General features: G+C 43.8%; 1 long non-coding RNA gene across 1 annotated transcript; it reads left to right on the top strand.

Annotated features, from left to right (window-relative positions):
* The first annotated feature begins 27,430 nt into the window (after window positions 1–27,430).
* LOC147107755 (uncharacterized) lies at window positions 27,431–55,428 on the top strand. Its single transcript, XR_015080860.1, has 4 exons — window positions 27,431–27,681; window positions 50,276–50,404; window positions 52,288–52,505; window positions 53,429–55,428. It is a non-coding gene; the product is annotated as an uncharacterized LOC147107755 (long non-coding RNA).
* The last annotated feature ends 16,661 nt before the right edge of the window (window positions 55,429–72,089 follow it).

Here is a 72,089-nt window from a genome sequence, read left to right as displayed (position 1 = left end):
TGTAGGGTATGAGGTTTCCCCTGTAGGGTGAGTGCTTGGATCCTGATCATGTCACTGTTGGCAGGAACCTGCAGAAAGGAAGGGAAAAATCACAGGGTGGATTACACCAGAGCAAATTGTACAGCTCCTAAGTGACAGTTGTAAAGTGACAATCAAAACAGAAAATGCAGGAAATACAATATCTTAAAAAGGGAAAAGACAAGTTAATGTTTTGGGTATAGACTCTTTTTTGTTTGAACTGGAAACAGAAAGATAAGATTAATAGGGCTGAACAAAACAAAGGGAGAGAGAACAACAGATAAAAATCACAAACAAAAAAGGGAAAGGGACATCGATGATGGTGAACAGGGTAAAAGATGTAAATGAAAATCACAACGAAGAGAAGAATAAAACTTTTTCCAAGGCTGGCATTCCTAGAAAAGAAATGGCAATGAATCAAACAGTTATAAGAAAACAAATACAAATGCTGGAAATCTGAAATAAAAACAGAAAATGCATTTATAGGCCTTTATGTATTTCCAGCATTTTCTGGTTTGAAGGCAGATCATTTGCACATTTGTTTTTCTTTTAACTTGTTATCATTATCAACAATCTGATCTTCCCGTCCTTTGAAAAAATAAAGGCCTTAATGTCATGATGTACAATCTTCAATTTGAATCCATCGAGTGTGCCACCTTTTAGCATACTACAGGGTTTCTGATTTGATTACATTATTAAAAATGTTGGTACGTTTTGCAGCCCTGAGTATTATGGGGGGAGGAGGGGTGGAGAGGTAGATTGATTTTGAGCACAAACAGAGCATGGTTCCAAACCCAAAATTCAATGTAGGAACAAATGCGGTGTGGCATCATAGCATGGTGCAGAGATACCGCTGGAGTTGAAGAGTTAATAGCTGAAAATGATTCGAGGGTGTGGAGAAAGAGGAAAAGATGGAAGCAAGAAAAAGGAAACAGAAAATAAAAACGGTTCTTTATTTTGACAGACCATAAGCTGTTCAGCTTTTACTCTTAAAACGGACGCCGCGCTCAAACCGTTGTTTTTACTGGAAAAGGAAAAAAAATTGAAAAGCATTAAATTGAAAAGAAAAAATGCTTCTGAATAATTTATGTAAAGTAAAATTTAAGCATTAAAGCTACAGCCTTCGCTGTGGATTGCGAGGGCAGTGCACGCTATTGAATGTAGCAATTCCCCGTGCTCTTTCTCAGGATTTGACAATGATTGACTAGCTGGTGACAAGAGTTCTGGCCAATTTGGTACTTTTGTTGTGAGAATGGCTTGATGCTAATGGCTCTCATTCACCTGACGTGCAGGAGTCAGCTTTGTTGAAAGCTGCCACTGTTAATAAAAGAGTTTTGATTGAAAAAAGCAATCTATAGAAGCCGCTGAATAAAAACTGCTTCTATCACGCAAAACTGAAAGGAGAAAAAAAACTCAGGAAGCTTCGCAGTGTTTAAGATTACAGACTGCTTCAGCTACACTGCTGCAGAGACACAACCCTTGCGTTTGCTATAATTCCTAACAAAATATCGTTACTCTCAGTAGCTCTGCAATTTTAGCTCTGAACTCAAGGGTTATGGATTCAAGAGCCACATGATTGAAGTCCTAGACCAAATTCTGACAGCGTCCTGTCCTTCAGATCAGACACCAACCCTCCTAGGGTCGAGACTTATCAAAACAATAGGATTTATACAAAAATAGTATCATAGCTGTGTCAGACAGTAAAGGACCCATGAATGATACAAATCATAAAGGACAGGAGGTTTCTGTGCCCTGGCCTAATTTCACACAAGAAACCTATTAGCCAATACTCCACCCCTTTTCTCGGTCATCTGACTTTTCTTTCCTGCCCCAAACTGCAGCATTGGTGAGTATGGGATTGACCTTTGACCACAAGGGACTGTTAGCACGGTTGTTTTAAATGCACAGTGGCAAGGCCAATATTACTTTGCTTAAAGTCCCCCAAGGTCAAAGTGCAAAGATAATGCAATTATGGTGGTCTGAGTAAGCTCTGTCAATGGTGAAATGATGAAAAATAGCAGTGAAGAGAGTGAAAAATATCAGTACTTAGGCAGTGATTAAAGTGGAATGTTTAAGATGTGGTGACCTAAACAATTCCTGGTCATTTCAGTGACTCAGAAATTAGATCCGATCTCTGTTGAGAAGGATTTTATTTCCAAGTCCATTTCTCCTTCATACTTCTGTCAGACACATTACACATTCTGTAAGATAAAACATGAGGACCATTCAATTCTTTTCATAGCGGTTTTAATTTTGATTTTGTTGCCTTCTTATTTAGATTCTGTACAGGACTGGCATGATTCTGACAAATGTTTTGCAATTTTCTGAAATTGTTTACTCTTGTCGCTCTTCATTCCTTATTTAGCTTTTCATTTTTCTCAAATGGTTTGTTTTATTATTTCAGCCTTTCTTCATGTTACCTTTTGTTTGTGCGGCATGCTGCTTTCATTGGTTGTAACGTGTTTTGGGACATCCTAAGGTCATTAAAGGCGCTTATATATGTACACAAGTCTTTCTTTCTTTCCTTTCTTTCTTTCCTTTCTTTCTTTTTCAATGCTTTGATGGATTTCCGTTCGGTTCGTTGTTACTTTTTATTGGTTTATTTGAAACAATTCAAATAGTAAATGGAATAACCACGCAAAAAAGTTTCTTCAGTTGGGTAAATAAATTACTTCACAATCTTACAACTGAGTCAGCGGAGTCAAGAATAAAACACCTCATTATATGCAGCAGATTGAACTGCACAGTTTCCGGAACTCATTGATTATATCATATATTATCATACTGGAGACATGCATTGATTAGAGATGTACTGCGAAAGGACTCCACACAGAGTAATCACAATTCTGCAAACTGCGAAGAATAGATGGCAGATAGCACATCAAAGCCTGGATTAAATGCTTCCTCAAAGTATCTTTGTTGGCCGGCACAGACACGATGGGCCGAAATGGCCTCCTTCCGTGCTGTAACTTTCTATGATTCTATGATACTGTATATACATACATATTAAACCACTAGTCCTGACCAAACAGAAATAACAAAAGTGTGACTGACAGGCTTCAATTTACTTACAGTCATATTGATCATATACATTCAACCAACAGAGTCCAGCTTGCTGTGAAAGTGACAGCTAATTCTGTTACCTGGCAGCGGTAATCAATAGCTGTATGTTGGAAGTATCCATTCAAGGGAAAGAGTTTTAAAAAGGTGTACATCAAGTTTTATACCTATTTACATTTATACCTATTTAAATTAAATTGAGGTATAATTTTTAAATTATTCATAATAATTAACATACTGAAGAATAAGAAAGTATTGAACAATCGAAGGCCATTAGGCCTACCAGGTCTGCTGATAAACAAAGAGTATTTCATGATGACTGTGTGTGAAATACTGATTAGACCGCATTTGTAATTTGGAGTGCTTTTGGGATATAACAGCTTCAGAGAAAGGGTATGCAAGATTTACCAGAATGATACCAAGGGTGAGTGAAACAAAAACAGAAAATGCTGGAAACACTCAGCAAGTCAAACAGCATCTGTAAAGAAATGGAAAAATCTTCACGTTTCAGGCATAAAGTAGACCAATTGGGTCGAATGGCCTGTTTCTGTGCAGTAAACTCTGTGTAATAACTGTTCATCAGGACAGAATGAATGGTTTCAGTTAAGAGGAAAGGCTAAAGCAGTTAGAGGGTGTTCTTCTGAAATGAGAACATTGAGGGGCCATTTGATAGAGGTGTTCAAAATGATAAAAAGCAATAGACAAGGTAAATGTAGGTTAGTCTAACTGGTAGATAATCAAAGACATGAGACTGTGATCTCAAGATAAGCATTAGGTACATAAAGGTGGAGATGAGAAGAAACTTTTTCACACAGTTATTCGAATTTGGAATGCTTTGCTACAAATGATGATTGATGCTGAATAGAATACAGTATTTAAAAAGGTATTGGATAATTACTTAGAGGAATATAAAAGTCAAAGCAGAAAGCAGGGAAATAGTTTAGGGAGAGAGCACAGAAATGGGACTTAGTGAAAGCAGCACCCGAGAGGGGATTGAATAAGTAATAAAGATCAAATGGTTTCCTCCTGTGCTAAAATTTCAGTGTCGATGTACAATTTGCCCCATTATAGATTCTGCTCTGCTCAATCTAGGAAGTCTGCTGAGGCAAGTGACAAATTATAGGTAAATTTCCAAGAAAAGAGAGCTCCAGGAAATTTGTTCTCAGCCCTTAAAAGTAATCATGCAAAAAACTCCAGGATATTAATCCATTCTTGTAACTCTGGCCAGTTGCATTCTGCAAATGGAATCCACGATTCCAGCCACGCAAGAACCATCATGATTCATCAAATGTCTGCTCCTTCTATGCCAATCCTTATCTTTATAACTTTCAATCCTTTTCCAAACAAAGAGAATTGAAGGAGCTAATGTTTCTTGTGCAAATAAACACCGGCAAAAAAAAATGAGAGGCATGTGGCCAACTTAATGATGGGCTCCACAATCTCTTCAATCACAGTGGGCAGTGAAAGCCTAATGCACAAAAATACCACAATAGTCGATGCCTGCACAATATAATAGCCACCTCAATTTTTTAATGCGCAGACTCTTGGGGCTGGATATTTACTGGGGCAGGTCGCATGGGCAGGGGGGCAGAGTTTCAAATGGGAATCCCGGAAGTCTGGGTTTCCTCGCATGCTGTGAAGTTTTAACTCTTGACCCTGACAAGTTCCCTGCCCAGAAGTCATCCTGATTGGCGGACTTGGCTTCCAGTTGGGTGGGGAGCACTCCAGAGGAGGCCACAGGACCAGGTAGGTCTGATCCCTGACCCCGGGGCGATCCGATCCCGGGAGGGGGTTCTAATTCCCGACCCTGGGGGAATCTGATCACTGAGGTGGGTGTGAGGGGTGTTGTATGGGGGGTCGTCTGATGGTGGGGGAGCTTGGGGGACCAGGAGGAAGCACTCTGGCTCCTCCCGGCCCACTTACCTTCTCCCGAGGCTGTCCTCGCCTCGCTGTGGCTGTCGGGTTTCCTGAGGCCCGGGACACCCGATCTTCCACGGTAAAACCTGCAAAGCAGGTTAAGTTCGAGGCTTCCATCCTCATTAACATATTTAAAATGCCAACCCCACCCCCCTCCTGGGAGCGGATTGGCTGCCCGCCACTTGTTCCGCCTCCGTAAAACCCGGAAGTCGACAGGTTGGAGCCAGCTCCCCGACACACTCGGAATTTTTGCCCATTTAACCCCCCCACCCGCGCCCACTCCCACCTACTCACCCATGTTAAAATCCCCCCTTGCTCTCAGTGAAACTCCTGCCTCCCTATTTTATTCTCTAAAGAAACCACAAATACTAGCGCACTTGCCTCTTGTCCTATCTGAAGTCCAATTTTTCACCTGTGCAACTCCAATGGCTGCCATCATACTCTCATATTTAATACATAGCCATAATACCGGTTATGGATGGGAGAAAAAATAGCATTGTTGTTGCCCAGCACAAACTCAATACATGTTGCATTCCACTTGAGCCAAATCTAGCCTTAAAGAAAGAAAAGAAAGACTTGCATTTATATAGCGCCTTTCATGACCTCAGGACATCCCAAAGCGCTTTATAGCCAATGAAATACTTTTGAAGTGTAATCACTGTTGTAATGTAGGAACATTAATGAAAATGCAAACCAAAACAGATTGGGATTATATGAACAAAAAGCTTTGTAAAACAATAAAAACACATCTGAATCCTAACAACACATGCAGAAAAATGAATAATGCCTCTGATATATGTTTGAATAGATTACCTGATGGGAAATAAGTCACACTTAACTGTAAGTCAAACCAGCTGCTCTATAGGAGTGGAATGACTAACAATCAATAAGAAACATGTCATCGTGAAGCAACTATCAGCTGTTCTCTGACTCGTTCACTTCTACTGCTATGAAATATAGATGAGATAAAAGCAGCTTTTATTACAGTAACAAATCAGCATCTTCCCTTCCACACATGCAGTCAGCAGGAGCTTTTCCCTGTGTGTAAAATGAATTTACTCTGTCCCATCAAGACACCTCGTTTGGTTGCTAGTGTACACAGAGGGTCAATGCAGCCTCCATATCCCTGTCAACATCATGCAATTACAAACTTGCACTTTGAGTACTAAAGCTTCCGTGATAGAATAAAGGATTGCATAATAATTAAAATACCAGATGGTAGCTTTGACTGTTTTAATTAACTTCATGTCCCCTAATTCCAGAAATAAAGCTGTCTGAATGTTGCTACATTGAGACAATTTCGATATGTAGCTGTAGTTCATCCTGTTGGGGTCCCTTTAAGAATGCTTGGGGAGAATGTTTTAGAAATTCAAATTCTTAGAATGTGGGATTCTATTGAAGATAGATCAGTGCCTGACTAACACCCAAAGGGATCACATTGTTATGAACTATCTACTAATTAAAATAATAAATGTAGCAAGATTACCATTTTCATTTTATTCATACAGCACTGCCAATTACTCAGTATTAATTTCCTTCATAAGTTTCATGAAAGGGTGAAAGGGCTGTTGTCACCAGATTGGGAGAGTCTTGCAAGCCATGTCGGTCCCTCCAAGCACAAAATGGTGGGCATCATGTTCCAAATAACTAAAACACAGACACAGAGACCATAATTTCCAATGCAATTTAAACAAGCTAACTATCTATATATAATCGAAAGTAGTCTAGCCTGCTAAACTATTTGTACAATCTAAACATGCTATTGCACTAGACAACAAAAGCCATCTGGTTGAAGCCAAATCCTGGTGGTCCTGTTTGTTGATAACGCAGGGGGGAAGCCATGCTACCTGGCTTTCTGCTGTCATGTGTCTGCTTCTTTCTTTAGCCTGCCGAGATTCACTGTCGCTGGTGGCTCTGTTGCAGAGGCCAGAGAGCCAGGATTCAACGAGGTAAAGTTTGACAATGCATTTCCAATTAAACTAAGGTTTCTCCCATCAGACCATGCTATTGGTTGTGAATCCGCCCCTAAGCAGGGTGAGCCTGTAAATGATTATTATAGCAGGCATACAGTTGTAGGCATTCTAGAGTCCACCTTTGTTTACCCATGTGCTACGCAGTTGCCTGTATTCCAAAGCCTTTGCTGAAATGGCCAGCTGGATGAACCTCACTATGTGTCCAGATTAAATTCCTAGAAAATGGTTACCTTCACTCTGCTACATGCGCTCTTTGTTGCCATTGGAATTTTTTTTTTTAGAGTTTCCCCCCATCTTTCCCCTTCGGAAGGCATTGATTCATATTAGGGTTTGGTTCTGCTGTCGCCAGAATCCATTTATGCCGTTTCTCCGGGATTTCTGCCAACGTTACAGCAGATGATCAGAAGAATTCACATGGAAATTCTACCCCGAAGTGTTAGTGGGGTGGGGGATGGAATGTTACAATTGAGCCTGACGCTAACCTTCCCTGACATCCACACATGCAATTGATTGGCTAGCAATCAGGAGTGGAACCATGGCTGATGTTTTCCCTCCTAGCCCCGGTTGCTGAGGCACAGCCAGCCCCATCCACCTCTCAACCAAGATTAATTAACAGGGCACAAACCAGCAATTGAAACAGAGGCTTTCCCATGTGTGACTTACCCATTGAACCAGTGGGAGAGCTGCAGTTGGAACTTCCAACAAAACAAGACTGTTCTAAGACAAGTATTAACTTCAGATAGTTACTGCAGAGGTGACTGAACCGTACACTGCAGTAGTTTCATTGGAGATAATAAGGGCCCTTCCTGTGTCTTTATACCACCTGGTTATTACTGGCAATATGGTTACTATGGAAGCCAGGAGGAAAAGAGTAAGGATTCTTAAAATAGTGCTTTAAGACAAGGGATTGGGGGACTGTATTTCTGCTTTGTAACAATAGAAGGTGTGCATCAGTCATTCTAAGACGAGTATTAATTTAAAATTCTCATTATTATGACGTATCTTTAGTTTTGTTATACGATGGGGTAGATCCTGATTTTGTGCAATAATGTAAAACGGGTGATAGCGAGTCGGCAGCCCGTTTGACATCTCTCCCGATTTTTATTTTCACTGCCATCAATCGGAAGAGACGTAAAATGAGCTTCTGACTCACCATCACCTGTGAGGCTCACGGTGATTACATTTGCGATAAGTATTTGCTGCTAGAGGAACTCAAGCTCCATGTTAAAGAGCTTGAGACCGAGCTTCAGACACTGCGACACATCAGGGAGAGGGAGAAGTTCCTGGACTCTATGTTTCAGGAGGTGGTCACACCTATGAAATTAATTACTGCAGATGTAGTCCGTGGTCAGGGACAGGACGGTGTGACTATGAGTGAGGAAGGTACAGGGATCCAGGATGTAGTGTTGAAGGAGCCGCAGCCCTTGCTCTTGTCAAGCAGGATTGAGGTTCTTACTCCCTGTGAGGGCAGGAGTGGGGACTGCAGGGAGGATGAGCAACCTGGCCACAGCACCGTGGTACAGGGGGCCATTCAAGTGGAGGGAGTAAAAAGAAATGTTGTAGTGGTAGGGGATAGTATCATTAGGGGGATAGATAGGGTTCTCTGCAGTCAAGAGCGGGAGTCCCGAAGGCTGTGTTGCCTGCCCGGTGCCAGAGTTAAGGACATCTCTTCTGGGCTGGAAAGAAACTTGGAGTGGGAGGGGGAGGATCCAGTTGTCGTGGTCCATGTTGGTACAAACGACGTAGATAGGACAAGGAAGAAGGTTCTGTTAAAGGAGTATGAGCAGCTAGGGGTCAAATTAAAAAACAGAACCTCACAGGTAATAATCTCTGGGTTATTACCTGAGCCACGAGCGAATTTGGCTAGGATAAGTAAAATTAAAGAGTTAAATGCGTGGCTCAAAGACTGGTGTGGGAGAAATGGGTTTTGCTTCCTGGGCCACTGGCACCAGTACTGGAGCAGGAGGGAGCTGTTCCGTTGGGACGGACTCCACTTGGCCAGTGCTGGGACTAGAGACCTGGCGAATCATATAACTAGGGCTGTAGAGAGGGCTTTAAACTAATTAGTGGGGGGGAGGTTTCTAGAGAGCAAATAACAGAAATGACAACGGAGAAGGTCATAGACTTAGGTAGCAATGGGGAAATTAAGAAACAGAACGTGTCAGGAAGGGACAGAAGGTATGGAGTAAAAGGTAAAGTAGTAAAAGGGGAAAAAACAGGAACTAAGTGTCACAAAACATATTTGAAAGTTCTTTATCTGAATGCACGTAGCATTCGTAACAAAATGAATGAGTTAACGGCACAAATAACTACATATGGATATGACCTTGTGGCCATTACAGAAACATGGCTGCAGGGTGACTGGGAATTAAACATACCAGGTTATTTAACAATCAGGAAGGACAGGCAGGAAGGGAGGGGAGGTGGGGTGGCTATGTTAATAAAGGAAGGAATCACTATAATACAGAGAAATGATATTGGGTCAAAGGAGCAGGATAGTGAAACGGTTTGGGTAGAGATAAGGAATAATAAGGGGGAAAAAACACTACTGGGCGTAGTCTATAGGCCTCCGAACAGTTGCAACTCTGTTGGACAGAGTATTAATCAGGAAATAGTTGAGGCTTGTAATAAGGGAACAGCTATAATTATGGGGGATTTTAACTATCATATTAACTGGACAAATCAAATTGGGCAGAGCAGCCTGGAGGATGAGTTCATTGAGTGTATTAGGGATGGGTTCCTTGAGCAGTATGTAACTGAACCGACCAGGGGGCAAGCAACCTTAGATTTGGTCCTGTGTAATGAGACAGGATTAATTAAAAATGTCCTAGTAAAGGATCCCCTTGGAATGAGTGACCATAACATGGTTGAATTCCATATTCAAGTAGAGGGTGAGAAGGTTGGATCTCAAACAAGCGTGCTGAGCTTGAATAAAGGAGACTATGAAGGAATGAGAGCGGAATTGATTAGAGTGGACTGGGAAAATAGATTAAAGGATAAGATGGTACATGATCAGTGGTGTACATTAAGGAGTTATTTTACAACTTCCAAAAAAAATATATTCCACTGAGGAAAAAAGGGTGTAAAAGAAAAGATAGCCATCCGTGGCTAAGTAAAGTAATTAAGGATAGTATCCGACTAAAAACAAGGGCATATAAGGTAGCCAAATCTAGTGGGAGGATAGAAGATTGGGAAGTCTTTAAAAGACAGCAAAAAATAACTAAAAGATTGATTAAGAAAGGGAAGATAGATTATGAAAGTAAATTAGCAAAAAATATAAAAACGGATAGCAAAAGTTTCTATAGTTATATAAAAAGAAAAAGGGTGGCTAAAGTAAATGTTGGTCCCTTAGAGGATGAGACCGGGAAATTAATGGTGGGAAATATGGAGATGGCAAAAATGCTGAACAAATATTTTGTATCAGTCTTTACAGTAGAGGACACTAAGAATATCCCAACACTGGACAAACAGGGGGCTCTAGGGGGAGAGGAGCTAAATACGAGTAAAATCACTAAGGAAGTGGTACTTGGTAAAATAATGGGACTTAAGCTGGATATATCCCCTGGACCTGATGGTTTACATCCTAGGGTCTTGAGGGAAGTGGCGGTAGGGATTGTGGATGCATTGGTAATAATTTTCCAAAACTCCCTGGACTCAGCAAAGGTCCCGGCAGATTGGAAAACTGCTAATGTAACACCCTTATTTAAAAAGGGTAGTAGGCAGAAGGCTGGAAACTATAGACCTGTTAGCCTAACATCTGTGGTTGGTAAAATGTTAGAGTCCATTATTAAGGAGACAGTAACGGGACATTTGGATAAACATAATTTAATAGGACAAACTCAGCATGGTTTCATGAAGGGGAAGTCGTGTTTGACAAATTTGCTTGAGTTCTTTGAGGAAGTAACATACAGGGTGGATAAAGGAGAACCAGTGGACGTAGTGTATTTAGACTTCCAAAAGGCATTTGGCAAGGTGCCACACAAAAGATTATTGCTCAAGATAAAAAATCACGGGATTGGGGGTAATATTCTGGCGTGGGTGGAGAATTGGCTCTCTAACAGAAAGCAGAGAGTTGGGATAAATGGTTCATTCTCAGACTGGCAATCAGTAACTAGTGGTGTTCCGCAGGGGTCAGTGCTGGGTCCCCAACTCTTTACAATCTATATTAACGATTTGGAGGAGGGGACCGAGTGTAACATATCAAAGTTTGCAGATGATACAAAGATGGGAGGGAAAGTAGTGAATGAGGAGGACATAAAAAAACCTGCAAAGTGACATAGACAGGCTAAGTAAGTGGGCAGAGATTTGGCAGATGGAATACAATACTGGAAAGTGTGAGGTTATGCACTTTGGCAGGAAAAATCATAGAGCAAGTTATTATCTTAATGGCAAGAAACTGGAAAGTACTGTAGTACAAAGGGATCTGGGGGTCCTGGTGCACGAAACTCAAAAAGTTAGTATGCAGGTGCAGCAAGTGATCAAGAAGGCCAATGGAATGTTGGCTTTTATTGCTAGGGGGATAGAATATAAAAACAGGGAGGTATTGCTGCAGTTATACAAGGTATTGGTGAGACCGCACCTGGAATATTGCGTACAGTTTTGGTGTCCATACTTAAGAAAGGACATACTTGCACTCGAGTCAGTACAAAGAAGGTTCACTCGGTTAATCCCAGGGATGAGGGGGTGGTCATATGAGGAGAGGTTGAGTAGATTGGGACTCTACTCATTGGAGTTCAGAAGAATGAGAGGCGATCTTATTGAAACACATAAGATTGTGAAGGGGCTTGATCGGGTGGATGCGGTGAGGATGTTCCCAATGATGGGTGAAACTAGAACTAGGGGGCATAATCTTAAAATAAGGGGCTGCTCTTTCAAAACTGAGATGAGGAGAAACTTCTTCACTCAGAGGGTGGTAGGTTTGTGGAATTTGCTGCCCCAGAAAGCTGTGGAAGCTACATCATTAAATAAATTTAAAACAGAAATAGATAGTTTCCTAGAAGTAAAGGGAATTAAGGGTTACGGGGAGCGGGCAGGAAATTGGACATGAGTCTAGGTTCGGAATGGTCATGGCCCTGTGGGTAGTGGAGCAGGCCCAGGGGCCGTGTAGCCTGGTTCTGCTCCTACTTCTTGTGTTCTAATTCTGTGTTAGATTTCAGGAGATGGTTTTATTCCTGTTCCTGGCTGGGGTGGAGATCGCCTTTACAGAAGGTAAGTACCGTAGAAAATATAGGGACAGAGTGATCTCCTGGAAGAGTTTCGATCGCCTAGATGGGTCGGAGAGGAATTTCCCAGATTTTTTTCTCCCAAATTGGCCATTGGGTTTTTTATCTGGTTTTTCGCCTCTCCCGGGAGATCACATGGGTTCGGGTGGGATGGAGAGTGATAGAAGATTTGAGGTTAGGATCAGATCAGCCATGATCTTATTGAATGGTGGAGCAGGCTCGAGGGGCCGATTGGCCTACTCCTGCTCCTATTTCTTATGTTCTTATGTTCTTATGTACACTAACACACAAAGTCAAAACCTACCCCCATGACTTTTATTGCACTCTGTGCTGCATAGAAATGTGTTCTTAACGTACATCAGGAACAAATTTGTTCCTATTACAGTATCCTGTTCTTCATGGCCACCAAGCACACCGTCTCACATGATTTGAATACTGGAATAACCCTAGTGATTGAGAAATTAAATTTAAAATAACATTCCCAAGACAGCCACTGTCTCCACCACTATAAATAACAGTACAGCAGAATGAAACGGTGCCTGCTCCTCATCAGCAGTTAGCTGCTGACTTTGAGAGTACCTTTTATTAATCCTTTGCTGATGCATCTGGCCTATTTATGTGACCTTGCTAAATGCTAGTGCAAACGTCAACACTTCTTGAAAATGAGATAGTTCAGGATCATCTGTCTCCTTCGCCTTTTTAGTTATGTCAAGGCTTTCATTGAAGGATGACAAAATTTCTGGATTCTCTGCAAATTTTGCGAGGTGAGCTGTTCACACAAGGGGCAACAAAATAAGGCGGCGGCATTAGAAACTTTAAATCCACGCCCAAGAAGTCTCCATAGTGGGTGAAAGAATTCACTGCTAACACTAATAAATCTGGACAACAGCAAACCTCTACCTTATGTTAAAACAAAAGCAAAATACTGCGGATGCTGGAAATCTGAAATAAAAATAGAAAATGCTGGAAAATGCTCAGCAGGTCAGGCAGCCTCCGTGGAGGGAGAAACAGAGTTAACAGCCGGACTTTTCCATTAAAAAATGGGTGGGTTTGGAGCATGGGGGCAATTAAAGCGTTAAAAGTGGGATTACCAACCTGATCCTGCCTCCAACCTGCCTACTTCCGGTTTTGCCAGAGGTGGGGCGGGGGCAGGATGAAGGGGCGGGTGACCAACCCACTCCCAGGGGACGGAACCTCAATTTAAATATTGTAATGAGGCTGGAAGCCTCTATTTTCCCCTCCATTTTGAATTTAACAGGATGTGGACGGGTTTCACACAATTCGTGAAACCCGGCAGTTAAACCGAGGCAGGGAGATAAGGGAGAACCAGTGGATGTGGTGTATTTGGACTTTCAGAAGGCTTTCGATAAGGTCCCCCATAAGAGATTAGCGTACAAAGTTAAAGCGCATGGGATTGGGGATAAGGTACTGTCTTGGATAGTGAACTGGTTGGCAGACAGGAAGCAAAGAGTTGGAATAAACGGGTCTTTTTACGAGTGGCAGGCAGTGACTAGTGGGGTACCGCAGGGATCGGTGCTAGGACCCCAGCTATTCACAATATATATAAATAATCTAGACGAGGGAACTAGCTGTAATATCTCCAAGTTTGCAGATGACACAAAGCTGGGTGGGCGTGTGTGCTGTGAGGAGGATGCAGAGAAGCTCCAGTGTGATTTGGACAGGTTGGGTGATTGGGCAGATGCATGGCAAATGCAGTATAATGTGGATAAATGCAAGGTTATCCACTTCGGTGGCAAAAATAGGAAGGCAGATTATTATCTGAACGGCAATAGATTGGGAACAGGGGAAGTGCAACGAGACCTGGGTGTCCTTGTGCACCAGTCGCTGAAGGGAAGCATGCAGGTGCAGCAGGTGGTCAAGAAGGCAAATGGTATGTTGGCCTTCATAGCGAGAGGGTTTGAGTACAGGAACAAGAATGTCTTACTGCAGTTGTACAGGGCCTTGGTGAGACCACACCTTGAGTATTGTGTGCAGTTTTGGTCGCCTTATCTGAGGAAGGACGTTCTTGCCATGGAAGGAGTTCAGCGAAGATTCACCAGACTGATACCTGGGATGGCAGGAATGATGTATGAGGAGAGATTGGGTCGATTGGGCTTATATTTGCTGGAGTTTAGAAGAATGAGAGGGGATCTCATTGAAACTTATAAAATTCTAACAGGACTAGACAGACTAGATGCAGGAAGGATGTTCCCGATGGCGGGGGAGTCCAGAACCAGGGGTCACAGTCTAAGGATAAGGGGTAAGCCATTTAGGGCAGAGATGAGGAGGAATTTCTTCACCCAGAGAGTGGTGAACCTGTGGAATTCTCTACCACAGAAGGCAGTTGAGGCCAATTCATTAAATATATTCAAGAAAGAGTTAGATATATTTCTTAAGGCTAAAGGGATCAAGGGATATGGGGAGAAAGCAGGGACAGGGTACCGAATTTGGATGATCAGCCATGATCTCATTAATTGGCGGAGCAGGCTCGAGGGGCCGAATGGCCTACTCCTGCTCCTATCTTCGATGTTTCTATGTATATCCAAGAGGTAAGTGGCTTTATACCTACCTCCTAGATCCAGGGTCCCCACCTAACCCACCCTCCACGATCAGAGATCCCCCATGATCACTTTCCCAGGCACCCCCCCAGGCCTCCGATCAACTCCTCCCAGGCCTGCCCCACCAACGATGATGATGAGGCTGGCCACAATCCTCTGGTGGCTAGCGGCCCTGATCCTCCGGCCCCCCTGCCGATCCATTCACCCCCACGCGATCCCTGGCTGACCCACCCACCGCGTTCCCCGACCTCCCCGATCCCGAACACCTCCTATCGCCTGCTGATCCTGCAAACCCCACCCCCACCCCGTCGATCACCTCGCCCCCTCTCCCGATTCCCGAACCCCTCCCCGCGATCCCCAACCGATTGCCGACCCCCTTCCCATGATCCCTCCCCGGACCAAACACTTGCAACTGAGGCCTACCTGCCCACAGCCCGCCAGCCAGCCTCTCAAGCTGGCTGACTGCAGGCAGGAAACCGAGGCCACAAATTCAAATTAGGCCCTGCCGGTAAAGTCGGCAGGAAATAACAAAGGGAAAGGTCTGTGATAGGGTGGAGGGCAGGAGTGATTAAATGACAAAAGGGCTGAGAGTGCAAGGCAAAAGGAGGTGGTGATGGCACAAGTAAAGAAACAAAAGCTGGGTCCAGAGGAGGTGTAAATGGTTACAGCAAAATAGCAGAATGGGAGGGAAGCATGGACAATCTGGCAAAAAGTTGAAAGCCCCCGTGGCTCGGGAATGTGGTGGAAGAAAGGCAGGTGGACCCCAGGGGTATGGACCACCCTGCCAGCCATGAACCGATAGTGGATCCACACCCCAAGCACCAACCCACACCTCCTCCATTCCCAGTGGCTCTGGTGCAGCTATCCTCCATTATCAGCACCTACTGTCCGAGAGAAAATGGGAGCACTGGTTAAGATCTAAACACAAGTTCAGACACTTTAATAGCAATATTTAAAAATCAAGGAGAACGCAATCAACCTGAACACATTGCAGGGCATCTCAGACAGATAAACTATTCTGCTTAAGCAAAGGTATCTTTGATATTACTCCTCACAGTCAACATTCAACACTTTGGGAGACAAATTTGTAATATATGGTGAAATTATAACTACAAATATAAAGACCACAATCAAAATTTGCTACGACTAGCTAACAGAGAAAATATTCCCTCTTTATTGTTTAAAGAAATGATGTTGCTATGGTGATGCATTTCCAACATAATATTCTACGATTAGAGAGGTGTGTGCAAGGAGGTGATTTACAAAAATAAGTTAGGGGTGCAGCACCTCTGCTAAGCTAGCCCTAAGGGAGGCAGTATTCTGATTGAGGCTTGTGTGGCAGCATGAAGAATATTAAAAATAGAACAAATATTAGTAGAACTTTATGTGACATATCTAATGTGATTTGCCTGCCACTGGCCCTTCCATAATAACATTGAAATCCTATCCTAACACTAAGAGAGAGGGAAAGTTACAGTTCAGTGTTGTGATTTTGTGTCACTGAATAGCATTAGCACTGCACCTATTAATGGCATTAATGTTATTCAGTGCTGGGCACAGACTGAATCAAACCTTAGCTGTTAGCCGATGAGAAATATGCAGAATTTGAAATAAACTCATATTTTTGAGTTCTCATAGGAATAATAACCAATGCTAGGAAAAAATCATTAAAATTATTACATAATTGGTCACACACATTAAATAAAATCAAAACCAGCCGGTTAAGAGTGTGTCAGTGTAATGGATAGAGATAATGTAAGAGATAATGAGACCCAATTTTCATGTATTTCCGTTAGCTCCATACGGTGAAGCACTTGTGATAATCTGGCCAGAATGCTATTGTACTAATAGTTTTGTGGATTTGGCTATTTGCATAATTATTCACTGCTCTGGGTCAGATTTGGACATGTGCAGGGAGCACACTAGTGCTGGGAGTGGCAAATTACATGTAGGTGAAATTTAAAGAGATGCGGGCAATTGAAGAGAAGTCAAGTGGTCGAGTTGGGGACATTTCTTATGGCCTTTGAAAGGCTCAAACGGCATCTCAAGCAATTGGCTGCTTTTGCCAAAGCTGTAAGGAGAGGGAGCTAAGAAGTGACGGGCAAAAAGGAAACAAGGGGAAACCCAATGTGCAGACGTGAGCCTGCAGATAAGTGATGCAACAGCTGAGCATCCAGTCCCCTGTTTGACCGCAGTTGAAGTGAAGGTGGTGCTGTGGTACTCCAGGAGATGGTTGTGTGAAGGATGGCCTTGCTTTTCAGTCCAGGGCACTGTCCCCCTAGGTCAGTAATGCAGTATACCTGGAAAGAGGTGGAGGCAGATAGGAGGCTGCAGCTGGCAGTTACTTTCATTGCAAGTGCCAGTCTTGTGCTCCATGTCAGTCGTGGGTGTCCTTGCAATAGATAACATACCTTTGTATCTGCTAATCTAGAGCTCATGAAGATAGTTCCTCATGGTTAATTTTGCATCACTATGCTGGGGACTGCAGAATTGGTTGGTGGTGCCTTCACAGGTGTGGCCAATCACATTGGCATGCTTTCTTTGATGTAATACAACTGAAAGCATGACATACTGTGATTGGGGTGCATCAGAAGAACTAACCGTATGGCAGTTAGGCAGATCGCCACATATTGCATCTGTGCCATCGAGCCTGTTGTCACAATTTACGTTGAGAGCTTTGCATGCACTAATCCTCTGCCAAAGTAAAGTATCATAGAATCATAGAATGGTTACAGCACATAAGGAGGCCATTCGGCCTGTCGAGCCCGTGCCGGCTCTCTGCAAGGGCACTTCAGCTAGTCCCACTCCCCCTCCCTTTCCCCATAGCTCTGCAAATTTATTTCCTTCAGGTACTTATCCAACTCCCTTTTGAAAGTCGTGATTGAGTCTGCCTCCACCACCCTTTCAGGCACTGCATTCCAGATCCTAACCACTCGCTGCTTTAAAAAGTTTTCCCTCATGTCGACTTTGGTTCTTTTGCCAATCACATTAATTCTGTGTCCTCTGGTTCTCGACCCGTCCACAAATAAGAACAGTTTCTCTCTGTCTACTCTGTCTAGACCCCTCATGATTTTGAACACCTCTATCAAATCTCCTCTCAACCTTCTCTGCTCTAAGGAGAACAACCCCAGCTTCTCTAGTCTATCCACGTAACCAAAGTCCCTCATCCGTGGAATAATTCTCGGAATCATTCACCTACCCACCTTCTCCCCATATCCTCAATCCCACCAACCCACCTTCTCCCCATATCCTCAACTCCACCTACTCACCTCCACACACAATAATTAAAAGGGCTAATGGAATGTTGGCCTTTATCTCAAGAGGTCTGGAATACAAAGGGGTGTAAGTTATGTTACTGTTATATAAAGCTCTGGTTAGACCCAATCTGGACACTGCGTTCAGTCCTGGGCACCGCACCTCAGGAAGGGTATATTGGCCTTGGAGGGGTGCAGCGCAGATTCACCAGAATGATACTGGGGCTAAAAGGGTTAAATTATGAGGACAGCCTGCAAAGACTAGGCTTGCACTCCCCCAAGCACAGAAGATCAAGGGGTGATCTAATCGAGGTGTTTAAGATGATTAAAGGAGTTGATAGTGTAGATAGAGAGAAAGTAGCTCCCCCGGTAGGGGGAGTATGTGAACCTCTGCCTGTAGGTGCAGGTGTGAGGGTATCAGCGGGCAGCACAGAACACCTCTAGTACACCGCGACCTGCCTGGCATCCTTCCTCTGGTCTCCCTCTGAAAAGCTCACCTATATGGGCATTCCTATTAGTGGCACTAACGGAGATGTATGGGGAGAAAATAAGCAACAGGACAATTGCCACAAAGAATCCTAAAAGCCTTTGTGGCAAAAGGAAGAAAAAATAAGAAAATTAGCACAGCCATTTCCTTAAAACTGTCCCTTACATTGCTCTTCCAGCTCAAACCTGGTTACCCATTATATATGGGCAAGATTAGGACGTGATGTTGCTCTGGTGTAATGGCAGAAAAAAGATGTAATGATGTCATTTCCACATCATTATAATATTATTATGAAGCTCTGCCTTTTCCAGATGGGAGATTCCTGCATCTTCCCCCAGCCTCACCTGAAGAGTGCATGATGTGCAAAAAGGGTGGAGTCGTTCGTGTCTCTGTCCCTTTCTTCCACCATGTCACGCTGCATAAACTGGTGCACACATCAGACATAATTGAAACTAAAGTCGGCTCCAATGTGTTAAATAAGAAATAAAAGGCTGAGGAACAGTGAAGTGAGTGATGGTTGACATGAGTGAGAATTAGTGGCATCTGAAAAATAGTGAAATGGCTAAGAAAACCGTGCAATGGGTGGAGCGATGATTAGTTGAGAAGTAGAGACTGTTTATGCTGTTACTGAACAAATGCTTCATGTGTTTACATCAACCTCCTCACTCTACTATATTTAGCAGAGGCATTTACCCAAAATGGGTTAACACCCCTGTTACAATAGCAGCGAGGAATACAATATCAAGTAACCAGGGAAAAGGTGTTCCCTCTGGCGAGTGGATCAATAACTAAAGGTCATACATTTAAAATCATTGGCAAAAGATCTAGAGGGACAACAAGGAGAAATCTTTTCACTCGGAGAGTTGTCGGGATCTGGAACGCTCTACCTGAAAAGGTGGTGGAAGCTGATTCCATAAATAATTTTTAAAAGGACAGGTACTTGAGGATGAGGAACTTACAGGGTTATGGACAAAAAGCGAGGATGTGAGACTATGCATGACTGCTCTTACAAAGAGCCGGCCCAGGCACGATGGGTCAAATGGTCTCCTTCTGTGCTGTAAGTTTCTAGTTCTAGTTCTATGATTCAATACAAATTTGTTAATGTTCATTCAAATACTTTTGATAGTTTATCTATAGTAACTATTCTAAAATAATCAGTGGAATTATTTATCCATCACTTTAGTATTTTATATTCTTTCCCTTATTGATTAGTTTAATCAGAACTTTTTTTATTCTTATGTCATTTTAATTCAGTTAAGTTTTCCTGCAGGGGTTTAACAGAAGTATCACTTTCTCGAGCTGAATCTGCCAGTCCTTTGAAGTGCCATGTATAAAGTCAACTGAGATGGAGGAGGTAGTGCAATGGGTTAGCAAACTAGGCTTTCACCTCTGGGAGGTTTGAAACCAGCTCAGACTGATGGGATGTAAGTCTCCTCTCTCTGATGGATGTAAGGGTCATAAGTGAAATGAGTTTGGCAGAATCTCAAGCTGGTTCCTAGGGGACACAAATCCACAACACAAAACTGCCCATTGTTTGGCATTAATTGAATTGGCAATCTCACTCAGAATGGGCCACAGGGATAGTTTGTAAGGGAAGTGGAAAAAACACGCTGGTGTATTAGGGGCACTCTTCTGTGGTTGGGGGTTAAGGTACATTGTTGGGAACAAGCGCAAAGAGCTTTATTGTGCTCTGATTCATTCAATACCTGACCTTGAAGTGTTTGATGGTGCTGTTGCTTGCAAAAAGTAGAACCAGTTTAGTTCCCAGCCTAGGGCATCTCAGTCCTTGGAAAAAGTGCACGTTAACATAAATCAACAGACTCCTGCTTTTTTCTCTTCATAAAAGCCTGAAATATCTGTGGTAGTTCATTATTGAGGCTTGTACCCACCAGTAAAGATGATGACAGCATTATGTGGATGGTCCCAATTTGACTTTGCTCCTGAAGGATTGAATACATATGCTCCCTAGAGCATAGGCCACTTGATAAAACTGAAATGAAACAAGTTTGAATTCTATTTTCTTTAAAAGGTGACTGCATGGTTCTCTCAAAGACTCAGCAAGTTTGCGCTACGATCAGCCAAGCCATACAGACCAGCAAGGTGCCCGACTCGATGCCGGGTTTGTGCTGAATTCGCAATCTCAGCTGGAGCAATGGTAGCAGGGCTACAAATGGGCTCCGTACCCACGGGTAAGGCAGGGGAAAATTGGCCTTAATCACTCGCCAGCAAATCCTGCTGGGAGTGCAGCTGCCTGAATGTCCAGCGAGGACAGGATGGTGCTCCCCTGTGATGCTTCCCACGCAAAAGTACTCTACAAAAACTCACTGTCAGAGCTCATACCTGAAGAATGCCCACTTGGGTGGGGCACTGGAGGGTGAGTGGTGCCCATGGAACCATGTCCCAGCAAGGAGGCAATGCCTTCACGGAGAGGTCAGAAAATTGGCAAGAAAAAAGAAAGCTACCAAAAGAAATAATCTACTGCAGGGAATGATTTGAACATTTTTGTTATGTAAAATAAGATAAAGAGCTCAGTGTTGTGGGCAGACTTCTGGGATTACTTTCTCAGATCCATGTACTTTAACATATATAAGCAAAATAACTGAAAATGTACATAAAAATATTAAATATTATGGGGTGAGAAAAAGCCATTCAGCTCTTTAAGTTTGCTGCCTCCACATATATAGGTAATTCTGCAAACAGGCACTCCTACTGGGGAGTGGTGCTGATGTGGCACACATCGAGGGAGATTGCAGGTGTGCAGCCCATGTTTTTTTTAGCCATTATGGTTAGTGGATGCAAAACCATAAGCGGCACACCCACGAATTCCCGAAATATACTCCCGGTGAGCCTTGCTCCCCACTGGAGCGTGGAATAACCCTATAGTTTTTACCTCAATAATCAATTCCACATATATTTAATCTCATGAAGCTCGACAACATCCAGGACAAAGCAGCCCGCTTGATTGGCACCCCATCCATCACCTTAAACATTCACTCCCTCCACCACTGGCGTACCGTAGCTGCAGTGTGTACCATCTACAAGATGCACTGCAGCAACTCGCCAAGGCTTCTTCGGCAGCACCTCCCAAACCCGCGACCCCTTCCACCTAGAAGGACAAGGGCAGCAGGCGCATGGGGACAGCACCACCAGCAAGATCCCCTCCAAGACACACACCATCCTGACTTGGAAATATATCGCCGATCCTTCATCGTCGCTGGGTCAAAATCCTGGAACTCCCTACCTAACAACACTGTGGGAGCACCTTCACCAGAAGGACTGCAGCGGTTTAAAAAGGCGGCTCACCACCACCTTCTCAAGGGAAACTAGGGATGGGCAATAAATGCTGGCATTGCCAGCGACGCCCTGATCCCATAAAGGAATAAAAAAATGTTAAAAAAAATGAGGGAAGTAAATAACCACAAGATGACAAAGAAAGAGAAACCTTGGTGGAATGTGTCCCTTCACTCAAGGTAATATGGTAACGAATGATGCAGTGGATGCTGAGGTCTTTTTTCTCCTGGTCTTACAAGTGGACAGCTGCCCTTTGCCCTCAGGAGCCTGTCTCCATCACCCTATGGATTAATAATCTAAAGTAACCCCATATAACTGCCTGCATCACTGGGTAGCAGTCTGGCTACATGGAAATGAATGCTCATAATAAAATTGTTCTTTAAGTAAAAAGCTCTTAAATACAATGAATATACTGGCACTCCTCAGAATGTTCATTCCATAAATAATACAACCCAGGGGTACCTTCCTAGTATAATATATAACTCCTGGATCCTGACTCTACACTCTTGCCTTGTATTATTCAGTCAAGTTCACTCATTGCACAGACATCATATTGTAACAGTAAATCTTGAAGTTCCCAATGAGTTGAGGAAAAAAATGGCATAAAATCAGGCAGCGAGGCTTACAGAGAAAAGGAAATGGCAAGCTGGATGATTCCATGCGCTATGTGGAAGGTAGGTTGGGGGAAGGGCGGTCATTCTTCAAAGAAATGGCTGAGATGCTTTGCAAAGGATGAAGGAAATTGTAGACACTCAGAGTCACAGTGAAAGCAATGGCAGGAAGATTACAATCTAATTGGGTAAGGGCCAGTTGTATTATTTTACATTTCAACGGAAACAATATTTAATCGTATATTTAATCCATGACTGATGAGCTGACTACTGTGCACTATGTCTCTCTTAATTATGTCTAAGTCATTTGCTTTCATTTATGATTTAAGTAAATATTTTCTGCACTTTTCGATTTCTGGCTGTTCGTGTTTGCGTTTTACAGCTTAACGTGCTTGTGCCAGGAACCACTTGGCTGCTGATGCTGACATCATGAAATTTTCATTATTTTCTAAAATTTCTTTTAAAAATCTTTGTTACTGGCAGAGTCCACACTTGCGTGCTTTAAATATGTTGTGTGTCATGCACTGCACCGTGACATACTCTTCCAGAAGAAGCAAACTTTAACCCTTTCCCTGGTTCATCCCTCTCCGCGGTTCAGGCTGGGATGAGATTGCCTCTCACACATTACTTTTATTTCTTCTTTACCCATAACAATTATTTACTGACGGCTTCTTACACTGTCCCACCCTTCAATAGAAAATCACACAGATATAAGATTAAAGTGCCTGCATCAGAAATTAAATCTGAACACTGCACATCTCAACTCAAGCTATTAGCTCTCTGATGTTTTGTTTAAACCTATATGGGGACAGATTTCCTCTGCATGCTAGATGCAGCAAAATCATAAACATATTCATTATAAATGGGTTTATGACTTCACTACATTCACCACACTGAAAAAATCTTCCCCCACAATAGCCTGGAAATTACTGTGAATGATGTTAAGACATAAAAGCTTAACACAGTCGTATCAAGTTCCCCTCTTCATTGTTTCAACAGAGGCACTAACTCATTTATTTTATTATAAATGAGTTAAAGTCTCCATTAAAATAATGGAGAGATGAATTTGATACAAACACATCAAGCATTCGCACGATAGCATTACTCCGTAATTCCCAAGCTAATAGTCTCCTGTTAAGTGTATAACTGATTTTCAATCATTTTCAATGCATTTATTATCACGAATGTGCACACAGTAAAGGAGCAGATTTAAAATCACTATAACATAAAAGTAATTTATTTAGTGGAATGTATTTTAAATAATACGAATTTTCCTGCACATAACCATGACATACCTGGCTTGGGAGTGTTTGAAGCTGGGACTAACTGCCTGAAATGGAAAGTGTTCCAATTCCCAGCACCAACGTCCCTCATCTTAACCAGCACAAAATCCTTCAATTTTTTTTAAATGAAAATTTAAGACTTTATAAGATTTAAGTCAAATGCATAGATTGGTAGGAAAAAATGGTTAGGTTAGAGGCTGTAATTGTGAGCATTAAGCATGGACCGTAACATTATATCTGTAAAGGAGAATTCCCTTCAGACTTGGCTAAGAATTAGTTTTTAAAAATAGCACAATATTCAATACTTACCAGTGATCCATAATTTTAAAATTGTAGTTTTTAAAACTATATATGTAGTATATTTTTAATGTATTTAGTATAACACAATATTGAATAATTAGTTCCTACATTGATCTGAGTTTAAAAGGTTTTTATTTTCTATTTCTTCCCTTTTTTTGTAAATAATTTCTAATCTCTGCTCAAGACGTGATCCCAGGCCTGATCTTGCGCCGGCCATGAGGAGGCGATCATGAGCTGGGTGGATTAGCTTGCTCTGCTTGTGGGGAAGCATCTGCCACTGACCCCAAATCAAAATGGCAACTCACCCTTGCAAACAATGTCCTGACCATCCAGAACACAGCACAATGGCACCAAGCCACCCACAAATTCACCATTTCTAGGTAGCTCACCAATTCGTGGCACAAACCAAAAGTGATGCAACCGCCGAGCAGAGACAACAGAAGCTTGGTGGCTTTTTAATTCCCCGTTTTATCTTTATAATATCATGTTGTTCTGATGAAAAAAAATGACCTGAGCCTCTCTTACATTATTAGCCTAGGATCATTTCTAATTTCTCAGCAATAAAAAGAGAAAATGCTGGAAATACACAGCAGGTCTGTTGGCATCTGAGAATAGACAGGTTAATGTTGTGGAGGATGGACCTTTAATCAGTTGCGATGAAGGATCTATACACAAAGTATTAACCCATCTTTTCGCTTTGCAGACATCGACAGACCTGTTGTGTGTTTCTAGCATTTCTGTTTTCCTTTCGGATTCCCAGCATTTGCAGCTTTTAAAAAAAAACTCTACATTTTCTCGATATTCACACATATTAAGTAAACAGAATAATGAATTAGCTAAGAGCTGTCCTGTCTTGCAAAGTTAAGGGGGGGAAATCAATACATCACCTCTTATTTATTATCCTCTCTGTTGTAAGCCCAGCCACCCATTATTCAGCATTATGTAGCTGGAAAGATCCCACTTTAACAATGTTTGTTTTCTTAAAAATCCCATATCATTTGGTGATATTTGTTTCAAACAATTCTGTGCAAAATTTAAATGTTCTAACTGACTACCCATTTTAACTCATGGAACACTGAAAGACATTTAACTGGTTAGTAAGCACTAATATATATTTTTGTCATTTCAGTTGTCAAATTATTGATTTTAATGATTGTTTTGTATCAGAGCCCAAATGATATTTGAACAATCATTTTTTTCACAACGAAAATGTTATCATTGACTATGTATATTAACCCTTTGGGTGCTGAAAGACATAGTTCTGGAGCAGCTAGTGTTATACTCTGCTTCTGAGCTACAATAGTATGAAGGATTACAGGGATGAAAGGAAACTCTTTTAATCTATTGCGTTACCCAATCTCTGGATGAAGCAAATGTTTTCTGCTGTATTTTCTAAATGTAAAATTGCTGTGTAAAACCAAGGATAAATTTGATTGTTTCTGAGCCACAATAACCTGCAGAGAACATCAAGCTGTCTGTGTAATACCATGTGAAGAAAGGAGAATCTGGCACTGTTTTGGGATGTGGTGGATGACTGTCATCAATAGCACTGAAGTTTACTATTTAACCCACATCAGATAGAAACAAATGTTAGTTTAGAATTATGATCCCATAGTAGTTTGATTAGGACATTTCCAGTTTTTTCTTAAGCACTCGTTTTATTAAATAGTAGCATGTGTGCATAGTGACTGAGCTCTACACAGGAACAATGCCATATTTGGTGCTTCACTATTCTGGTAGCCTGGTATTATTTACCCACTGTCCTGATGACTCGTGTCTGTGACTGAAACAACTTTCTTGTCTATGGATTTGTTTCTGACCGTCCCTACCAATGTAGTGTAGAGGGAGGGTCTCGTCAGTGGGGCAGCAGGTAGAGCATCCATCTTCTATTTTTGTGACAGTGTCAGAATAGTAGGGAGAGGCTATCCATCCAATCTCTGCCAGTCTAGTGAACAGTATGTTTCTAATTTCTGCCCATCTAGTGACGGTCAAAAAGAACGAACGATGCCATGAGCCTCAAGAAGGAAATTACATTTTTGACAATTCTTCAAAATATTCTGGAAGAAGATGCAAAAGCAAATTCTAACAATTAAGCTGTATGAGCTAGCGGGTTTATATCACTTGATGTTCAAGCTGACCGATCTCCATTGCTAGCAAATTGGAACTGATGCTTGGAGGCTTCACTGCATTTTCCACAATAGAAAGTGGGAACAGTTGAAAGTTTCAGCCTCTATTAACCATCTGCATTATAAGAGGTAAAAGAAAAAACATTTTAACAGGAAGATATTCAACCTTTCTTACAGAGATCTTCTAGGCACTGGAGGAGGGACAGAGGAGGAATCAGGTTTTATGTTTGATTATTTTTTTCAGTCTGTTACATGAACTATGTGCAATAAGCTGAAACAAGCTTAGATTGGAGAGCACTTAGTAATCATGTCCCAGACCTCCTTAAACTGTTCAGAGTAGCATGACTAATTTGCCCATGTGAACAGTAGCACAATCAAAAGTACGAAACAGGGAGGGGGAAAGGTCTGTATAACTCAGGAAATATTGCAGACCATCTTACCTTACATCCATTTCCTGCGGTAGCAGTTTGGGCCTGTTTGACAATTAAATATATCGGTTCAAAGAAAATCTTGAAAATTCCACATCAACCTTAGTATTCTTTACTTTAACATTAAAAAAAATAACAGCCTGACGTTTACATGTATTGAATTCTGCAGTGAGCCACAGGAGGGGGGGGGGGGGGGGCGGTGAGAGATGCTAGTCCGTGTAGAAATAAGTAAAAAGAACAGCCTCAAGCCTTGAACCTTAGCAAACTGAGGCTGAATTTGAAAAAGGGAGATTGAATGTATCAAAATATTCTTCAATGGCATGCAAAAGAGAGAGAGAGAGAAAAACTAATTTGTTTTCTGCCTATAGACACCCATAAATTAAGTTGTTGTCTGGTAAAGGTTGCAAAATATTTGTTTGATATGAAGGTCATTGAATAATTTATGCATTATTTAATAATGCAGTAAACCAGAGAGAGTTCAGTAAGACAAGCACACTACACTCTAATTTAGTTCATGTTTCCAAATAAACACGATATTTAATGGCATTTGAATAGGTAAGGGAAAAAAAGGCTTTCTGACTAAAGAGTTCAAGGAATTAAATCCTTTCTGCCTTTTATTGAAAAGGATTAACTGCTGTGATGGAAGTCGTCAAGCTGGATATATACAACGAAGACAAAAGCTTGATAGAGACAGTCTTTTTTTTTGACAGGTCAGCATTCAAATATTTATGGAGTTGTGAGTAGATGCGATTTTCCGTCTGTGATCTACATCTTTTTTTTCCTCTAGCTTGTGTGGCATGACATCAATATTCCCTCAGTCTCATGCTAGCTGGGGTGAATGCTGCTTAAGAGTCTGGCGGCAGCCACTTCCACTCTCGTTCAAGGGAGAGGGAGGGGGTGGGGGGGTGGAAGCAAAGCTTTTCAAGTGTAACTAATCCGACAGGACAGCTCCTGCTTATTATAGAACCATCGCTGATAATAAAATCTGAATCAAACTGTGGACTGAAAGCCACTTGAGATCTTTCCCTCTTTAATTTTTAAAGTTATGGAAGCACTTGACACGAAGGTGGATCCTATATCACCAGTTTGCGTGCAAGTACTCACTTAAGCAATACAGTGCACCCGAATCCGCGTAGTGCTGTGGACATTTCAGGTGAGCACCCGTGTAAAGGCAACTAATTATGATGTTCCATTACTCTCCTCTAACTGTCACAATTGGTCCTAAGTGGGCATGAGTGATTTATTCAATTAGTTTTCACAAGACTAAGTTATGACAAATTTATGTTTTGGCTGCAGGAAACTGGTACCAATCGCGAAACCACCAAAACATCAAAACAGAAGGGAGTGCTCCTGTTAACATCCAGTCAGCTGAAATCCCAGCGCTGAGAATAGGTCTCACGAATTGCACAGCGGCTGTAACTGGATGGCTGAGCCGAGGCACAGCGTTGCCTGCAGGCCGCCAGAAGCAGCGGCAGGTTCGGCTTACGCTCGGTGCAGTGACCTGCTTTAAGCCGCTGCTGTTCAATCCGCTTTTACTGCTCGTTATTGGAGCAGTTTGGTTCTTTTGATGCACAGAAATTAATAAGCCCGTCTTCATTTTTTTCCCCTTTCCCGCAAAGCTTTTAATGTAAGTGTCCCAGTATAAAAAGGAGGGACATCACATCACTGTCAGAATTCTGGCCCTGTCGGGATAGCGATTTAACCGTGTGGACAGCGCGCTCACCGCAAGACTTTTTTTGCGAGATTTACAGATATTTTGTGCTTTATGCCCCGATATATTGTTTGCATTAAATAACCCCGAGTACAAACATTTTAATTAGTGGCAATAGAAAAATTCTCTCAAGTTTCCTCATCTCCTCCCTAAGTAGAATTGCCCAATATGGTTGCCACCAACTTTATATTAAGAGACAATCCCTAAGTTTATGTCAAAACTAAGAATGTACAAAACAAATCCAAATTCAGTGTTCTGCCCCTTAAGCCTGGGATTTCTGCAGTTTTTGCAAATTGGTGTTTATTTGCATGAATTTCTTTTTTGTTTCTCGCTTCGTGACTTATTTTCTTCCCCCTCCTTTTTAAGTCCCCAATTTATTAAAGGGTCAAAATGACAAGAAGGTGCCCTGCTTCCAGCACTTTGCCAGTGCTGCTCTGTGGGGCAGCTTTTGGAAGGAGTATTAATGTTGAGAATGATCTGACCACAGAAACATCATTGTGCAATTCTAGAAAGCCTGCTGACTCAACCTCAGCCCCCATTTTGCAAGACCCTGCTAATGGTGTGGGGTTTTACGTGGAGCAGACATGAGGTGTTAAATCAGGCACCTGACCTCGTAGAACTGACTCTGATATTCCAACCAGTAATTTCTGCACTTATCCCATGCTTCCAAAAGGTGTTTGATAAAGTGCCACTTAATAAGCTTGCCAGCAAAGTTGAACATAGAAGATAGGAGCAGGAGTAGGCCATTCGGCCCCTCAAGCCTGCTCCGCCATTCAATGCGATCATGGCTGATCATCCAAATTCAGTACCCTGTCCCTGCTTTCTCCCCATATCCCTTGATCCCTTAGCCTTAAGAAGTATATCTAACTCCTTCTTGAATATATTTAATGAATTGGCCTCCACTGTCTTCTGTGGTAGAGAATTCCACAGGTTCACCACTCTCTGGGTGAAGAAATTCCTCCTCATCTCAGTCCTAAATGGCTTACCCCTTATCCTTAGACTGTGACCCCCGGTTCTGGACTCCCCCACCATCGGGAACAGCCTTCCTGCATCTAGTCTGTCTAGTCCTGTTAGAATTTTATAAGTTTCAATGAGATCCCCTCTCATTCTTCTAAACTCTAGCGAATATAAGCCTAATCGACGCAATCTCTCTTCATACGTCATTCCTGCCATCCCAGGTATCAGTCTGGTGAATCTTCGCTGCACTCCCTCCATGGCAAGAACATCCTTCCTCAGATAAGGTGACCAAAACTGCACACAATACTCAAGGTGTGGTCTCACCAAGGCCCTGTACAACTGCAGCAAGACATCCTTGCTCCTGTACTCGAATCCTCTCGCTATGAAGGCCAACATACCATTTGCCTTCTTAACCACCTGCATGCTTACCTTCAACGACTGGTGCACAAGGACACCCAGGTCTCATTGCACTTCCCCTTTTCCCAATCAATTGCCATTCAGATAATAATCTGCCTTCCTGTTTTTGCCACCAAAGTGGATAACCTCGCATTTATCCACATTATACTGCATCTGCCCAATCGCCCAACCTATCCAAATCGTACTGGAGTTTCTCTGCATCCTCCTCACAGCACATCCGCCCACCCAGCTTTGTGTCGTCTGCAAACTTGGAGATATTACATCTAGTTCCCTCGTCTAGATCATTAATATATATTGTGAATAACTGGGGTCCTAGCACCGATCCCTGCAGTACCCCACTAGTCACTGCCTTCCACTCGGAAAAAGACCCGTTTATTCCAACTCTTTGCTTCCTGTCTGCCAACCAGTTTTCTATCCAAGTCAGTACCTTACCCCCAATCCCATGTGCTTTAACTTAGCATGCTAGTCTCTTATGCGGGACCTTATCAAAATCCCTCTGAAAGTCCAAATACACCACATCCACTGTTTCTCCCTTATCTATTCTACCAGTTACATCCTCAAAAAATTCCAGTAGATTAGTCAAGCATGATTTACCTGTTGTAAATCCATGTTGACTTTGTCCGATCCTGTCACTGTTTTCCAAGTGCTCTGCTATTACATCTTTTATAATGGACTCTAGCATTTTCCCCACTACCGATGTCAGTCTTACCAGTCTATAATTCCCTGTTTTTTCTCTACCACCTTTTTTAAATAGTGGGGTTACATTAGCTACCCTCCAATCCATGGGAACTGTTCCAGAGTCTATAGAATTTTGGAAAATGACCAGCAATGCATCTAAGTACCCTAGGATGTAGTATCAGGCCCTGGGGATTTATCGGCCATCAATTTCCCTAACACCATTTCCCTACAAATACTGATTTCATTCAGTTCCTCCCTCTCATTAGACCCTATGTTCCCCGACATCTCTGGGAGTTTATTTGTGTCCTCCTTTGTGAAGACAGAACCAAAGTATGTATTTAATTGGACTGCCATGTCTTTGTTCCCCATTATAAATTCCCCTGATTCTGACTGCAAGGGACCTACGCATGACATTACCAATCTTTTTCTCTTCACATATCTATAGAAGCTTTTACAGTCAGTTTTTATGTTCCCTGAAAGCTTACTCTCATACTCTATTTCCCCCTCTTAATTAATCCCTTTGTCCTCCTTTGCTGAATCCTAAACTGCTCCCAATCCTCAGGTTTGCTGCTTTTTCTGGCCAGTTTATATGTCCTCTCCTTGGATCTTATGCTATCCCTAATTTCCCTTGTTAGCCAATGTTGAGTCATCTTTTTGTTTTATTTTTATGCCAAACAGGGATGAACAAATTCTGTAGTTCATCCATGCGATCTTTAAATGTTTGCCATTGCCTATTCACCGTCAACCCTTTAAGTAACATTCCTCAATCCATCCTAGCCAACTCGCGCCTCAAAGCATCATAGTTTCCTTTATTTAAATTCAGTACCCAAGTCTCTGAATCAACTACTTCACTCTCCATCTTAATGAAGAATTCTATCATATTATGATCGCTCCTCCCCAAGGGGCCTCGCACAACAAGATTGCTAATTAATCCTTTCTCATGACATAATACCCAGTCTAAGATGGCCTGATCTCTAGTTGTTTCCTTGACATATTGGTCCAGGAAACCATCCCGTATACACTCTAGGAATTCCTCTTCCACAGTATTGTTACTAAACACAGTATTGAAGCCCATGGAATAAAAAGGACAGTGGCAGCATGGATACAAAATTGGCTAAGTGACAGGAAACAGAGAGTAGTGGTGAATGGTTGTTTTCTGGACTGGAGGAAGGTATACAGTGGTGTTCCCCAGGGGTCAGTACTAGGACCACTGCCTTTCTTCATATATATCAATGACTTGGACCTGGTTGTACAGGGCACAATTTCAAAATTTGCATATGACGCAAAACTTTGAAGTATAGTGAACAGTGAGGAGGATAGTGATAGAATTCAGGAGGACATAGACAGGCTGATGGAATGGGTGGACACGTGACAGATGAAATTTAACGCAGAAACATGCAAAGTAATACATTTTTTGGTAGGAAGAACGAGTAGAGTCAATATAAACTAAAGGGTACAATTCTAAAGGGGGTGCATGAACAGAGAGACCTGGGGGTATATGTGCACAAATTGTTGAAGGTGGCAGGGCAGGTTGAGAAAGTGATTAAAAAAGCACATGGGATCCTGGGCTTCATAAATAGAGGGATAGAGTACAAAAGCAAGGAAGTTATGATGAACCTTTATAAAACACTGGTTCGGCCTCACCTGGAGTATTGTGTCCAATTCTGGGCACCACACTTTAGGAAGAATGTGAAGGCCTTAGAGAGGGTGCAGAAAAGATTTACAAAAATGGTTCCAGGGATGAGGGACTTCAGTTAAGTGGATAGACTGGAGAAGCTGGGATTGTTCTCCTTAGAACAGAGAAGGTTGAGAGGAGATTTGAATGAGGTGTTCAAAATCATGAGGGGTCTAGACAGAGTATACAGAGAGAAACTGTTCCCATTGGCTGAAGGGTCGAGAACCAGAGGACACAGATTTAAGGTGATTGGCAGAAGAGCCAAAGGCGACATGAGGGAAAACCTTTTTACCCAGCGAGTGGCTAGGATCTGGAATGCACTGCCTGAGAGGGTGGTGGAGGCAGATTCAATCATGGCTTTCCAAAGGGAATTGGATAAGTACCTGAAGGAAAAAAATTTGCAGAGCTAAGGGGAAAGGGCAGAGGAATGGGACTAGCTGAAGTGCTCTTGCAGAGAGCCGGCACGGGCTCGACGGGCTGAATGGCCTCTTTCTGTGCTGTAACCATTCTATGATTCTATATTACAGACACATACAATCTCAATATAATATTGAGATCCCTTCTATGATGGCCCTATGGTGAATTTTAAGTCTTAAATGAGGCTCTGCCCACACAACAAGCCCCGCCCATAAAAAGTAGGCGATGGGGAGTCCCAGGACCAGGCGCCTCTTAAAGCTAGATGGAGATTTCTGTTGAAAGGATTTTTTTTTAGTGTGTGTGTTTTAATTCCACTTTGTTGCAAATTGCTCAATGCATTACTTAGTTTTAAATGTTTTTGCTTTTGTTCACCGTCAATACTTTTCTTCATTATTCTTGGTTGCTGCTGGTATTCAAATTGTACCATAAAAAGGGTTATTCATTTAAGGGTTCCAAACACATTGCAAAATTGGGATGCGGAAGAGCAGATCTAGGTTTTTGGCTGAGAGATAAATATTGGCCAGGAAACTAGGCAGGACGCCCCCGCTCTTCTTCAAAATAGTGCCATGGGATCTTTTACCTCCACCTCCGAGGGCAGACTTGGCCTTGGTTTAACATCTCATGGGAAAGACTTGGACATATCAGAGGGGACATAGCAGAGAAGACCTCTCATCACTGATTCTAATTCCCAAATGTAAGAAGTCACACAACACCAGGTTATAGTCCAACAGTTTTATTTGAAATCACAAGCTTTCGGAGCGCTGCTCCTTCGTCAGGTGAAGTGGAGAGATGCCTATAGACACAGCTTATATAGTCAGAGAATAATGCCAGATGATTACAGGTAATCTTTCTAACTGCCATTTATCACACCTCGGCAGAGAGATAATCACAGCAATCAAAGGTGTGGATGGTGTCCAAACAGGTCAGTCAGGAAAACATTACATCAAAGAACAATGAGGTGGGGTTAGAAAGATTACCTGTAATCATCTGGCATTATTCTCTGACTATATAATCTGTGTCTATAGGCATCTCTCCACTTCACCTGACGAAGGAGCAGCGCACCGAAAGCTTGTGATTTCAAATAAAACTGTTGGACTATAACCTAGTGTTGTGTGACTTCTTACATTTGTCCACCCCAGTCCAACACCGACATCTCCACACCATGTCTAATTCCCAAGGTAGACTACCACAGAATTGGACCATATGCTGAGCAACGCCCTGCCAACAACATTTGGATCAGGAACAACCTCTTCTGTACAAGTGAAGGTTACCACTGCATTAAGCTTTCATGCTACTGGATCCTGCCAGACCAGCGCAGGAGACCTCTGCCACACCAAAAGAGAAAAAAGAATGATTTGCATTTATATAGCGCCTTTCATAACCTCAGGGCACTCCAAAGCACTTTACAGCCAATGAAGCACTTTTGAAATATAGTCACTGTTGTAATGTAGGAAACGCGGCAGCCAATTTGCACACAGCAAGCTTCTACAAACAGGATGTGATAATGGCTAGATAATCTGTCTGATGACCAGAACATAAGGCAGTGTGTAGTGGGCGCGTATATCAAGCAAGTGACACTTTTAGATTTTCAAGGGGCAACGCCCTCATGGCTTCTCCTCTGAAAAGGGGGTGACAGCTGGACAGAGCAGAAAGCTCTCACTGGGTGGTAGGGTTCCCTCGAGTGCAAAGTCTAACTCATGGTTTCCATGTGAGCGCCAGGGCTCTTTGTATCAACCCATGGCCTTCATGAACAGAAAGGATTTGCATTCAATTATTGTTCAGATATTATCTGACCAGAGAAATATCATTGTGCACTAGGAAGCAGTAATGATGGCTTCATTGTGTGACATTCCACCATGCCTGAATGACTTGAAAGAGGAGAAACACTGGATGGTTGGCTCCTGGGAGAAAAGAGTTGTCCATAGCCATACAAAAGCAAAATACTGCGGATGCTGGAAATCTGAAATAAAAACAGAAAATGCTGGAAATGCTCAGCAGGTCAGGCAGCATCTGTGGAGAGAGAAACAAAGTTAACGTTTCAGGTCAATGACCCTTCATCAGAACCTAGATCTGACGAAGGGTCATCGACCTGAAGCATTAACTCTGTTTCTCTCTCTCCATAGATGCTGCCTGACCTGCTGAGTAATTCCAGTATTTTCTGTCCTTATCCATAGCTGTTGACCTCACCCAGAAGCCCCTGACACCAGAAGGATGCCTCAACTTGTCTGAGCATCTATTTGCTGTTCTTCTGATGCCACCTCCACCGACAAGAAAAGTGTGCTTATCTATCTATCTTCTATCTATATATATATAATAAAGCAGTTTGTCTCTCTGTCTGTCTGTCCGGCTATACAATCAAAAGTTATAGAGCGTACCTACACATATGTTATATCAAAAGAAAGCTTATCATTAGGGGAGTCTAATAGGTGTATTTACTTTTTGGTCAGACAAAAATTGTTCAGACAGTATACAAAAAAGCTTCAAAAAACAGCAACATTCCGCTCATTAGCGTTGAGTGACGTGATGGTTCACCAATCGTACAGGGAATTAACCTGATGGTTGCCCAATCGGTGCATCATGGGGGGCATTTCATTGCATGTGTGGGCGGGCCTAATCCTTCTGAGCTGAGGTGAGTGGCGACCATTTTGATTCCTAACTCTTGATTTATTTTTCCCACTTTGTGTGTGTGTGGAGGGGATTTTGGGAGTGAGTTGAGGTGGGGAATGGTTTCCCCAGCGGCGGCTATCTTGATTCCTAACTCTTGATTTATTTTTCCCACTTTGTGTGTGTGTGGAGGGGATTTTGGGAGCGTGTTGAGGTGGGGAAGGGTTTCCCCGGCAACTGGGCCCGGGCCTCTCTCACAGCCTGTAGCCCCTCAGGAGGGCGGGGGTGGGGGGAAGAAGGTTTTCCCCGGCAACCGGGCCCGGGCCTCTCTCACAGCCTGTAGCTGCTCAGGAGTGGGGGGGAGGGAGGAGGGTTAGCCCAGCAACCGGCAGCGTCTCACTCTCCCCCCCAGTCTCTCTTTCTCTCTTCCCCGTGCAGCCTGAAAGCCTGGGGGAAGAGGGAAGCGAGCAGGTGAGCGGCGGCGTCTCACTCTCCCCCCCGCCGCAGCGAAAGGCGTTCGTCTGGCGCCCGGCCAACTGGGTCCAAAGGCCTGCCGCGTTAACGATGAGGAACCCCGGGCTCGCTTCAGAGCGATGGGCACCCGGCCTCCCGATGTTGGACTAACTCTGTTCTGGTACCGGAAAGGAGGGAGAGACAGGGGGAGGGAGGGAGGGAGAGGGGAGGAGGGAGGGAGAGGGGTGAGGAGAGGGGCAGCGAGGGAGAGGAGAGGGGAGGGAGGGAGAGAGAGTAAAGCAGGGAGAGACGGGGAGGGAGAGAGAGAGAGGGTGAGGGAGGGAAAGAGTGAGGGGGTGGGAGAGGGAGGGAGAGCTCGCCTTCTTCCTTCCTTCGCAGGGGTCCATCGGGCCAGGCCTGAGGCGCTCCTTCCCCCCCTCTCTCTCCAGGTTAATCCCGAACTAAATCCAGCAGTCTCTCTCTCTCTCTTCCCCGATCTCTCTCTTCTCCCCCCCAGTCTCTCTCTCTCTCTCTCTCTCTTCCCCCCAGTCGCTCTCTCCCCCCCAGTCTCTCTCTCCCCCCCCCCAGCCTCTCTCTCTCTCTCTCTCTTCCCCCCAGTCGCTCTCTCCCCCCCTTCCCCCCAGTCGCTCTCTCCCCCCCAGTCTCTCTTTTCTCCCCCCAGTCTCTCTCTCTCTTCCAACAACAACATGCCCTCAAAAAATCCTTGGCACCGCCGGGCACTCCAGCTAGTAGTTACAATAAAAGAGTGTGTGCAAAAGTGCAATGGTTGTACACAATGCCTGAAATGGGATCTCCTAGTGGCAAACATTTCCTGTGCCATCAGAAAATTCGGTGCCGTCTGCATCCTGAGCTACTGGCACAGGTGCGTCTGCACAGAGGCCATCTCAAGACCATTTATACCATCCTCGCAAAATCGTGGCTTTATGTTCCACTCCTAACAGTGGAGAGGTGCCTTTTTCTCAAACTACCAATTTACAGGTTCCGCCTTCAAAGCTTAATAGATAGTTTGACATAGTTTATCATTTGCTTTTACTGGGAAAGAGTCCAATTTTTCATGATATTTTTATATTAAGAATGTAATGTAAACAAATTCAATTGTCATAAGGATAAGGTGACACAATAGCTTACAGCTTAGGCTCTCTTAGTGTCTCTCTCTAATGCCCAACAGTCAATATACCAAACTCCTTGGATTAATATATTACTATTTTATCTATAGCACTAACAGCAGATTGTATTATTTTGACAAAGTAATTGCAATGCAATGCGGTGGAACTGTTTTTCTCATGGCTTTAGTACGCTGAGAATAATTTACAAGATAAATTAAATGTTATTTTATATATATATATATATATAAATATTGTAACAGAAAGACAACATTACATAACTGAATTTGGGAGGGAACATTACCTATTGGTGCAACAGGTAATATGGGCCCACTTTCCCTGATAGTCAACTGGTCCTTTGTAGTTTAGTGCCAAAGTATAGGCCAATTTCCCATGTTGGTATTGCAGATTGATCAGTCAGAAAGGGGTGTCTGCTACAGCTGCAGATGAAAGGTCATCGACCTGAAATATTAACTCTGTTTCTCGCTCCACAGATGCTGCCTGACCTGCTGAGTGTTTTCAGCATCTGCAGTATTTAGCTTTTGTGTCAATTTGAATTTGTTTCTCTATTTTCTTTAATGGTATGGTTGATGGTTATGTGTGGAGGGGAAGAAATGTATTTGGGGAATTAAGATTTTTGTGGCCTTTAATTTTTCCCTGTCAGTGAGACGGGTGCCTCTGTTATGCCACTATAGATGCAGGGCACCTGCCCTGGCTATTTAAATGGCTCCTTCCCCAGGATTTGGAATGGGGTCATCAGTTGGTCAAAGAGAAGTCCTACCAAACTGCACTTCCACTGCTTCAAAAGGCTTTGTGAACTTCCTGCCTAGGAAATCTTCCTGCTACGTTTAAAATGATGCTAACACATAACAACCAGAGGAAATCTTTCCTTGTGATGGTGATCAGAAGCAGGATATTCCCCTCCCAAGCCCAGGGGCACTGAAGCAAACTGTAGCACTCACCAGGATCAGCTAACTCAACACAGACCAGTGATCAAGCCTGGGCTTGAAATGCATCTAGTACATTGCTTGCACAAGAGCTTTTTGGGGGGGAGAAATTAATTCTGCATTGATCCCACTCCAGAATAAAGAACCTTCATATCGTCACTGGCAAACATTAAAATCCAGAGTAAACAGCCATTTAATGTCCTTCCAAAACCTACAGACACTCTTACAGGATAGTACAAGTGGCATTTGACTTCACCTGTTGAAGCCTCTTAAAGCTGTAAAGGCCCATGCAGCCCATTACCTGAAATTAAATTTGGTGCCTTGCTGTAAGAATAGTGTACATGGAGCAGCTCCCTGTGACAATAACAAATACAGCCTGGAGTCGTTGCATGTCGAATTGCTCTGCGCACAAGTATAAATGGTGCATTAGAACAGTTTGTACAATGTGACAATAGGATTTATTTGATGAAGCCAACTACACTTTAGCTGAAAGAAAGAATCATTTTCAAACTACACCATTGTAATATATGGTATCTGTCAATTTGTTTTAGTAACAGACTAGCAAAAGTAGATCTGCAATCATCTAAAATACAGTTGGTCAGGAACTGGTGAATTAAATATTGGTACTGTGCTTCTGTTGCTGTTGACTGGATCATTTATTTTTGTGCTTGTCAAGATGAGGGATGCTAGTGCTGGGGAAATGGAACATTTTCCATTACAGGCACCCACTGTCAGCATCAAGTACTCCCAGGTTCGGTATAGCATAGCTAAACGCAGGGGAAAGCTCTCTTTACTCTGCCCCAAGGAAGTATCTCAGCCGCAATCTTGGAAAAACACCCCTTACTGCAACATTTGTTATATTTTTCCATTTCCCACACCAGCCATTCTGTGGACTATCTAAATCAGAATTTAATACCAACAATTGTTGCAAATTGGTGACAGTTTTATGCTATGGACCTATGCCCAACGGAAACTGAGTCTGCACAAACATTTCACATTGAACCTTTAGGGCCAGGAAACCTTCATCCCATCAGCTATTGAATTTGATGCCAGATGGCGGATTTGAAAGACCAATTGTTTAACCCATTGCACCATCCATTCCCTTAAATGGATAATTTCACCTGTAAACTTAATCTACATGAAATAGATTTTTACTTAAGTTGGTTCCAACTGGAATTGTTATCTAGATGGGTGTAAGTGACATTGATTAATTAATGCCACTTCATTCACTCTGGTCAGGTTACCCTTGGTGACCACACTGGGCACTTTAGTTTCCTCCTACTTTGAGGGAATAGACTCATTGAAGTAATTAGCTAGAGGGCAGTTTCAATACTGAGCTATGACAGCCATTAGATTCTGGGGCATTGTGGCAATTCCATTTAGTACAGTGCTAATCCATTGGTTAGGTGCAGGCAGTGCAGTTGAACTGGAATAAGATTTGTCTGTCTCATGTTATGATTTTCACATCCAAGTTATGCCCACTATGGGTGTTTGTCAAGAAAGTCATAATATAACAAGGACGTTATTGAGAGTTAACAGATAAAACAGGAAGTATATCTCTAAATTTTACCCAGGGTTTCCTATGCTGATAAGGTCCATTTTAATGTGTTTCTTTTTTAGCTTTGTAATGTAACTGGCCAAATTGTAAAACAATAATAAACTAGAAAGGGGCAACAACGGGTTGTCAGCTTCTGAATACTCACTGTTAACTCAAAAACTATGGCTCTCATCTTCATGACATGTAGAAGGTATGATTATAATGATAAGTAGAATAATCCATTAATTAGCCCTTCCTAATTAAATGTATGCAGATTAATTTGATTAGAATATTGCCTTTCCCAATAGCTCTGTACTATAAATGTCTGGTACACAGCCAAACTACCAGGCAATCACAAAATTCTCATTCCTGTTTACATTTTGCGATTTGGATTCAAATTTCCATATCTCAAATTCTACCAACTGAACTGCATCTGTAATTTAAAATAAATCCAAATACTAATCTGCACCACATGAGCCAATCAGCAAAACGTCAAGTTGCGGTAAGAACTTTGGTGAGTTTTAAACTCGTGGCAATGAGCAAGATACCATCACATAAGTGTAGTGTATGTACCTTTAAGAGCCCCTGTGTACTGTAATGCCGGTAGTGAACACTCGGGTATATAAGCCTGTATAGCGTCTTGTATCTTTGCTTCATCATTAGGCGTATACATTGTGGTGTAGGTTGTCCCTTTTCGGATGACTCTATGATCTGGTCAGCATGGCGCCTTATTATGCTTTCACCAATGTCCACGGTATACATCAGCAGTCCTAGTCGTGTGCAAATAGTTCCAGGCTGCCATTTCTCGGTACGGTAGTCCCGGGCCAAAACTTGTTGACCTATCTGGAAGGTTCTAGTTGGCCTTTCATTCGTGCCTTGAAATTGCCGGTTCTCTACGTCCCTTCTGATGTTTGGCTTGATCAAATCCAGCCGGCATCTTAGTCTTCTATTGAAAAACATCATGGCGGGAGTTTGGTTTGTAACCACATGTGTTGCATTCCTGTATGCAAACAAGAAGTTATCTACCTTATGTTGTAGATTTATGTCTTCATTACCCATGGCCTTTATGGCCTTCTTGAAGGTCTGGACAAACATTTCAGCTAATCCATTGGTGGCGGGATGGTATGGGGCGGACGTGTAGTGCTTAACCCCATTGTTTTTTAAGAACTTCCTGAATTCTTCGGACACAAATTGCGGTCCATTATCAGAACAGATCTGTTCAGACAGCCCATTCCTGGCAAATATGGTCCTTAATACTGTGATGGTTTTTTCCGTGGTGGTGGAGGACATCTTTATTACCTCCGGCCACTTGGAGTGTGCATCAACCGCGATTAAGAACATTGAGTCCATAAATGGACCAGCAAAGTCGATATGTACCCTTTGCCATGGAGATGAGAGCCACTCCCATGGATGTAGAGGGGCTTGTGGCGGGGTGTTTTGGACCTTCTGGCATCCTAGACAGCTCTTGGTCATTTCTTCGATGTCTCCATCGATACCTGGCCACCACACAAATGCTCTGGCTAGGTTCTTCATTTTCACTCCACCCAGCTGCCCCTCGTGAAGCTCCTTTAGCACTTTATCCTGGAGTTTGGGTGGAATCACCACTCTGGATCCACACATCAAGGTTCCTTGGCACACTGACAGCTGTTCTCTTCTTTGCGAGAATGCTGGCAACAGTGGTTCGCCATGTGCTGGCCATCCCTTCACCGTTAAATCGTAGACTCGTGAGAGAGTCGGGTCATTTCTCGTTTCCTTTTCAATGGTAGAATTTGTTACTGGTAGACATTCTACTATGGTTGAGTGGAACATCTCCACTGGGTCCACTGTAGGTGCCTCTTCTACCGTTGGCAACGGTAGGCGCGATAAACCGTCAGCATTCCCATGCTGTTTTGATCCTTTGTATTCTATGTCATATTGGTGTGCCCCTAGGAAAAGGGATCACCTCTGTAGCCTTTGCGCTGTCATAATGGGAACGCCCTTTTTAGGGTTGAATATGGAGACGAGGGGTTGATGGTCAGTCAACAAGGTAAATTTTTGTCCGTGTAGGTAATGGTTGAATTTCTTCACTCCCCACACCAGGCTGAGTGCTTCCCTGTCAATCTGGGCATAGTTACGCTCAGCTGAGTTCAATGAGCGTGATGCAAAAGCTATCGGCCGCTCCGAGCCATCAGGGAATCTATGCGATAATACCGCTCCTATGCCGTAAGGGGATGCATCGCACGCCAGTCTGATTGGCAGTGATGGGTTGTAATGAGCCAACACTTCCTTGGACGTGATCAAGCCTTTGCATTTATGGAAGGCACGTTTACAGTCTTCGCTCCATTTCCAAATTACTCCCGTTTGTAGCAGTGCGTTAAGAGGGTGCAGAACAGTTGACAAGTTCGGTAAAAATTTATGATAGTAATTTATCAATCCCAGGAACGACCTTAATTGTGAGACATTTTCAGGTGCTGGGGCTTTTATGACCGCTTCAATTTTTTCAGGTGACTTATGCAACCCTTCTTCGTTAATTATATGGCCACAATATGATATTTGTTTCTGGAAAAATTCGCACTTGGGGCGATTTGCTCGTAGGCCCCGTTCTCTCAGCCTAGTGAGCACCTGCTCCAAATTGGCAAGGTGCTCGTTGTCGTTTTCTCCTGTTACAAGGATGTCGTCTAGGTAGCATTGAGTCCCCGGAATCCCTTGCAGGACTTGCTCCATAGCTCTTTGCCAGATAGCTGGAGCTGATGCTACTCCGAAAACCAGTCGATTGTACCGGTACAGGCCTTTGTATGTGTTTATCGTGAGATATTTTTTAGAGGCCTCCTCAACCTCCATCTGTAGATACGCCTGTGCCAAGTCAATTTTGGTGAAACATTTCCCTCCGGATAGTGAGGCGAAAATATCTTCTATCCTTGGAAGAGGATACTGTATCGTGTGAAGGACCGGGTTTACAGTCACCTTGAAGTCCCCACAGATGCGAATTTTTCTCTGTTCTTCAGATTTATCATTATTCAACGTTTTCTTCATGACCGGGACGATGGGTGTTGCCCACTCGCTCCAATCTACCTTGGATAACACGCCTGCTTTTTCCAAATTCTCCAGCTCTGCCTCGACTACTGGACGAATTGCGTATGGCACCGGCCTTGCCTTAAAAAACTTGGGAATTGCTGCATCTTCCACTTTTATTGAGACGGTGATGCCTTTCAAGGTTCCTAGTTCCTGTTGAAACACTTCTTTGGCGTTGGCCAAGATGTCTTTTAATCGTTCAGGTATGACGTCATCATCATTTTTTTCCTTACTGGTCACCGTCAGTGCCTGAATGGAGTGCCAGTCTAAACGTATCTTCCTGATCCATTCACGTCCCAACAACGGTGGACCACCATCTTGCAGAATGTATAAATACAACTTCGGTATTTCCTTGCCCTTGTATACAACAGGCACCTTTATTTTCCCTCTGGGGTATACTTTCTGCCCCGTATATGTTTTCAAGATAATGGATGTGTCTTTTAAAGGTATATGCGGAAATAGCCGCTCGTAATCCCGTCGACTTATGACGGTCAGAGCTGATCCTGTATCTAGCTCCATTTTAACTGGGGACCCCGCTATCGTGAGGGTAACCCAAATGGTCTGGTAATCTTCTTTGGCAATTACATTATGTAATTTGAGACAGCTTAGTCTCTTGTTTCCGGAGTCGCTATCGCTCTTCTGGTCTTCGGAGCTACTGTCCATCATCATTTGTACCTTTCTGTACTTTTCCTTATTGATTTTTTTTCTGTCAGTGGATTTTTTGTTTCCAGATCGGCATACACGTGCAATGTGTCCCATCTTTCCGCATTGCCTGCATGCTTTGTCCTTGAACCAGCAGTCCCTCTGGTCATGGGTGGATCTGCCGCAGCGATAACATCTCCCGAAACCCCGTGTCATTTCATGGGTGCCGAAGTCCTGTGGCTTTTGCTGTATCTCTGCAGCTCCTCTTGCTGCTGCTTCATATGATACAGCCACACTGAAAGCCTTGTCCAGTGTCAAATCTTTCTCAGAAAGTAGCCTTTTTGTGTTCCTTCGCTTAGGAGACCGCAGACGAATTTGTCTCGTAGAGAATCTGCCAGTCCTGCCCCGAATTGGCAGTGCTTTGACAGCTTTCTTAATTCGGTGAGGTAATCAGCGTTACTTTCATTCTTGTGTTGATTCCTCCTGAAGAATTTGAATCGTTCCGCTATCAGCAGCGTTGTTGGGTTTAAGTGCTCCTGTAGGGTATCAACAATCTCCTTAAAATTCTTGTCCATCGGTTTGGCTGGAGTGATTAAGTTTCGTAACAGCCCGTGTCCTTGCGCCCATCAGATTTAGAAGTACCGATGCCTTTTTATCATCCTCTATTTCATTCGCTGTGCAATATACCTCCACTCTTTCGACATATGTGGTCCAATCGTCTATATCACTATCGAAAGCAGTAATATTGCCAGTCTTAGGCATCCTGAAAATCAAAAATGGCGCCTCCTGCGCTTTCCTTTCTTCCCTGCCGAGAAAAAATGGCACCTCCCGTGCTTTCCCGCCGCTGCCGCTGCTGACAACGCTGTTCTCTGCGGTTTTTATTTACACAGATATTTTTAATAGTTGGAGACTCGTTCTCGCCGGACTCTTTGGGACTTTTCCCTCCCTCTGCTTGGTCTGAATGCCGACCTGCTTTGCAGCGCCGGCCGTCTCCCGAGTGCTCCACTCTCCGTCTCTGTTTGCCTCCGCCTTCCGACTCGCTGCTCGGCCCCGCTGCAGAGCCACCCGATCGAGCCCCAGCCCGCCGCCCAGGAAGGATTAGTGCAGTACCTGCCACCAGCCCAGCTAGCTGGTGAAACCACAGTTTTTTTGTTTTTTTTCTTCGACCTTTGTCTGAGGAATCGATCTCCTTGAGGTGCTGCCGAATTGCAGGTAAGTCCGTTTCCAATTCGTCGCCACTGTTGTATCCGTGTGTTAATGGAGACACGGAATGCAGGAGTTGGTTTAACAGGTGTTTACTGAACAAAGTCTGGAGGTGAACTAAAAGATACAAGACGCTATACAGGCTTATATACCCGAGTGGTCACTACCGGCATTACAGTACACAGGGGCTCTTAAAGGTACATACACTACAATAAGCCAATGGGGGTTGTCAACAATAAGTTGCATGCTATATTCCTAATCATTAAAATGCATCTTGATTGGAGCTCCTTTGATGACTCAATGGGTAAAAGTGCTACCTAATATGGTACTGAGCCATAGAAACCTGTGGGGAGGGGGATCCCCAAATACAACTCCTGGCCTGTGCTGAGTTAATAGTCATAATGGGAAACCACAGCTGAAAAATCCAGCAAGGGTTCTCATTCCTGAGTGCAGTTCACGATCCCAGCTGGATTGGCTCTCAGTGAAGACTAGCTAAGCTTAGCTGTGATGCTGCTTATGGTGGGCTGACACTTTGGGGGGAAGTTTAACCGAATTCACCAGGCTGGAAATCCATGATATCGGGTGGAACACCAGTTCTACACCCTGCCCAATGTTATTGTCCATTGACTTCAATGGAGAGTAAAATCAGACAGGATGTAAAACCAGTGTTGAATCCGATCTCATGGGCTTCCTGCCTGGTGAGTTACGTTAAAATGATCCCCTCAGTATCTGGGCTAATGCAGGAAGACTGGCCGCTTGGGCAGTTACCAGAAGGTTACAAGGATCCATGAAATTAAATCTCACACAGCCAGTTTTGAATTACTCGTTTCATTTACTTAGATGATGGAAGTTGTTTATTTCTTGAATAATTAATTAACAGCAGTGGTTCCTTTGATGTGAAAGAATTAGGTTATTCCATTGTATAGATGCATACGTTTGCAAAGAGTTTGTTTCTTAAGGGAAATTCAATATTCTATTGGGGACATCCATTCTTCTTTAGTGAATTCTTCTGTCTCAAGTATTATTCTGTCTTGAACAACCTCTACATCAAAGGAGTTAATAGAAGTATTGGTTTTGATACCTACAGGGTTAAAAGCAGGTGTTTGAAACAACACAATGAGTTCTTCTGAAATCTGGGGCTCGCTCAGACAAAAGCTTATATTTTGTTCCCTGCTTGAGGAATATAATACGGCGATCCGCTGATATATAAAGTTTTGTGAGAAGATGAAACTGACTATATTTGAAATGTCAGAAACCAGAACTTTATTTATTGGATCTACAGAGAATTGTTTTTTCAATCGGGAGACTTTCTCACAGAGTATAAATGACTGATTGCAGAATTTCTCAGTGGATGGCTATTGGTATTGTCAATTTAGTTATGGGAGATTTGTTTGTTTCATATTATTAGTTAATTCTAAATAAAAATTGTAGGCACTTTAGCCTGTAAAAGCTGTGATAATGCCCACCAATTCAAAGAAAATTTGGTAGCGTAACATGCAACTAGTTAAATAAAGAAAACAGGTAACTCTTTGAGTAATATAATAGCAAAATACTGCGGATGCTGGAAATCTGAAATAACAACAGAAAATGCTGGAAACATTCAGCAGGCCAGGCAGCATCTGTGGAGAGAGAAACAGAGTTAACGTTTCAGGTCTGGGACCCTTCATCAGAACGGGAAAAAGCTGGAGCTGTAACAGATATTAAGCAGGTGCAGAGTCAGGGAAGGGGAGGATCTGAAGGAAGAGTCTGTGCTAGGGTAGGAGGCAGGAGAGATAAAATGCTGCAAATGGGGATGGCAGAATCATACAGCCTGAAGAATGGGGGCAGGGGTTATAGTCGGAAATTGTTTAACTCAATGTTGAGTCCAGAAGGCTGTAAAGTGCCTAATCGAAAGATGAGGTGCTGTTCCTCGAGCTTACGTTGAGCTTCATTGGAACAATGTAAGAGGCCGAGGACAGAGAGATCAGAGTGGGAGTGGAGCGGAGAATTAAAGTGACAGGCGACCGGAAGCTCAGGGTCACCCTTACGGATTGAACGGAGGTGTTCCGAAAAGCGGTCACCCAATCTGCATTTGGTCTCCCCAGTGTAGAAGAGACCGCATCGTGAGCAGCGAATACAGTATATTAAATTGCAAGAAGTACAAGTAAATCGTTGTTTCACCTTGAAGGGGTGTTTGGGGCCTTGGACAGTGGGAGGGGAGGAGGTAAAAGGGCAGGCGTTGCATCTCCTGCGCTTGCACGGGAAGGTGCCGGGTGAAGGGGAAGGAGTGTTAGGGGTGATAGAGGAGTGGACCAGGGTGTCGAGGAGGGAGCGGTCCCTTTGGAATGCTGAAAGGGGAGGTGAGGGGAAGATGCATCTGGTGGTGGGATCACGTTGGAGGTGGCGGAAATGGCAAAGGATGATCCGTTGAATGTGGAGGCTGGTGGGGTGAAAGGTGAGGACAAGGGGAACCCTATTGTTGTTCTGGGAGGGAGGGGAAGGGGTGAGAGCAGAAGTGCGGGAAATAGAACCGACATGGTCAAGGGCCGTGTCAACCACAGTAGAGGGGAATCAGCTTGAGAGCTGACCCAACGGAAGTGACCACTGCAGCAGACTGCAGGAATCCACCCAATCCGAGACCACCCTACTGCCTCCCCGTCCGTCCGGTCGTGTCATTCCGATTCGGGAGTCGTAGATCGCTCCTACTGCCACGGGTTGTATGTTTATTATACTCGGCTTAAACCATATGTAATATCTGATTATGCTTTAAAACTGTAGCTCTTTAATAAAAGCCTTGCAACTTCTAAAACCCTGTTGGGTAATCTGTGTGAGCCTGTGATCCTGAATCTCACATGTCGGAAGCACTGGTAGGGAAGGTGGCATCGTCAGAACAGATGCGGCGGAGATTGAGAAACTGGGAGAATGGAATAGTGTCCTTACAGGAAGCGGGGTGGGAGGAAGTGTAGTCCAGGTAGCTGTGGGAGTCAGTGGGCTTATAGTGAATATTTGTCAATAGCCTATCCCCAGAGATGGAGACAGAGAAGTCGAGGAAGGGAAGGGAAGAGTCAGAGAGGGACCATATGAAGGTGAGGGAAGGGTGGAAATTGGAAGTAAAGTGAATGATCTTTTCTAGTTCAGGGCGACAGCAGGAAACGGCACCGATACAGTCATTGATGAACCGGATAAAGAGGTGCAGGAGGGGACCTGAGTAGGACTGTGATGCGCTATCAATTACTCATAAAAGACTGAGAGCTAAGAGAGTAACTAAAGGCTTTTATTAACAAAAGAATGAAGGTCTGCCTCGAGTGGTCGACCGGTCCAGAAATACAAAGGGCTGGGGAGCAGTCACCTTTATACCAGGACTTGTGGGAGGAGTCAGCCGAGGCATGTCCAGGCATGTACACAGTGGAATACAAACAGTGGTTTACCACAGACTGGAACAAAGAATGTTCCACATATCCCATGAAAAGGCAGGCATAGCTAGGCCCATGCAGGTTCCCATAGCAACACATTTAATTTGGAAGAAGTGAGTGGAGTCAAAGGAGAAGTTGTTCAATTCCTCACTTCCTCTAACTCTTCTCCGACTCTTCACTTCCCTTCCTTGACTTCTCTGTCTCCATTTCTGGCAGTAGGTTATTGACAAACATCCACTACAAGCCCACTGACTCCCACAGCTACCTGGACTACACTTCCTCCCACGCCGCTTCCTGTAAGGACTCTATTCCATTCTCCCGGTTTCTCAATCTCTGCCGTGTCTGTTCTGATGATGCCACCTTCCATACCAGTGCTTCTGACATGTCTTCCTTTTTCCTCAACCGAGGATTCCCCTCTACTGTAGTTGACACGGCCCTTGACCGTGTCCGTTCCATTTCCCGCACTTCTGCTCTCACCGCTTCCCCTCCCTCCCAGAACAACAATAGGGTTCCCCTTTCACCCCACCAGCCTCCACATTCAACAAATCATCCTCCACCATTTCCGCCGCCTCCAATGTGATCCCACCACCAAACGCATCTTCCCCTCACCTCCCCTTTCAGCATTCCGACGGGACCGCTCCCTTCCGCGACACCCTGGTCCACTCCTCAATCACCCCTAACACCCCTTCTTCTTCGCCCGGCACCTTCCTATGCAAGTGCGGGAGATGCAACACCTGCCCTTTTACCTCCTCCCCTCCCACTGTCCAGGGCCTCAAACACCCCTTCCAGGTGAAACAGCGATTTACTTGTACTTCTTGCAATTTAGTATACTGTATTCGCTGCTCACGATGCGGTCTCCTCTACATTGGGGAAACCAAATGCAGATTGGGCGACTGCTTTGCGGAACACCTCCATTCAGTCCGTAAGGGTGACCCTGAGCTTCCGGTCGCCTGTCACTTTAATTCTCCGCTTCACTCCCACTCTGACCTCTCTGTCCACGGCCTCTTACACTGTTCCAATGAAGCTCAACGTAAGCTCGAGGAACAGCACCTCATCTTTCGATTAGGCACTTTACAGCCTTCTGGACTCAACACTGAGTTCAACAACTTCAGACTATAACCCCTGCCCTCATTCTTCAGGCTGTATGATTTTGCCATCCCCATTTGCAGCATTTTATCTCTCCTGCCTCCTACCCTAGCACAGAATCTTCCTTCAATTCCTCCTCCCCCCCCCTTTTCCCTGTCTCTGCACCTGCTTAAAATCTGTTACAGCTCCAGCTTTTTCCAGTTCTGATGAAAGGTCCCAGACCTGAAACGTTAACTCTGTTTCTCTTTCCACGGATGCTGCCTGGCTTGCTGAGTATTTCCAGCATTTTCTGTTGTTATTTACTCTTTGAGTAACCTCTCTAAAGTGAGAGTATAGTAAAGGTACAGATTATGGACCATAGGTGTAAAAGCCTGCCTATGGGACCCACTGGGATTCTGTAAAAATTCCACATTTTTGACGCCCCATATATAAATCATTACCTTCCAGAGAGAAGGGAAAAAAGTCATAGGGGAAAAAATGGGCCAGATTTTGCTGAAAAAGTCATAACTATGCACACCATTATTACTGCGCAAATCGGCCAGTAACGTTTACCGAGCGAGAGCAAGAGATACCCCGTGAATTATGAATCGCCACCAAGTTGCTGGCCATCATTAGCTTTGCCAAAACGACATCTCGTGCTTAGCCTTCTGGTGATTTTGCCCTGAAAGTAAACAATTATAATTGTGGAGTGTCATTCCTTCAAGTTGTGAATTGTTTTAGCAGATTTTAGGAATGTCAAATTTTAAATTTTCATCCTTACTTTTCCTTTGTGTCTCTTTTTTCTCTCTCTCTCTCTCTTAATCCAATCTTTCTTTCCCTCTCTTTATTTCTCTTTCTGTACCTGATTTGACATTGAATTCATCCCCTCTAATTCACCCTCCTTCTCAGTCCTTCCGCTGTTTATGTCTTAATCCTATAATCTCATTGGTTAAGGAGATGCACTGTTTATCCCGTTGTTCACCGAGGTCCCAGAGGCCCTGTTGCCCTCGCTGCGCTGTTATCAGCTCGTACTTCCAGCAACTTTGTGGGCAGTGTGCGGCTTTACCATTAGCAAGACCCAGGGATCGAACAGATAAGTCCTGTCACTATACTCTGGCTCCCATCTAAGCTCTTCAATTTTGGAAGGTGGAACAATATACGTTCTATCAGACTGCAACTCAGCCTATAAAAAAACAGACACATTTACATAGCACCAACAAGAACATGCATTTAGCCAGTGCTTTAACATATGGAAACATCCAGCGATTGCAAGCGTTTAAACAAGGTAGACAAGCATTACTTTGTAAAAACGATACTTTTACAGTAATTGCCAACTTTATTTGTATCCTCGAAATGTCAAAACAACATAAAAACATAACCCTCAATATAAAATTAGCTTCTGAAACATGGTCACTCACTTCCTATGTGGTTATAATGCGACCACAGAGCCCTCTGATTATCTTTGTGCCCTTCACAGCCTCAGACTAGCTAATTGCTTGTTGTAATACAGCCAAAATATAGCTCCAAATGGCTTGAAAATATCCCAAACAAAGGGAATTAAAAATAGATATTCCTCATAATCTATATTTAGGTGGTCAGACATTCACAGGTTTCAGAGAAGAATTTGCCTAAACAATTACAGCTGCCAAACAAACATGTACTGTAAACAGCCCCACAGGATGCTTATAATTGAATGGAGTGACTTGACTCCTTCTTGAGAAACCCATTGATCTGTTCCAACCACTTTGATCATCCTATGATTACAGGAAATTAATAGTTGTTCAGACCACTATCAGAGATGCTGCTCTAGAGAGAATGGATCTAATTCCTGCATTTAAAAGCATTAGAATATTAAACTACTCTTTGTCCCACAGGAACAACCTACATAGAACCACAGAAGAAGATGGTTCCGCTGAGGATGCTTCCTGAGGATCTCCTGCAGTGATGTTCTGGGGCTGTGATGACAGGCCTCCAACAACCACAGCCATCTTCCTTTGTGTCAAGTATGACTCCAGCCACTGGACTGTATTCCTTTTGACCCCTATTGACTTCAGTTTTGCTAGGGCTTCATGGTGCCATATGCAGTCGAACACTGCCTTGATGTCAAGGGCAGTGACTCTCACTTCACTGATGACTGGGAGGAGACAGATGGGGCAGTAATTGCCCAGTTCAGATTTATTCTGAGTTTGTGAATAGATTCGTCCTGGGCAGTCTTCCTTATTGTCAGGTTGATGCCAGTGTTTTAGTACAGAACAGTTTGGCTAGGGGAACAGTTATCTCTGGTGCACAGGTCTTCAGCACTGTTGTCAGGTCCAATAGCCTTTGCTGTGTCCAATGCACTAAGCTGCACCTTAATGTCATGGTGAGTAAACCAAATTGACTGAACACTGGTAGCTATGATGATAAGAAATAGGAGCAGGAGTAGGCCATTCGGCCCTTCGAGCCTGCTCCGCCATTCAGTAAGATCATAGCTGATCATCTAACTCAACTTCACCTTCCTGCACTATCCCCATATCCCTTGATTCACTTAGTATTAATTAGTATGAAGGGGTTTTTGAGCAGAGGCCGAGTAGAATCATCCACTCAGCACTCTTGACTGCACACACTTCAGCTCCCTTCGCTTCCTGTTAGTTACCATCATTCCCAACTGGATGTGGTAGGACTGCAGAGCTTTTCTCCAATTCACTGCTTGAGGCACTGTTTAGCTCTGTCTATAACCTGCTGCTTTTAGTGTTTAGCATGCTCTAGCCCTGTGTAGTATCTTCATTAGGTCAATTCCTCATTGTATGATATGCCTGGTGCTGTTCCTGGCATGCCCTTCTACACTCCACATTGAACCAGGGTTGGGATCCTGGCTTAAAGATGCTTAAGGAGTGAGGGATGTGTTGAGCCATGAGGTTACAGATTGCGGTGGTATACAATTCTGCTGCAGATGATGGCCCACAATACCTCATTGATACCCCGTTTTGAGATCCTAGTTCAAAATTAATAAGAAGAAAATCAGAAGGACTCAAGCATCGTACCTGGATAGACTAAGTCAATCCCAGCCCATTCAACTCGGCAAAGTCCTCCTCATGAATATCTGGGGCTGGTGCTCAAATTGAGAGAACTGCCCCACAGACGAATCAAGCAACAGCCCAACATAGTCACACTCAGAGAATCATATGCATCAGCCAACATCCCAGACTCCCTTGTCATAATCCATGTGTAAGTCCTGTCCCAACACCAGGATACACCCATCAGAGGTGGGGGCACAGTGATATACAGTTACAGTCCCATGGCTTCGGGTCAAAAAAAGACACAGAAGGGCTAAAAGGGCTACACTTTCCTCACGAATGTTGTTTGTATTGTCGGCCTTAGTTTTATCATATGCCTCCCTTTTAAGTTTCAATTTAGTTTGCTATCTCTATTTATCCACAGAGCTCTATCCTTTGATGCACATCCTTTTTGATTCATAGGAATATATCTATTTTGTACTCTTTCCAGCTCATATTTGAAGATTCTCAAGTTGATATGTCATCCTGTTTGCAAACATTTCTGCCCAGTTAATTTAGGCAGACCTTTCTTATCTCACTATTTGTTTCCAGTCCAGCAGCCTTATCTTTGACTCTTCATTATCCCTTTCTGTTTTTACATTGTATCCCACTATATTGTAGTTGCTATTCTCCTCTCAAATCAGTTATCTGTCCCCTTTCACTTCCCAGAATGAAATCACCCATTGCTTCTTACCTTGTTCGACTATTGATGTTTGGCATGTCAGACTGTAAATTATATTCGCTACAGCTTGCAAAAACAGTTAGCAGTAACCAGTTTTATTCCTGTGTATGCTGTGACCAGCAAGAACTTTTCTTATTTTGCATTTTATTTCATTTTATATTAACCACAGACTAAATGACCATAACTGAGCCTGGTCATTTCCTCTCCCAGTGCTCTAGAAGGGGTAGCAATCAGGAGCAGGATCTTCAGCTGATTTTGTCCTCCTTGAGTCTGACGACACTGAACTGAACTGCTGCATCCCTGGTACTGGCCTGTCTGAGCTCTGCTAATCCAGCACTGGGGTGTGAGCTCAGTTCCATACCACCAAAGTCCTTTTTGCCTCCAAAGGTACTATATGAAATGTTTACTCATTATAAATATTTAAAGAAACAAAAATATTTAAATTAACTTTTTGCTGTATTAAAAATCAATAGTTTTGAACATACTTGTGAGTTGTTTCAGTGTATGTGTCAAAGATTTCTACAACATTTTTTAACAAGAAGTTGAGTGTAAATATATATCTGTCATTTACAAGGGGATGGAAATCGAAACTACAATTTTCAGTTCACACTGAAGGCTTCATTCTGCGATCCCACACTCCCAGCGGGGAGCCCTGGTCGCAGGGAGTGCGGATTGGAGCATGGGAGCTACAATGCTCTGTCTCCCGCCCACACACCCTCCGAGCGCAGCTTTCCCTCAAAGCGTGCAGGAACATGCACTTAACCCTTTTACTCCTCCGAGAAAGTTGAACTCTGTAGTAGTGCGGATTCAATTATTTGAGGCACAACATCTATGTTTAAGAAATCGAAAGGTCTTAAGTGGTCACCTGTCACTGGAATCAGAACATGTAACATTGAGGCAAATTAAAATATCTTGAAGGGTTCCATATGGCCCCTATTTGGATTGATTCAAGTCCAGATAACAATTCAACCCTAAACCCTTTCAAAAAGAAAACAGCAGCATCTCCAACAGAAGTGAAAAGACAGTTCCGCCACCCTCCACCCCGCCTGCCCTGCTGAGTAGATTGCTTGAGACCTCAGTTAAACCTCATTCTCTTTTGCATTCAACAAGGAAACATAGCCAGATCGACATGTTTAAACAGCAGTTGATCTGGAGTCTGCCACCAAACAGTAACACGACTGAGGCCTGCTGATGAAGCCCGGAACCTTGAGAGTGACACTTAAGCAGTTTAAGTTATCCACATTTCCAAAATTGTTCTGATGCCTGAAACTGTGATATTAAATATAGATTCCTTTGTTTGTTTGCTACAGATGGCTACAGTGCTGTGAGGACCATTGTGTCTCACCTCCTGACTCTCCAAAGCCTTTCCACCATCTACAAGGCGCAAGTCAGGAGTGTGATGGAATACTCTCCACTTGCCTGGATGAGTGCAGCTCCAACAACACTCAAGAAGCTCGACACCATCCAGGACAAAGCTACCCGCTTGATTGGCACCCCATCCACCATCTTAAACATTCACTCCCTCCACCATCGGCGTACCGTGGCTGCAGTGTGTACCACCTACAAGATGCTCTGCAGCAACTCGCCAAGGCTTCTTCGGCAGTACCTCCCAAAGCCGCGATCTCTTCCACCTAGAAACACAAGGGCAGCAGGGAACACCACCACCTCCAAGTTCCCCTCCAAGTCACACACCATCCTGACTTAGAAGTATATCGCCGATCCTTCATCGTCGCTGGGTCAAAATCCTGGAACTCCCTCCCTAACAGCACTGTGGGAGTACCTTCACTACACGGACTGCAGCAGTTCAAGAAGGTGGCTCACCACCACCTTCTCAAGGGCAACTAGGGATGGGCAATAAATGCTGGCCTTACCAGCAATGCCCACATCCCATAAACAAATAATTTAAAAAAAACAAGTCTATCATTCCCCACAATTGCAGATGGTTGCATAGGATAAGGTAAGGGCATTTAGGTTGACAATTTCTTGGGTATAATGACATTACAAGGAGGAACCAGTCCCTGGTTCTTGTGACCCTACTAGAAAGCTGCCTGGTGAGCCTCGTGGCGCATGTCCTTGCTCTCTCAGTCAGTGTGTGGTCCAGGAAGATCTAAAGAAGTGTGGACAATATAAAATAAATCAAATAAATTGATCCAATGGCTCAATCCTTCAAATTACATGTTATCACAAATCATTCTGCTTCATGTCATAGTGAATCTAAGCAGAAAAAGTGCAGCGGTTAATGGGCATTTAAACTAAAACTACCACACCTAGTTGAAAAATGAGAGCCATTCACAGCACTGGCTGATAGAGTTACATCTCTCTCCCAAAGCTGGCACTAAAAGTAGCTCAAAATAATAGCATTTGACATTTGTTAACATTCACTCCCTTTGAATTCCTGTCACTATTGTTGTCAGCATTCAGAGGTTTAGTAATTTTAGAGAAATATATACATGTTCTTGGTAATAACTTGATACACAGAAAATTGGAACAATGTGCTTTTGAGCAGCACTTAATCTTTTCCAATTGGCAGCTGCCACAGACTGAGCTGTTAAGCCTGTGCTTATTGGCTCCCTTCACAGTTTCATTTAGGGGCATGTTGTTTTATTTAAAATGGTTTCTTATTGACTGGGTGGTGGTACATTTGGAACACAAAACATTTTGGGTGTAGTTGTAACACAGATACCAATATGAGACTAGTATCAGTGGATTACAATGCTCAGTCAGCAAACCTGAGTTATACTGTCAGCTACACCTTACACTTAGAGTCAAGTGAGCTCTGAGCTCACATGCTTAGATGCGTGTGGAGAGCTCCACTGCTCGGGTGATTCATTTGTAATGTTATGGGAGTAGAACGGGAGCAGCTTCTTACAAAAGATTGCTTATAAGGTCCCCACAAAGAGCACTTTCAAAATGTAGCTCTGCATCCGCTGGAGTTATACTGCCTCTAGTGCAAACTCCAAGTACTGTGAGATTACCCACTACAACAATTTCACATCCTTCACTTCAGTACACGCAGGACTTAGCTTGATGATCTAACCGCTAAATTATACTGCCACTTTTACAGTGATGCACATTGATTTTTTTTATATCATTGGACTTTGTAGCGATTATTTACAACTGGCTGGCTTGCTAGGCCACTTCAGAGGGTATTCGGAGTAAACCACATCATGTGGGACTGAAGTCACAGGTAGGCTAGACCAGTTGAGGTGCCAGGCTCTCTTCCCTGATGAACATTGGTAAACCAATTGGGATTTAATAAGAAGCTGTCGTGGTTATTTTTCAAGAGCTATCTCACAATTTGCTGGATATATTGGCCCATAATTCCCGATAGGAGGCTTTCTGCGTGCGGAGGCCTCCTATCGGGAAAAAAATCTACGCCCTTACCTGAGGGCTCTCGAGGTGCGGCCATTTCCGATCCTGAGCCTCTCCACAGTCGAAATGCGCAGGGCCCACGTATCCCAGGGGCGCATGCAGTTCGCAAGCATCCCTGGGATCACATGGGCCAGGCGAGCCAATGGGAGAAGGGAATCTCCCTTCGTACTTTTGACAGATAGCCCCATCAAATATATGAATGGAGATCACCCCCAAAACACATCAAAACATTAAATACATTTTTTTATCACATTTTTAAAATTAGTTAAAATTACAATAAATTAAATATTTTAAACAAAAATTTAATTTTTTGAAAAAAGTAATTAAAGTTTTTTAGGGGGCTAAAAATAAACTTACCTTTTTAAAAGTATTTTTAAATTATAACTGAGTGAAAAACATTTTTTTTTTACTTTTTTAAAACTCTTATGTTACCAGGCGTAAGATTTTGAAGTGTTTTCAGCGGGCGGAGGTTCTGCAGAAAGCGGAACTCTCCACCCGCAGTGGCCCTTCTCCAAGGCAGGCGTCTGATCTGTCGAGCGGATTCTCGACAGATCGGAAATGCCGGTTTTCAGCGCATGCGCTTCGCATGCCTGAAACCGGTATTTCCGATGTCCCTAGGGGTGTGTACACATCTCGTACATGCCCGTAGACATCAGAAAATACGGGCCTTTGAATTTAATATCAAAACTTGCCATTGTGGAGACTTAGCTGCCGACATCCTGTTCCCTTCCCCGAAGTCTTCAATTTTAACCAGCTCATCTGAGTCTGAGGAAAAGTTACACCCAGAATATCAACCCACCTTTCTCTTTCAGATCTCACTGGCCTGCTATACATTTCAGAATGTTCTGCTTTGATCACTAACTACAGTTTTGAAGCTGTGTTATTAATTGCGCAGCAAACCGTTGTCTCTTAGATTACGAAAGTTACCTCAAGGGTATGATAATACCTGAGTCTTTGACTTTAATCATTGTAAATCACACTGGCTCACCCCCTGAAGCTCTCACTGGGTCAACACTCTACCTCTGCAGCATTCGATTGCAGCCAATAGGTGTGTAATCTAAAATCAGAATTCAGGTTTATTTGTGTACAGGGAAACATTACTACAGTTCTCAAAGGGTTACATAAGAAAAAATATTAATTTTCCAGGAGCTATTAACTTTTGAACTATTTGCAGAAATCTATAGTATTAGTGAGTAAGCTGAAAAGAGGCTAGCAGTGTTGTCAAACATTTCAAGGGAGTGATACAGTAGGTTCTAGAGGGTCAACATGAAAAGGCTGGTGTAATTGTATCTCACTAACAAGAAAGACAGAGCTTTAGCTTCTTCAGACTGTCGTATAATAGAGAACTTTAAAAGGAATTAAGATATGAAGCAGAATTATCGTATTATTAATTGCACAGGCATATTAAAAGGACCCCAGAAAGTGACCCCTTCTAATAAAGTAAATGCTGGTGAAAAAAGATGTCTTAATCTTCGTCATGGTAGTTATATTAATGTCAAGAGCATCCATCACCCCAATTAACCATAGATAAAAAGCTGTCAGAATTTAATTCTTTTCTTGTCAGGGCGTTTATGCATAAACTGGCACTGGGAAAAACAGGCAGATGCTTAGGAATAGATGAGTGTCAAGGGTTTCCAGACACATTGGTGTCTCTTCCACATGCAAGCTGCTGATTAGGAGCTGCAGTCAATCGGAGCTCATGCATTGTGGGATTGCTGCCTAAGTAAATAGGCTTTCCTCCTGATTTCAATTGTGTCAAATCGAGCTTTTTACAAATGAGGGTTTATCAGGGGAATGCACGGGGCACAGCAACTGTGGAACAAACTGAGGAGCAAGTTTGAGAGACGTCATTTCTGCATGAAATGAGTCCTTGTTCACTTGGAGTGGGGCTCAGTTTCATAAGGAATTAATTCAATTGAATTCAGAAATAAAAAAACAAAATGTACCATAGTGGTGAATTTAGAATGGAAGGAAACCAATATTGTAAACCTATCAGGGATACATGAGCTACCCATGGGTCAAGCTTAGCCTGAACCAAATTGGCCCCTACTCAGTGAACTCAGATCACAACTACTGAAATACTGTCCTGATCATTAGTAGAAGGGAAAGCTTGGCTGATCCTAATGCCTTGGTTTTTTTTTGTCACTTGTTTTTCTGTCCCGGTTGCCAGCAGCCTTCACCTCCCCCAATTAGTCGGGTTTTCTTTTCATATGTGAGCATAGACAGTTAAATGGGTTGCCACCAGCGTTAAAATAATGCTGATCAGAAATTCTGGGCGAGAGCGGCAGCAGACTATTCAACCGCAGGGGGACATCACAGCCGAACCTGATCCTGTCCCCACCTGGGATACAAACATACGTAGCAGGGAATTACGGCATGGCAATTGGGAGTGAAAACACTGGCTGGTTTTTCTTTTCCCTTCCCCAATCCATGTGTTGTTGAGGCCAAATTATGACTTCTCCTTACTGCTGCCCCAGGTGAAATCAGCTAGCTCAGCACGTACAGGGAATCAAAAGTGGGACCTTCCTGATCTATGTGGCTCAGGGTCACAGTGTGTGGCACATTCACTCACAATGCAACAGGGGGATCTTGTAGCTGTATTTTAACAGCAATGTGAACAAGGAGATACAGACATACTGCCTACTTGAATGGCATGTCAAGTGAGGAAAAGCAGAGCTCCGGCCACTCATACTTTAAACACACGCACACATGCTGTGTATTAGCCTCTAGCTGTGGTGAGATTGAGGAGATCTGATAGACCAGTCTGCTCGTTTTGACCTTTTAGCATTGAATGATGATACAGCAAGCTGGCATTTTATCAAGCTTTTAAACATTAAATTGAAAAAAGTGAGCAATCAGCATATCAAAAATGTTAATGCTTCGCTGATACCACATGTGCAGTATAATTGTTGTAATGTAAAACATAAAAACCATCCATTTTACAAAAAGTGCAAGCATCAGTCAACCTGATCAAACCAACCGAGATTGATTGGACTTAGAGAATCTATAGGGCTAGAAATTTGGCTCCTTTGCGCCTGCTGTTAGTGCCTCCGGGTGGGGGGCTAACGGGACACAAAGGGGTTATTGCCCGGAGGGGCGAAAAAAGCGTCTCCCGGGAAATTTGGCGGGGCATTGCTGAGGTGCTACCCGATAGCATCGCGCCCCTGCCGGTAGCATAACGGGCTGCTGCAGCGCCGGCGACCCCTTAGCACCCTGCCGTGTCCCCTTACCGCCCCACGGCAGAAATTCAGCTGTGCCCCATGAGGCTGCCATGGGCGATGCCAGTGCCAGCCTCACGGGTCGCGAATTGGGCTGACCTCCGCTCGCGGGGCGGTATTTAAAGGGGAGGTACGGCCGTGACTCGCGCCGCCATTTTCTTCTTTTGGCCGACCTCCAGGTCAGCCCTTCGGGGTGGTCCGTGGCCACCATCGCGCAGCCCGGCACCGCATCTCGGTGCCAGGCTGCAGCCACGGCACCACGCCACCACGGTGGCTTTGTGTGGGCCATCAGAGGCCCTGCATAGCTCGCAGCGTCCCTTCCCTTTAACGGAAGGGGAGGGGTGGTGAAACGCATCAGTGCTACGCAGAGTGGCCGCATAGCGCTCGGCGTTTGAGTGCTTTGCGCTCCCGACACCGCCCCGAGAGGAAGTGGAGTGCCCGATTTAGCGCTCTGCTTCCTCTCTGGGGTGGTAAGCCAAATTTAGCGGCCGGGGCAGTACTTCCGCGCTGGGTGCTAAATGTCCGGCGCTAATTTGGTTACCGTCCCCAAACGGGGCGTAACCGAATTTCACGCCCATAGAATCACACAATGCAGAAGGAGGCCATTTGGCCAATCGTGCTGTGCCGGCTTTTTGAAAGTGCTAGCCCATTAATCCCACTCCCCGGCTCTTTCCCCGTAGCTCTGAAAATTTCTCCTTTTCAAGACTTCACTGTAGGGGGCATGATTAAGAAGTTTGCAGATGATACAAAAATTGGCCGTGTGGTTGGTAGTGAGGAAGACAGCTGTAGACAGCAGGGAGCTATTAATGGACTGGTTGTCAGAAAATTGGCAAATGGAATTCAATCTGGAGAAGTGTGAGGTAATGCATTTGAGGAGGGCGAACAAGGCAAGTGAAGACACGATAAATGGTAGAATACTGAGAAGTGCAGAAGATCAGAGGGACCTTGGAGTGCATGTCCACAGATCCCTGAAGGTAGCAGGACAGGTAGATAAGGTGGTTAAGAAGGCATACAGGATACTTTCCTTTATTAGCCGAGGCATAGAATACAAGAGCAGTGAGGTTAGGCTTGAACTGTATAAAACACTGGTTAGGCCGCAGCTAGAGTACTGCATGCAGTTCTGGTCACTGCATTACAGGAAAGATGTGATTGCACTAGAGAGGGTACAGAGGAGATTTACGAGGAAGTTGCTGCTGGCAGGCAAGGCTCATGCTGGCAAGGAAAACTTGACAGCAGGACCTATATCTGCTAGCAGAGAGGTCAGTAATCAGGGGGCATAGATTTAAAGTAATTGCTAGAAGGATTAGAGGGGAGTTGAGGAGACATTTTTTCACCCAGAAGGTGGTGGGGGTCTGGAACTCACTGGGCAAGCTTTTCATTGGGCCGTGGAGGCGGGATTGGAGGCACGTGGGGGGTTAAAATTGCAAAAACTGGCAGGCGGGCCCAACCTCAGATGAGGAGGAGGAGCAGGAGGAGAACGAAAATGAACATCTTGCAGAGGCCCATCAACCAGCGGCAGCAGTACGCAAGAACATTGCTGCCTGGGATGCAAGGAACACACTCTTGTTGGCCAGATTTGCTTAGCCTAGCCAATCAAGCACATTTGCCTCGCAGCTTCTTACCTGAGCATCGACAATGGCCAAGAAGCAGCGGATTCCTAGCAATTTGACCACCATACTGACAATTGCAAGTAATCCTAAGCCCTCAATGTGGAAGTCCCATTCGCGAAATGACACACGCCACAACTACAGCAGTAGCCATCAGATTTTTTATTTACAGTAATTATCTGATGGCTTTTTAACATAAAACATCAAATTTCACCTTTGTGACTATTTGTGCAGTATCTTTCTCTTACGCGTGCTCCTACGTGATGCTTCCCCTGTGGCTTCAGCAGATGTGGAGGCCCCTTGCTCACTTTCTTGCTGCTCCTGTCTCGACACCTTTGGCGGGCGTCCTCTGGGGTTGCGAACCTGTGAGGGCTCATCAACAGTCTGCTGCTCCTGCGGCTGTGCAGGGGTTGAGACGCCGATCTCAGTTGTGTGTGGACTCTGGTGGGGCTCTGACCGAGGGCTCTGCAGTGTCATGGAAGTGTGAGCGCTTGGAGAGGAGCCCCCGCTTCCTTGATGTCTGCCACCAACTTCCCTCTCATGGGTCAGATCCCCCTCAGCGCTTGCAAGTGGCTTGAGAGCACCTTGCTGCACATCAGGGGGGCCATGGGGACCCGTATCTGCACTGGCAGTCCTACTCAGAAGGACTTCCATGAAGGTCTGGTTTCTCTGTTCAATAGATGACCATCGCTCCTCCAGAGATGTCATTCTATTCTGAACACTCACCATGTTTTCTGCACTCTGGCGACTTATCACCTCCACGGAGGTTGCCATCATTTCCGTGGTGATGCGTTCATGCGCCAATGACTCCACAAAGGCTCTGCTCATGTTCGCTATGGACTCCTCCATTCGCTCCACACTCGCAGTGACCCTGGAGACAAAACCTGCCAGAGACTCCTGCATCTGTTCCTGGAGTTCCAGCACCACTGATCTTATGGATGGACCCAGAGGCAGAGGGTCAACATGCAGCTGAGCCGAGCTGGCTGAGTCCTGCGCCCTCTGATTAGGACTCTCCACTGCTGTCCCTGTCTCCACACTCTGCTGATGCTCACTTGTGAGCTGTGATACACCAGGTGACAACACTACTCTATGTCCCAAAGGTCCCACCGAGGTGTGAGTGTCTGCGCTGGTGCTGGGTGCAGTGAATTCTGCTGACGCTGCGCTCTCAGAGGTTGCAGCTTCCTCTGAGTAGTCTTGAGGCTCATGCTCTTCCTCCTGCACAGTGGGGATGGGTGCTTGCGATGGTCCTGTGGGGGAGTAAAGGAAAGAATCAGAGATGTGATGCCAAGGTTACATGCACATTGCATATTGCAGATGATCATAAGTCCATCTGTTAGAGCTTCAGAATCATTATCAGCGACTCATGCAATGTCAATGAGAGAGATGGAAACTATTCTGTCACCAGCTTGCTGTGATGCACCCCTCTGTCCGTCCCCCACGTGTGCATCTTACTCCACTCCTACGATCTCCAGGACCGCCTCCTCCCAGGGGGTGAGGTGGGCTACTGAGGGTGGCCCTCCTCCTGTCCTCACTCTTTCTCGCTTATTGTGAGCTCTCTTTTCCTGCAATGAGGAGACAAGTGGAGGTTGAGTGAGAATGAAGAAGTGAGTGTAGAGATTCCATAGCATAGATACTTAGAAGGAGACAAAGATGGAGTGAGGTGGCAAGACCAAGGGCCCTCCCTGTGTGTTGTCAGTTGTTTTCGTAGCATCACAGTGATAGGGAGTGTGAGGGCTGCATAGTGGAATAGTTAGGTGAATGTGAACATAGAGAGAGAGGGAATGGGTAAGGGTGCATGGATGTCAGTGTCAAGTGGGATGTGGAGGAAGAGATTGCTAAAGCTGAGTGCTGGTGAGGAAAGGCAATGGGGATCAGATTGAGGGTGATGGGAAAGTCATACTCACTTTTCCCGTGCGCAGAAGATCTTGAAATCTCTTCCTGCACTGAATCCAGGTTCTGCGGGTTACTGATAATGAGTTGACCTCCTGGGCCACCTGGATCCACACAGCCTTGGTCTGCTGGGGAGGCTTCTTCCTCCCTGAAGAAGGGAAGAGCACCTCTTTATGAGCGCTTGCTCCCTCAACTAAAGCCTGCAAGGCAACGTCATCAAACCTGGGAGCAGACCTAGGTCTCTTGCTGGTCATTCTGCCTCCAGGTCCCTGTAGCATGAAAGGCCAAAAGGTTGGCTGTCTGCAGAAGGAGCAAGGCTTGTTGCAGACCTTGAATGCAGCAGCAATGATGACATCATCGGAGGCGACTTTCAGACTGGAAAAACTCACTTGCCATGGGTTCCCACACGTTGGAACTCAATTGGCCAATTAAGTTAAAATCGCATCAATCTCCCACATCGATTTAGATTCGGGTGGATAACACGAAATACGGATTACGCGGTCCCAGCCCGCCCCTGAATTAAAATCCAGCCCACTGCCTCAAAAGGGCAGTGGAGGCAGAAACTCTCATCACATTTAAAAATACTTGAATATGCACTTGAAGTGCTGGAACCTACAAGGCTGCGGACCAAGTGCTGGAAAGTGGGATTAGGCTGGATGGCTCTTTCTCGACCAGCACAGACACGATGGGACAAATGGCTTCCTTCGGTGCCGTAAATTTCTATGATTTGATTTTATGATTCAACTATTCACCCAATTCCCTTTTGAAAGTTACTATTGAATCTACTTCCACCACCTTTTAATGTAGAGCATTCCAGATCAAAACAGGTCGCTGTATAAAAAAATTCTCCTCATTTCCCCCCAGGATTTTTTGCCAATATCTTAATTCTGTGTCCTCTGGTTACCGACCCTTCTTCCAATGGAAATAGTTTCTCCCTATCTACTCTATCAAAACCCCACACCATTTTGAACACCTCTATTGTAATGATATCAGCAAATAGAGATGGTATTTACCTGTTTGATTATGATGCCTTACCAGCATGTTTGCATGTATTGATTGCTTGTGCCTGACCAGCAGAGGGCATGTGACCGAGACAAGCAAGGCAGTTTAGTTTAGTTTCAGTTTCGTTCTAGATGCATCGCTAGCATGATGTCTCCTGTAAATGCTGTTAAAAGAGTTGAACAAGCTTTAGATTAAAAGACATTCTCTTTCATAAATGTCTCGTCATTGAACCCACAAAGAAATCAATACATGGTGTCAGAAGTGATTGAAAGAGATGAAGAGAAAAAATCTGAAGTTAAATCAGCTCTCCACAAATTAGCAAGCCAAAAGAGAACATCGTTGCTTACCATTGGAGAATAGCTAACGAAGTGAAAAATGGAAGGTTTACACCTACCGGCGACGCTTCAGTTGACAGGTAATGTGGCTGAAAATTGGAGGAGGTTCAAACAACGTGTGGGGTTGTATTTAGCGGCAATCGGAGCTGACGAGAAAAGTAATAAAAAGAAATCGTCACTGTTCTTACATGTCGTGGGTGATGAAGCGCTGGAGGTGTATAATAACTTCACATTCGCTGCTGATGGAGACAAAATGAAGCTAGATAAAATAATGGAACAGGTTGAGGCCTACTGCATACCTAAACGTAACATGATGTTTGAGAGGCACAGATTTTTCACATGTGTACAGAAAACGGGTGAGACTATTGATCAGTATGTGACTGAACTGAGAAACCAAAGCAAATCGTGTGAATTTGGGGGACTGACAGAATCGCTGATAAAAGACAGACTGGTGTGTGGTATTCCAGATAATGGTCTAAGGGAAAGACTGCTAAGAGAGCAAGATCTAGACCTGGGAAAAGCCATAGCACTGTGTAGGGCTACAGAGACTGTGAAGTTGCAGGCAAAGGAGCTGTTCAGTGACAGTAGCTGCAACGTGGATGCAGTGAGAAAGAACGGACACAAACCGTTTAACAAAAAGAGCGCCAATGTGAAAAAAGAGGCGTGGCCAGCGAACAAAAATGAGAGGGACAATCAAAAGTCATGTAGTCGATGCGGTACACAGCATACACCAAGAAAGTGTCCAGCATATGGTAAAACATGCAATAGTTGCAACAAAAACAACCATTATGCCCGTTGCTGTAAGAACCAAGTGCAACAAAGCAAGGTCCATGCAGTAGATGAAAGCGAGATAGAGGAGTTCAATGTAGATGTTGTGTCTGAAAACAAAAAAGAAGAAAGAGACTGGGTGTTGGCACTAAAAGTGAATGACACACACATTCCATTTAAATTGGATACTGGAGCACAAGTTAATGTGATATCAGAGACTGATTTTAAGAAAATTAGACCCAGACCAAAGATACATGGAATAAAAGTGAAAGTGACAGGATACTCAGGTACTGATATACCAGTGAAAGGAAGATGCATTGTCAAAGTAACACACAAGGACAGAGAGCACACGCTAGCATTAATCGTGGTGCCAAAGGATGTGCAAGCCATACTAGGTTTAAAAGCCTGTGAGAGACTGAACCTGGTAAAGAGAGTCCTCGTTGTGGAAAGCGAAGGAGAGACAGTCTATGATGAACTCATGAAAGAGTACAAAGACCTATTTAAGGGTCTAGGCTGCATTCCAGGAGAACACACGATCAGAGTAGATAAAAGTATGACACCGGTCATACATCCATGCAGAAAAGTTCCGTTTGCTCTTCAAAAGCAACTGAAGGCAGAGTTGGACAGGATGGAAAGCCTGAACGTGATTCAGAAGATAGATGAGCCAACTGAGTGGGTGAGTTCCCTCGTCATAGTGGACAAAAAGAATGGAAATCTCAGAATTTGCCTGGATCCAAGAGATCTAAACAGAGCAATAAAGAGAGAGCACTTCAAGCTTCCTACACGTGAGGAAATCATGTCACAGTTTGCAAATGCAAAGTATTTCAGCAAGTTAGATGCATCATCAGGATTTTGGCAGATGAAGCTGGATGAGGCAAGTTCAAGACTGTGCACGTTCAACAGTCCATTTGGCAGATACAGATTCCTAAGGTTACCATTTGGCATTGCCTCAGCTCCTGAAATGTATCACAAAACAATTCATATGATCTATGAGCACCTGGAGGGAGTTGATACATCAATGGATGACATCATAGTATGGGGAACCACGAGAACTGAGCATGACGAGAGACTGAAAAAAGTGCTGGAAGCAACAAGGAAAACAAACCTGAAGCTGAATAGAGAGAAATGCCAGCTCGGGGTGACAGAACTGACATTCGTGGGAGATATCCTTAGCAGTGAGGGCATCAGACCAGATCCCAGAAAGGTGTCCGCCATTGAGAATATGCCAAAGCCACAATGCAAAAAGGACGTGCAGAGGTTTAATGGAATGATCAACTACATGGGGAAATTCATATCCAACCTCTCAGAAAAGATGGCGCCACTGAGAAGACTAACTGAAAAGAACATAGAATGGGAATGGAATCATGAGCATGAGAAGTCATGGAGCGATCTAAAGAAACTGCTCACAGAGGAACCAGTTCTGAGGTTTTATGACCCAGCGAGACCCATCAAGATATCATCAGATGCATCACAGAGTGGGCTCGGTGCCGTTCTTCTGCAAAAATATGACTACTGGCAACCTATTGCATATGCATTGCGCTCAATGACAGACGCAGAGACGCGATATGCTCAAATAGAAAAGGAGCTGCTCAGCATCACATACGCCTGTGAAAGATTTCACCAGTTTGTGGCAGGACAAGCAATCAGTGTAGAGACTGACCATAAGCCCTTGATTGCATTGTTCCAAAAGCCACTAAATAGCTGTCCGCTTAGAATACAAAGAATGATGATCAGGCTGCAACGCTATACACTGAATGTTGCGTACACACCGGGTAAGCTGATGTATACAGCAGACACGTTGTCCAGAGCTGTTGACCCAAGTGAGCCCGCAAACACCACAATGGATGAAAAAGTGAACGCCTACGTGGACATGATCACAAGTGCACTGCCCATAGCAGATGCAAAAATGGAGCTCATAAAGACTGAGACAAACAAAGATGAAACAATGAGACGACTGAGGAAAAGCATCTTGGATGGATGGCCCAACATGAAGCAAGACTGCTCAGCTGACATGGCAGAGTACTGGAACTGCAGGGCGGAACTATCAGTGGTCGAAGACATCATCTACAAAGGAAGTAAAATAGTTATCCCAAAGAGTCTGAGAAAAGAGATGTTAAAAAAGATCCATGGAGGACATCTGGGAATCGAAAAGTGTAAGAAAAGAGCACGAGAGGTGATGTACTGGCCACGAATCAACCAAGATGTGACAAATGAGGTGTCAAACTGCACAATATGCCTGAAATATCGAGCAAGCAATCCGGTAGAACCACTAAAGCCACACCCAGCGCCAGACAGACCTTACCAAAAGGTAGGCGCTGACCTATTCGTATGTCAAGGGAAGGACTATCTTGTAGTCACAGACTATTACTCCCTGTATCCAGAGGTTTGTAGACTGTACACCACCACTGCAGATGCTGTGATAACATGTATGAAAGCCATATTCTCCAGACATGGCGTGGCAAGCGAGGTCTTCACAGACAACGGACCCCAGTTTTACAATGCAAGTTTCCGACACTTTGCCAAAGAGTGGGACTTTGTCCACACAACGTCAAGTCCTCACTATCCACAGTCCAATGGACTAGTGGAAAAATCGGTCCAGACAGTGAAAAGACTGATGTACAAGGCAAAAGACAGTGGAACTGACTTCTACCAAAGCATGCTTGTATACCGCACAACGCCGCTCGAGTGTGGTAAGTCACCAGCCCAACTCCTGATGGGACGTCGGCTAAGGTCAAACCTACCCATCCCGGAGAACCTCCTGAAAACAAAAGAGGGGGAGAAAGTGAGGAAGTTCAAAGAACAACAGAAAGAAAAGCAAAAGTACTACTATGACAGAGGAACACAAAACCTACCTGAACTCCACACTGGTGACCAAGTAAGGTTGAAAGACAAAACAAACACATGGACTCAGAAGGGAACTGTCCTGAGTGAAGTTCAACCAAGATCATACACCATTCAGACAGATGAGGGTGCTGTTCTGAGAAGAAATCGTCGAGATCTTCTCATGGGACCAGCCACAGCTGGTCAAGAGACTGATACTGTTGAACAACCTGATCACACAGCTGAGAACCAATCATCTGAGGCAACAACTCAGATTCAAGGACAATCAATCAGAAAATCCTCAAGACACGTGAAGCCTCCTGAGAGACTCATTGAGCAAATTTAAGGACTATTGTTATAGAAGGAAGTAATGTTATCTTATTCTTTCTTCAAGTTCTAGTGTATTGACATATTTCATGTGAACACACAAAGCAAGGTTAAAAAACCTTGATCATGATAATGATAATGTAAGTTCATTAAGTGTTACAGTTAAAATGCAGATTAATACAAAGAAAACATGTTGTTAGTTAAAAGTAAAATACTTTTGTTTTAAGAAAAGGAGATGTAATGATATCAGCAAATAGAGATGGTATTTGCCTGTTTGATTATGATGCCTTACCAGCATGTTTGCATGTATTGATTGCTTGTGCCTGACCAGCAGAGGGCATGTGACCGAAACAAGCAAGGCAGTTTAGTTTAGTTTCAGTTTCGTTCTAGATGCATCACTAGCATGATGTCTCCTGTAAATGCTGTTAAAAGAGTTGAACAAGCTTTAGATTAAAAGACATTCTCTTTCATAAATGTCTCATCATTGAACCCACAAAGAAATCAATACATCTATTAAATCTCCCCTTACCCTTCTCTGCTCTAAGGAGAGCAATCCCAGCTTCTCTAGTCTCTCCACATAACTGAAGTCCCTGATACTTCTGTAACTTGTAATCTGCTCACGCCAATAGCTTGTTCAAAACGGCTCAGAGGGAAACTCATTGGGGGCAATTTCCCAAGTTTTCCTTGCCAGCACGAGCCTTGCCTGACAGCAGCACACACTCAGAGAATCAGTCCCACCCTGTCTGAGTCATTCAGACTAGGAACATAGGAACAAAAGTAGGCCATTCAGCCCCTCGAGCCTGTTCTGCCATTCAATGAAAGAAGAAATACTTGCATTTATATAGCACCTTTTGCGACCACTGGATATCTCAAAGCGCTTTACAGCCAATGAAATACTTTTGGAAGTGTAGTCACTGTTGTAATGTAGAAAATGCAGCAGCCAATTTGCGCACAGCAAGCTCCCACAAACAACAATGTGATAATGACCAGATAATCTGTTTTTGTGATGTTGATTGAGGGATAAATATTGGCCAGGATACCAGAGATAACTCCCCTGCTCTTTTCGAAATAGTGCCATGGGATCTTTTACATCCACCTGAGAGAGCAGATGGGGCCTCAGTTTAACATCTCATCCGAAAGACAGCCCCTCCAACAGTGCAGCTGGGATCAGCCTAGATTTTTGTGCTTAAGTCCCTGGAGTGGAACTTGAACCTACAACCTTCTGACTCAAAAGTGAGTGTGCTACCCACTGAGCCACAGCTGATGCCTGAGATGAGATCATGGCTGATCTGTAGCTTAACTCTATCCACCCGCCTTGGCGCCATATCCTTCTATACCCTGTCTAGCAAAAATATATCGATCTCAGATTTAAAATTATTAATTGGGCTAACATCTGCTTTTTGTGGGAGAGAGTTCCACACTTCTACCACCCTTTGCATGAAGAAATGTTTCCTAACATCTCTCCTGAATGGCCTGGCTCTGATTTTAAGGTGACGTGCCCTTGCCCTAGACTCCCCCACCAGTGGAAAAAGTTGCTCTCTATCTACCCTATCGATTCCTTCCAAAATCCTAAAAACCTCAATCATATCACCCCTTAGCCTTCTCTATTCCACGGACTACAAGCCTAGTTTATGTAATCTCTCCTCATAATCTAACCCTTGGAGTCCTGCTAACATTCTGGTGAATCTGTGCTGCACTCCTTCCAAAGCCATTGGGCTGGATTTTGTCAATGGGGAGCTTTTGGAGGCGGGACTCCCACTTGTTGGGTTTTAGTCCCGCCTCCATCGACTTCTGGCCAACCCACGCTATTTTCCCTTGATTGACCTTGTTAAGCCCGCCCAGCGGGTTTAGCAGGCCAATTAAGAGAAAGCCAGTTACAGGTGACGTCAGCGAGTGCCGTTTCATCAGTCAAGAACTTTTGACAGATGAAATGTCATCGTTTGACGGCTCTGTGAAGCTGTCAAACACTGACAATCTGTCTTCTAAATTGTGTCTTTACTCAAGACTCAATTATAAAGCCTTCCTGACCAGAAAGCAGAAGGCTGCAGCTTTTGACAATTCAGCGGCCATTCTGCTTTCTGTGCCGGTGAGCTGAGGGACTCCCGAGACCTGAAGGGAGGAAGCCTGCAGGAAGAAGTAAAGGTAAGTAAAACTTATTAAAACACTTTACACACACCTCACACACTTACCTCTGCACACATGCACCCATTACTCACCTGCACACCGGACATCTTGGCCCCTCCGACCCCCGCAGACCGACGGCCCGCCTCACTGACCCTGGCGAGGTTTGGAGCCGTCGGAAAGCCCACACTTCAGGGCTCAAAATAGGAATTAGCAAAAAAACTGCCTGTTAACTACCTGTTCGCAGGCAGTTAATTGGCATTAATCCCCTTCCCGCCTCAAGGACCCGGCGCAGGTTGGCTACCCGCCTCCTGGCAAGATGGCGTTGGGGGCGGGTTGGGCAGCCGCCCCCAAATTCTGCCATTTTCCCGGCAGTCCCGCCTCCAAACCCGCCTCCCCAGGGCTGGCAAAATCCAGCCCATTATATCCTTCCTAAGATGTGGTGCCTAGAATTGTACCCAGTACTCCAGGTGTGGTCAAACCAGGGCTTTGTATAGCTGCAGTAGAACTTCCTCCCCTTTATACTTAGCCCTCTAGTTATAAAGGCTAACATTTCATTAGCCTTTTTGATTATTTTTTTGTACCTGACTACTACATTTTAGAGACCTGTGTACACGGACCCCTAAATCTCTTTGGACCTCCAATAGGAAAGTCTCAGATTAGATCTCTGCTCTGTGCCAAGTACACTAATTCAACTGGGGCAACAATATAAGTGTTAAAATTGGACCCAGTGCTCCTAGATTAGGGAAGGGAAAAATCAGGATTCTTATTCCTGAGAAATATCCAGTGACCCCTGGTGGAAGTGCATGGGCTCGGGCGTGATGCCCTCCATATTCAGATAGGATATTGATACACATTGTCAAGGATTTCATATGAAGTACCTGAGAGGCAATGGACATCCGTAGAATTGTAGCTCAGTGTGGGAGTTAATGCCTTCAGCAAAGTGGAGAAGAAAAATCTCCATTTTAAACACATTTATCTTTTTTATTCCTTTTCGCAAAGACACGTCTGCTGGATGTTTGAAATCCTGTCAGAACTTCTCAATCAGATGCAGATTGCTGGTTTTCTATTGTGCCATTCTTCTGCAATATTGAAGGTTCATCCCAGTGACACTGCACAATCTTCGGCCATCTGAAATCTAGATGAGGCCTTGAGAGTGAGAGAGAGAGAGAGAGAGAGAGAGAAAAAGGGAAAAAAAGGAAATTAGAGTACAAATAAGCCAACATGCACCAATCTCATACATTTCCAAGGGGTCTGTTGAGAGCAGCCTTGATTATTAGAGTTCTAAAGGCAAGGCACCTGACCCTACTCTTGGTTACACAGAAGCAATACATTTTGTGTGTGGGCAGGGGTGGGTGGGGGGATACAAAAATAACAAATGAAAATACTCGGAAATCAAATGTATAAAGGAATGCTTTTAAAGGAAGATTTATTTTGGTTGTGCTTTAGTCTTCAGTCTGAGGCAATCCTCCAAACTAAATACACTCTCGCACCAACCTCAGATGGATGCCTCCTTCTGCATCACTGTGGCATTCCAATTTCTCACACTCACTGTCATTGCAAAGTCGCTATGAGTGCAGCTGGAAAAGACAGCCAAATGAATACCAGACAATATAGAATGCTCTGTGGACTGGGCTGAGTCTACCCAGACATATTACACTTCAAATTATCAAAAAACAGGGGCCCTTTATCCCCATAACTGCATGTGCCACCCACCCAAGAGACACACAAGCAGATTATGTCACGTTTATGCATAAGTAAAAAACTGAAGGAAATAAAGGGGGAAATAGGAGTAAAAAGAAAGGAATATAACAGTCTTTCATTGTTTTGTTGCAGTTTAATATATATACGTATTCAAGCATTGGCTGCATAAACCAGTATTCAAATTACATTCACAAATTGAAAAATAATCTCTAACCATCTGAATTATAGTCAAAATTATTTCCATTTTCTTTTTGCAATCATAGCTGTCTTGCGTTAGCTGATAGATGTTATCCTACACCGTAGAAATATCTATTGATTGCAGTGTCTGCTTTCTCAGCGAATGCCTCCCAAATGTTGACTGGCTGCATACAAAATGCAAAATCAGGATGAAGAATCGAGTGTTGTGTAGATAACTCAGCCCATTCACTGCTCTGTGTGTAGCAGATATGCTTTTTTCTTTAAAAAAAACAGCAAAATATAATTATTGCAGGGGAAAAAAAAATCCAGCTGATGTTAGCACCGCCTTTCAACGTAACCTGGCATGCACTGGATTCTGCCTCACTATCCGTGACCTCCAGGTGATTTTTGAGTGGTAGCATCGCTACATCTGGTGTAGAGGCACTCAACCTTGCAAAGATGCGAAACTCATCTTTTACTACCTTTTCCTTTCTTCTGTTGCAGCACAGAGGCTACAAGCAAATCTGCTGTTCGTCTGACTTGCAATACCGAGCACCGTCAGAGCCATCATTTTGCTCAGTGTGCTGAGAAGAGAAAGTCTGGCGTAAAAGGATTAGTTCCTTCCTCTTC

Source organism: Somniosus microcephalus, chromosome 14 (genome assembly GCF_052327205.1).
Source record: "Somniosus microcephalus isolate GS21.2 chromosome 14, FLI_Smic_1.0, whole genome shotgun sequence".
Lineage (NCBI taxonomy): Eukaryota > Metazoa > Chordata > Chondrichthyes > Squaliformes > Somniosidae > Somniosus > Somniosus microcephalus.
Note: the sequence above shows the minus strand (reverse complement) of the source record. Positions and strands in the feature narration are given on the sequence as shown.